The 71688-nt window shown below is 43.4% G+C and overlaps 2 protein-coding genes, 2 long non-coding RNA genes and 1 other non-coding gene across 9 annotated transcripts; 2 read left to right on the forward strand and 3 right to left on the reverse strand.

Moving 5' to 3' along the window:
* Nucleotides 1-5269: 5269 nt before the first annotated feature.
* LEMD1 (LEM domain containing 1) lies at nt 5270-21203 on the reverse strand. Of its 4 annotated transcripts, none has more exons than XM_077334726.1 (8): nt 20990-21203; nt 17291-17462; nt 16627-16746; nt 13301-13374; nt 11519-11602; nt 10288-10386; nt 7587-7642; nt 5270-5723 (listed from the first exon to the last, which is right to left on the reverse strand). In XM_077334726.1, the coding sequence occupies exons 2-8, from the start codon at nt 17442-17444 to the stop codon at nt 5510-5512; spliced, it is 801 nt and encodes a 266-aa protein (XP_077190841.1). In that variant the 5' UTR covers nt 17445-17462; nt 20990-21203; the 3' UTR covers nt 5270-5509. The 4 variants fall into 4 exon arrangements, with proteins under 4 accessions (XP_077190841.1, XP_077190842.1, XP_077190840.1 ...); XM_077334727.1 differs by lacking the exon at nt 20990-21203 and adding an exon at nt 20654-20821; XM_077334725.1 differs by lacking the exon at nt 20990-21203 and adding an exon at nt 19847-19897.
* Nucleotides 20804-20875, reverse strand: TRNAW-CCA (transfer RNA tryptophan (anticodon CCA)). Its single transcript has one exon. It is a non-coding gene; the product is annotated as a tRNA-Trp (tRNA).
* On the forward strand, nt 21146-53488 carry LOC143836027 (uncharacterized). Of its 2 annotated transcripts, XR_013230461.1 has the most exons (4): nt 21146-21285; nt 35372-35427; nt 38193-38282; nt 52579-53488. It is a non-coding gene; the product is annotated as an uncharacterized LOC143836027 (long non-coding RNA). The 2 variants fall into 2 exon arrangements; XR_013230460.1 differs by lacking the exon at nt 52579-53488 and having other exon boundaries at nt 38193-40739.
* Nucleotides 21296-28044, forward strand: LOC143836028 (uncharacterized). The gene is made up of 2 exons (XR_013230462.1): nt 21296-22070; nt 26339-28044. It is a non-coding gene; the product is annotated as an uncharacterized LOC143836028 (long non-coding RNA).
* On the reverse strand, nt 28029-35415 carry BLACAT1 (BLACAT1 overlapping LEMD1 locus). Its single transcript, XM_077334731.1, has 3 exons — nt 35239-35415; nt 34527-34860; nt 28029-31718 (listed from the first exon to the last, which is right to left on the reverse strand). The coding sequence occupies exon 1, from the start codon at nt 35413-35415 to the stop codon at nt 35314-35316; it is 102 nt and encodes a 33-aa protein (XP_077190846.1). The 3' UTR covers nt 28029-31718; nt 34527-34860; nt 35239-35313.
* Nucleotides 53489-71688: the final 18200 nt, after the last annotated feature.

Genomic DNA, 71688 nt, shown 5'->3' on the forward strand with positions numbered 1-71688 from the left:
GTTTTTGCACAAGCAAAAGGAAGGAAGGCAAAGGGAAAAGGGAATTATAATGAAACTGACAAGACTGGCAAGCACTAGGGGATTCTCTGCTATGTTATCAGTGAAAACTGTGAAAAATGGGAGTCACATGATCCCAAAATATGGGGGACACAGCATGTTCAATGCATTGAATGCATGATAGAGCGCAGACACCACCTCATGTGGCCACTGGTGGTGAATGCCAGAGGGTAGGATTGCTAGATCCAGTCTACAGGATTCCTAGGGATTTGGGGATGGAGCTTGGGGAGGGCAAGGACCTCAGTGTCATACAGTGACAGAGTCCACCCTCCAAAGCATCCATTTTCTCCAAGGAAACTGATCTCTGTAGTAGAGATGGAACTGTAATTCCAGAAGATCTCCAAGTCCCACCTGGAGGCTGGCACCCCTAATTCATCACCACTGCGCTTTTGCATGGAAAATGTGCACATGCATATGCTGAACTCCCATGACGACAGATGCATGCAACACATGCTTTCCCCACAAATGAACAATCAGATGCTTGCGAATGGTGGCAAACTGATAATTGGTGCCAATGTCTGCTGACACGTACCTGGATGCTGGTGGAAATAGGCCAGTCAAACAGGGAAACAGCAATCATCACCATGTGATATCACTTTTAGCATTTCCTGGAAGCACTAGCGGTGCACCAGTGACCAGGGGGAAGCTCTATCAAACTCCTGAAGCTCCATGGAATTTTGGGGTAAATGTTAGACTGCTGCCCCAGTAAAATGCCAGCACTTCTGGGTTATATCAGAAGTGACTTCATAGCAGAAGACTGAAGACTCCCAGGGACTACAGGACCCACTTATGGTAAGAAAGGAATGGTCCTTAAATCAGAATTTAAGTGTTGTATTTAGCCAGGTCTTAACAGTTGTTGCTGTGGTTAATTCAAGGATTCTGTTAAATATAATTGCAAAATTCACTGACTTGGCATAATTCTTTAACTTTTGTATACAAAAGTAATGGAACATAATACCCCCCAAATGCCTGCAGGAAGAAAAACAATTGTACAGACCCCTCCAGCCACCCTGCAGAGGTGCAGTACATATGATCCACTACAATAATTCGTTTACACAGATGTCTATATGAGCACATTCTTGGCCCTGAGAATAATTAGAAATGCATTGCATGGACAAAAGAAATGTTAGGTAAGCTAATAGTGTTTATTCATTAACAGCTGGAATGATTTAATAGAACAAAGTTTCACTCCAGTGGCACCTTTAACTCACTCATGCACTGAAAAAAACAAGTCAGATTTTACATTTTACTTGTCAGTGTTCCCTACTCTTGGCTCTCTGGCACATTATTACAGGATAATGGGACAATATCAATCTCAGCAGTGTGTTGGGAGGTCTCAATCCAACTTTCCTTCTTTCTACTAAATCATATGTCAGAAGGTAATCACAGGAAACTAACTGAAGGAGATGAATGACGGTTAGATTGCTTGCAGCCCCTTATTACCACAGGGTAAAATCACAAGGTGTGCAATTTATGTGGATGGGAGGAAGAAAGAGTAATAAAGCACTTTATTGAAGATAGTAGAAATTACATCAAGAGCTTAGCATTCATGGGGGTGGGGGGGGGAGGAAACAACTGCATCACATAGAAGCTTTTGTGCTTTTGCCACATTTGAAGGTAAGTTTGGGTGTGTGTTTTAAATCAGAGCTATAAAAGAGGCAACTTCACAACTCAGTAATGCATTCTTTTGGCACTGATAAAACTCATTAGAATGTTACGTATTAACTAGAAATTAAGCCCGCTGTGCTGTGAATACAGCGGGGGCAGCGTGGGGGTGCGGGTGGCTGTGCGGCCCCGTAGCGGAGGGCGACTGGTGGGCACTGGGCAGGCTGCCAGGCAGTGGCAGCGCCTACCTGTGAGGAGTCCCGGGGCAAGTCTTGTGTCCTCGGGCGGCTGGGGCCACAGGAGTCGGTGGGGGTGGGTGGAGAGTGGCCGACACGGATGGCACCAGGCATGCGCTGCAGTCGACACATGCCTGGTGTATGCGCAGGGCGGAACAGGAGCGGTTAAAGATAATTCTTCAAATAAGAAAACTATGGTCCAATGTTGTTAAAATGGAATGTTATAATAACGTATAACACTGTTACTCCTGATTTTGAAAGATGTTTAGAATCATATGAATAACTGGTTTTCAAGCATCAGTCTGTTGCACTTAAACTCTTAACTGTCAGATGCCAGTCATGATATAGTGGTTAAGAGTGGCAGCTTCTAATCTGGCGAGCTGGCCTTGATTCCCCGCTCCTCCACATGCAGCCAGCTGGGTGATCTTGGGCTAGTCACACCCCTGATAGTGCTGCTCTCACAGAGCAGTCCTGGCAGAGCTCTCTTAGCCTCACCTACCTCTGTTGTGAAGACAGGAAGGGAAGGTGATTGTAATCTACTTTGAGATTCCTTCAGGCAATGAAAAGTAGGTATAAAAACCAACCTTTCTTCTTCAAAAGGAATGAGGAAAATAAAATAGTGATATCTGGGGGAGCCATGACAGTGTTTGCATATACCAACATCAAATGGGAAGCGTACTTAGAATCATAGAGTCGGAAGGGGCCATACAGGCCATCTAGTCCAAACCCCTGCTCAACGCAGGATCAGCCCTAAGCATCCAAGAAAAGTGTGTATCCAACCTTTGCTTGAAGACTGCCAGTGAGGGGGAGCTCAGCACCTCGTTAGGCAGCCTATTCCACTGCTGAACTACTCTGTGAAAATTGTTTTCTGATATCTAGCCTATATCGTTGTACTTGTACTTTAAACCCATTACTGCGTGTCCTTTTCTCTGCAGCCAATGGAAACAGCATCCTGCCCTCCTCCAAGTGACAACCTTTCAAATACTTAAAGAGAGCTATCGTGTCCCCTCTCAACCTCCTTTTCTCCAGGCTGAACATTCCCAAGTCCCTCAACCTATCTTCATAGGGCTTGGTCCCTTGGCCCCAGATCATCCTCATCGCTCTCCTCTATGCCCTTTCAATTTTATCTACATCCTTCTTGAAATGAGGCCTCCAGAACTGCACACAGTACTCCAGGTGTGGTCTGACCAGTGCCGTATACAGTGCCTATGACATCTTGTGATTTTGATGTGATGTCCCTGTTGATACAGCCCAAAATGACATTTCTTTTTTACCGCTACATCACACTGCCTGCTCATGTGTAGCTTACAATCCACAAGTACCCCAAGGTCTCGTTCACACACAGTGTTACCTAGAAGCGTATCCCCCATCCAGTTGGTATGCTTTTCATTTTTCCAACCCAGATGCAGAACTTTCCACTTATCTTTATTAAATTGCATCTTGTTCTCATTTGCCCATTTTTCCATTGTGTTCAGATCTTATTGAACTCTGTATCTTCTGGAGTATTTGCCAGTCCTCCCAATTTGGTGTCATCTGCAAACTTGATGAGTAGTCCCTCCACCCCCTCATCTAGATCATTAATAAATGTGTTTAAAAGTACTGGACCGAGCACCGAGCCCTGAGATACCCTGCTACTCACCTCCCTCCAGTCTGATGAAACACCATTGAGAACAACTCTTTGAGTGCAGTTCTCTAACCAATTCCCTGTCCACCTAACTATCTGAAAATCCAGATTGCAGTCCTTCAATTTATCCATCAGAACATCATGGGAAACCTTATCAAAAGCTTTGCTAAAATCCAAGTAACATCAACCGAATTTCCCCGATCCAGCAAACCTGTTACTTGGTCAAAAAAGGAAACCAGGTTGGTCTGACAGGACATGTTGAAGACAAATCCATGCTGACTTCCTTGGATCACCAAATTGTCCTCCAGATGTTTGCAGATCGCTCCCTTTAATATCTGCTCCATTATCTTCCCCACAACAGAGGTCAGACTCACTGGTCGGTAGTTTCCCGGGTCATCCTTCCTCCCTTTTTTGAAGATCGGAATAACGTTTGCTCTCTCCCAGTCCTCCGGGACATCTCCAGTCCTTAAAGAGGTCCCGAAGATGATGGACAAGGGTTCTGCAAGTTCTCCAGAAAGTTCTTTGAGCACTCTCAGGTGTATTTCATCCGGCCCAGGGGATTTGAACTCATTCAGTGCAGCTAAATGCCTCTCGACAACCTCTCTATCCATGTTAACCTGCCACCCAGACACTGTCCTTTGGCTATGGCCATCTCTAGATGTGCCTAAACACTTTGACCTGTGGGAAAAAACAGATGTAAAATAGGCACTAAGCCTTTCTGCTTTCTCTGCATCTTCCGTTAGAGTTTATCCATCCGCACCCAACAGTGGGCCTATTGCCTCCTTGACTTTACATTTGCTCCTCACATAACTGAAAAATCTTTTGTTACAATGAACTTCCCTGGCCAATCTTAGCTCACTCTCAGCTTTGGCCTTTCTTATGATTGATCTACAATGCCTAGTAACCTGTAGGTACTCTTCTTTAGAGCTCTGTCCTTCCCTCCATTTCCTGAACATTTTCCTTTTCTTTCTTAGTTCCTCTTGAAGTTCTCTGTTCATCCAAATAGGCTTCTTAGAGCTCCTGCAGTGTTTTCGTCTTTCTGGGATAGTCATGGATTGAGAATGCACCTCTTGTTTGAGTAGCGCCCACCCTTCACATGCTCCCTTCCCTTTCAGCATACTTCTAGGAGGAGCTCTTGTACTTTAAGATCCCCTAACATAAAAATGTGCAAAATGTGTAGAGGACATCAAATTAATAACTTGTCTACTTCCCCACTGAACCATCTGCTCCTCTTGGTTTTGGCTTCTGTGGTGAAATACACTCTGCAGTTTACTACCCATATGCCAACACTCAGGGTGGAGAACTGCACTCCTGATTGTATGTGCGATCACAATTCATTCTGCTTGATTTACAGCCCTTAAGGCAGGGGTAGTCAAACTGCGGTCCTCCAGATGTCCATGGACTTTAATTCCCATGAGCCCCTGCCAGTGAACACTGGCAGAGACTCATGGGAATTGTAGTTCATGGACATCTGGAGGACCGCAGTTTGACTACCCCTGCCTTCAGCTAACTGGATGAAAGGCCTCACAGACCACAAAAAAGGAGACTTTGATCCCACATAAGATTTCTGTGGATGGGAAATGGTTGATTTTCATTGCTTACCCCTCCCATGCTGCTCCTGGACGTCTCATCCCCAGGAGGAGCATCTTGGGCAGGAGGTGGGGAAGTCACACTCTGCAGACAGAAATCTCTTCTGCTCACAGAAACCTCTAGTGAACCCAAATAATGGAATATCATCTTTTACAAGTTTAGAAAGGGAATAACTCTACACTGAGGAACTTTATTTAATAAAGGAAATACTCATTTACACATACGCATTTAAAGGCTAGACAGACTGTGGCATGTGACAGATTTTAAATAAAAGAACACACACACACTGGATGATCCCCTTTTGCCTTTTAATTAACTAGCCATATCACTTATTCATGCACAGTAAAAGAGAAAGGCTCCTTTGGCCTTGCAATTCCATATAGGAACAGGGCTACACTCATTTTCCAGTGATGAAGGCTATGAATGGATTGTCTCGATTAGTTTCCATAGTTACATATATTAAAAGGATGAAAACAAAGATAGCAAATACAGCCATCTTTACACGCATTGGTATAAATCCTTCATCTGGTTGCCCAGGCACCACCTCGGATTTAATTTCAGGACTTTTCTTCAGGGAAAGGGGATTCTCCTTTGTGGATCTTCTTCTAGTGCTAGAGAAACAGGAGGTAATATCAAAGAAAAATAGCTTCAAAATCCTAGGAAAAACACCAGGCTGGATGAAACAGTCCTCTTCTGTTAAGTGAGGAGTCTTGGGGAAAGGTTACTGGAGGACAACCCCTCACTTAGTAGAAGAGTTATTGGATCCACTCCACTTATTCTCCAGTTTAGAATGGTTTTTTAAACTTGACTAGTATTCAAAACTGCAAAATAGGAAACAAGTCAAAATATTATTAGCTAATTGCTACAAATGTATCTAGATTACTAAAATCATTTTTTTGTGAAAGGAGACATCGGCATTTCAAATTCAGCTCATAGGGTTGTCAAGGAATTGTTCAACATGGTTTCAAGCATGCAATAGCTTGCACCCAATCTTAGACAAATTTACCCTGTGGTTTCTTCATTACTGACAGTTTTGTCAATCAAAATATTGATTGAATGCCATCAAAAGTTATAACAGATTCACAGTTGTTGAGTGGCAGTACCCTTTTCTCCCTTTGCTACAAAAAGTATTAGCCACACTAATTGATATTGAAAGAACCAAGATGTCAAACATCTGCCCAATAAACACAGGACCTAGGCTGCATCCTAAAACAACAGTTGTCCTATGGAATTGGCCCTTATAAGGTACAGTGGGTCCTGGAAAAGTATTTGAACAGGAGATTGTGCTCTCCATATTGCTGAGGCCTGCGCCCCCCTCCTCCCACTTTTTTTTTTTTTTTAGCTTTTGCACTCTTCATTTCCAGCCAGCGTTCCTGCTTCAGTTATCTTCTGGTTGTTTTACCCACGTCCCGTCCTATGCGTCTCAGTCACTTAGGCTGTAGGACTAATGACTCCTGGTACATTGCATAAAGTACCAACCCAACATTACCAGGTTAAGAGAGACTGAGGGTTTCTTTCTGATACTCGCACAGGAATTTCCTGCAGATTTTTTTCTCCACTAGGTGACAGCTAGAGGCCCAACTGACATTATAATCAGGGTTCTAAATCATTCCTTCACCAGAATGCTTTAAACTCAATTCATTTGTACATTTTCAGAATTAGCACATAACACTGAGAAGAAGATCTGTGAGAGTTATTTAAAATCATGCTCCCCAAAACTTATATCTGAATGAAGCATTTACACTGTTTTCTATGAACTGGAGTAGAAGTGGGAAACAATTTGTTTGGGGATGGGGGGACATTGCCTTTTAAAAGGGACAGTGGAATATACACCAAAATCCATGTATGACACTAATCTCATTCTGCCTAGACGACATACACACATAACTCACCGACACGCACATCTAAGTATGATTCAGATGTAGCATCAAGCCATACACTGTGTTAAGCATTGCTTAGACTTATATTCCAGATATATGTGCAAACTGTAATTCATATGCTGCTTACTTGCTTCTCTCCAAAATCTCTGGCTGTGATCAAGCCACTTGGCCTTACCATACTCCTGGTAAAGCATTCCAGTTTCAAAGTGTTTCTTTATCAGCTAGCTAGCTATTAATTAGATTTGTATACCGCCCACCCCAGTAACCTGGCTCTGGGCGATGTACAAGATATACATTTTAAATTCAAGGTTTGTTAAAAATTTTAAACACAAGTTTAAAACAATTTTGTAATAGGAGAAAACAACTTCCGATTAAAAACCTAGCATTTGCTAATCTATCTCTTATTATTCCTCCCTCAGATTGGTAAGGGTATAGATCTCCCATATCGGTAGGTGGTAACATGTGGGCTGGGTGAAGCCTGATAGAAGCTAGATGTTTATTTTCATCAGCCTCAACCAAAGGCCTGGCGGAGGCTCACATGTTCACAAGTGAAAGGCCCACTGATCCTCATAGCATGGGTGGCAGCCACTTTACCTTTGTCCTGTGCTGGCTTCAGGATAACCATAGTCTTCGTGTGGTATATCACCTTTCTGCAAAAAGGGGGAAAAGTTCATGAGCACAGTGTGATTTTACAAGCATACTGTTATGGCTGTGATTTCTGTTCATACAAATTATAGAACCAGCTTCCTTTTTTGGGATCATGGTGAACCCTTCCAGCTCATGGGGACTGTCACATAGCAAATGCATAACACAGAATAAGGGCACCCTGCAATTAAAATCAGCAGTCTTAATTGCTCATAACTTCCTAACAACTCAGCAAACAGAAAACATGTTGACAAGCGCCTCTTTAAAAATGAAGATTCTCTATATTGTTTCTTTCTTTAACCAGGTCATCTGAATCATATAATCATAGAGTAATAGAGTTGGAAGGTACCTCCTGGGTCATCTAGTCCAAGCCCCTGCACTATGCAGGACACTCACATCCCTAATGCTCATCCACTGTAACCTGCCACCCCCTTAAGCCTTCACAGAATCAGCCTCCCAATCAGATTACTATTATATCCTAAATATCCCTCTGTCAGAAAATACTAATGCTAAACTACAACTATTTTCAAAAGGAAGCGTGAAGTTAGGGGAGACTCCTTGTGAAGCATTTATAGGGATCCCAGAGCGCTTTAAAAAAAAAGCTAGGAACCTGTATTTTATATTATTTAAAAACACTGAAGCATTATGATTCTAATCCTCCTAACCTACTGCAAACAGGATATCAATAGAATGAACAGGTTCAACATATATAGCTGAAGCACTACAGTCTGAACACATCCAGGTTCATAAATCATCACTGCCATGGGAAGCAGAAAATGGTCCTGCTGTATGTGGGATCAATCACATAATATTTACAGGTTTCACATATAAAACAATGTGACTGGTAGCAGATCTTCAAAACTTTAAAAAAGTTTTGCTGAACTGGGTTTAATCAGAAATAGCAATGGACTGATCTGAATGCAACACATATGCTTTGCTTTGAACAAAATGCCTTTCTCATTAGTGTCACAGATGCAGTTCCCGTATTTCTTCCCAGTTCACCAGGCCTCTAGAAAAAAATGAAAAAAAAGATGTCGTATTGAGGATTCTGAACCCCCCTCAGAAATAGTGTTGCAAAAACTTGAAATTTTAAAAGCAATTTTTCACATTAAAAAGCAGCATTACCTACCAGCAATACTGAGTTCTACTTCCCATCCACTGCAAGTTTGGTGCCTCTAATCTGCACAGTGTCTGTTCTATATACTCCTGAACCTGCACCTGTCATTTCTTCCATTTCTCCAGAAAGCACTTTCCTGGGGGCACCTTCTTTGGGGAGCCATAACTCAAAACCTGTAAATCCAATCCTTGCCAAACTTGGAGGGGAAGGATAGGCAAGCCAGCCAGAGATCCCCTGTGAGTTTTGTGTCTCTAGCATGCTGGAGGGCCATTCTACCACATCACAAATCTCTCAAACTGAACCAGTTTGGTGCCCAGAAAGTATGACAATTCGTGGTTTGTGAACCGCAAGCTACAAACCATGAACCAAACTGCATTTTCCTGGTTCATGCCCATCCAGACACAGGTTTACTGCTGTGTTTATCCATGGTTCAATTATAACACTTGATCTTCCAATGTTAACAATAATTAAGAATTCAGTTTGAACACTTGGATATGTGTACATGAAAAATCATCCTTTGTTTGTCCACTTTCTTATGATTATGTCCAAAGAACATGAAGTACCCTACTGTAAAAGACACTATCTAAAAACAGTTATCATATCTGTCAAGCTAAATTTTCCTAACTATATTTTATTATACTTTCCCAAGTATTTGACATGACATCCTTTTTAGAAGCCCCCAACCTGTCTCCCAGTGGTACAGAAGGGGGAACAAAGAGAAAGGTGACAGAAGTAAAAGCATCTGCAAGGCTTGGTCTTTTTTCCAGGTTCACTTCTGGCTAACAAATGCTTCTCACAGTCTGGCCAATACTCTCAAAATGTATATTACTTTCTCCCTTTCCACCCTTCTTCCTATATGCAAACAGATAAAATACCTTGTTTGGCACTCCCTCCAAACTTCCCACACACAAACATGTGTTTTGCCCATCCCCTGGGCAGCCACAATGGGAATAATGGAGTCACCAGACACTGCAGCACCTGCAGGCACTATCCTGGGGAGCACTAGAACTTATGTTACAGGATGGGTTGTTTGATTATCTGAATGCAGCCTTATTTTTTCTCTTTCCCCCCTCTGCTGAAACACATGTTAAACAGCAGACAGCTGCTCTCCACCCTGCAAGAACTAACAAGCTACGATTCATACCTACACCATATTTGACTATAGAAAGAGCCTCAGAAATTCTTGGGCTGGCATTATTTCCTTGCTCTATTCCTCCCCTTGCATGCTGTGCCAGGACTGAAGGGGAGGGAGCCTTTCTTCTTTTGTTACAGCTGTGTAAGCCGGAGTCCAGCCAAAGACATGTATTGGCCCTGAACCCACGGCTGAGCTGGGCCAGTGGAGCTAGGTCCACTCCAAGATGAGTCCTTGAGATATTACAGTGAAGTGCTGTTCACAAGGAACATTATATTTTGATTTACATCTCTGCTTTCAAGGATTTGATGTATTTACCAAAGATTTTTTAAAAAACAAATTTGGTGTCTGTATAGAATTTAAATTTCAAATATGTCACACATGAATTGCTGCAAGAATACCATTTGCCTGTGATTTCTTTCAGGACTGCTGCTAGATTTCCTCCTTTGTCCTTGGGCACGATACGCTGCCACTTTACCCTCTGGCAATATTTCCTGTAACTGATAATAGACAAGATGACGTTCATTAAAGTAGTATAAACAAAGGATGAAAACAAGAAACACAGTCATGGCAAAGCCTCTTCTGTCTGTGATCAACGATCAGGCATGCTGTGTGTATCACTTAGTTCTTGAAATCTACAGTCAGCAAAAACTGTCCACTTGCAATGCTTTCTTTAGCAACAATCAATTCACATTCTCACTTGAAATGTCACATTTTAAACCGCCTTGGGCAATTTTAACAAAGGGAATGCTCTTAGACTGATCTAGTCATGATAGAAGTATCACTTATTGGACTGTATCTATAGAAGTTGATTTGTTAAGCATTTTCACTAGTGGCAGTGCAAGGGTCCAGTGCAGACTACACAAAAGAATGAGATGTTGATGGGGGCATACTGGATAGTACCACTGTAGATGGTGGATTCTAGTTCTGAACACTTTTCACATAAAAACCTTATGCAAATAGAAAACTTAGCGCATCAGGAGAGAAATCTTTTGCCTCCTTTTTTTGTTTGCCAATTTTATTTTCAATTTGCAGAGAGATTTTAGCATAAGGAACATGATCCTCCGCCTGTACATCATTCAATCCTCCTCCCAAAACTCTGATTAGAACTGACGTAAAAATATAACATCAGCAAAACTTTGCTAATTTGTGGTGTTAGTTTTCTAACATTGCTTGACCTTGACTGTCAAGGTCCTCAGCCATTTCTTCTTGCATTCTGCCTTAACATACATGGTGCATGTAAAAAGGTAAAGGTAAAGGTATCCCCTGTGCAAGCACCGAGTCATGTCTGACCCTTGGGGTGACGCCCTCTAGCGTTTTCTTGGCAGACTCAATACGGGGTGGTTTGCCAGTGCCTTCCCCAGTCATTACCGTTTACCCCCCAGCAAGCTGGGTACTCATTTTACCGACCTCGGAAGGATGGAAGGCTGAGTCAACCTTGAGCCGGCTGCTGGGATTGAACTCCCAGCCTTATGGGCAAAGCTGTCAGACGGCTGCCTTACCACTCTGCGCCACAAGAGGCTTATTGTAAGTGGCAGCAATTTTGGAGAATAAAAAATAACCCGCACAATTAAAAATACATAGCAGTAACAACCTAAAATGAATCAAAGAGCTGTAATAGAAGTTACTTGCCTCTGCCACTATTCTGGCTAAACTGTATTCAACATCAGGTGACAACAGTTTCTTCTGCCGTTCTACTACTTCAGTATGTGATTTCTACAGGTAAAGGAGGAACCATAAAAAAATTGCAACTGGAATTGAAGATAGGAACCATAGTAGAATGTGTGGGGTTCCATATGGTCCTTATTGACTAAAAGGTAGATCACAAATTCAAGTTAATTAAATAGTTTAACTGTTATTTGAGTGGTCATCTATTTGGGTTCTGCAGCTACCTGCTCCTTTCTAGAGTTTAATTCTACAAGATGATATTTATGTTTCTGCCCTTCCAACACATGCCAAGGAAAAGGCTTCCTCATACACACGCCTTGAGAAGCAGGGCAGGCACCATTCACTTTTGTACTATTCTGACTGCCATGTCAATGGAGTTCTAAGCAGAAGTTTTACAGAGAGATTTTTATTCTTTTTCTATCGACTGGTTACAATAGGACTGCTAAAGAAATGTAATTGGTACTTTAAAGAAGAATGGAATATGCATTTAAATGCCATGGGTCACTTGGGTCACTTCTGACCATCAGGGCACATCATTGCCAGTTGCCCACTAGACTTAACCACTTCCCCAAAGGTTTAAATATCTGAAATGTAAGCCAATTTCCCTTGGCCTCAGGAGAAGGTAGTGGCTGTAATAAAGGAGGTAGAGCCCTTCTGTCTAAATGCGTACTCCACTGTACAGAGTCTTAAATGCACATTTTAAAAGTGCATATACATGACACTGGGTAATGCCATGAAATACAAGAATCAGCAGGCACTGAACAGGTTAATGAGGCTGTGGAATCTCCTACAATAAAAGACCAAGAGGCTGAATGGACAAACCTAAGATATGGCTTAAATCTAGGGAATGCTGCTGATTAAGATTATCATCATCATATTTAAATTTCTAGCCCGCCACTCCCAATGGCGGGTTACAACATATATAAAAACCCTAATAAAATTCCCCTAAGACCAAAACATTCATGAAACATTAAGCTTCATCAGTATTCTCAAAGAATAAAGCTGGCCTCCCTGAGCAAGTGCTTAGTTATCAAGTTCCGCCTTGATCCTTTTCCCAGAATTTGCTTCCTTTAGGTCAGGAAGCAGGATAGGAACTTTGACTACCTGTGTGAATAAAGGTAAAGGTATCCCCTGTGCAAGCACCGAGTCATGTCTGACCCTTGGGGTGACGCCCTCTAGCGTTTTCATGGCAGACTCAATACGGGGTGGTTTGCCAGTGCCTTCCCCAGTCATCACCGTTTACCCCCCAGCAAGCTGGGTACTCATTTTACCGACCTCGGAAGGATGGAAGGCTGAGTCAACCTTGAGCCGGCTGCTGGGATTGAACTCCCAACCTCATGGGCAGACAGATTCAGACAGCATATCGCTGCCTTACCACTCTGCGCCACAAGAGGCTCCTGTGTGAATAATGAGCAACAATCTACTGAACACATGTGAATCTCGTTCTGTTCCTCTTCTAAAATATTTGAATCTATATGAAATTCTCTTGCATTTCCAATTACCCCCTTGGCTGCATTTTCTGTCAATAAATAACATTGGCATATACTAAAATACCAGAGCAGATTATTTTGCATCAGATTTCCTAGGGCTCTGGAACATTAATAGAAGAAGCACATTCTAATTATGTGATTGGAAATAATTGCTTCACTTGTCATGACTCTGACACCAAGTATATCAGTTTATAGTCACTTGCAATTCTGTGCATTTAGCTGTAGCCATAAAATATTCATGCTTTGGGTTACTTACGTTATCAGCCCCAGAGGCACATTCAGCTGTCACTTTGAGGCTGTTTGTTTCAAGGGCGGCTTGTGTGGTTCTTCCTGAGTGGGAACAGAAAAATTGGAGTTTAACTCACACTGAATTATCTATACCACATTACACAACTCACCAGGGAGTTCCAAGCACTATACTATCTCAAGTCCTTTTTGAAAGACAACTGACTGCCAAGAATATTAGGATAAGCATTTTTAAAAACATGTTTGCTTGCCTGACATGCTAATGCCAGCTTGGTATAGTGGTTAATAGTAGCACCCTCTGATCTGGATTCCCAAACTGGATGACCTTGGGCCAATCACAGTTCTCTAAGAGCTCTCTCTGCCTTACCTACCTCACAGGCTTGTTGTGGGGAGAGGAAGGGAAGGTGAATGTAAGCTGCTTTGAGACTTCTGGTAGTGAAAAGTGGGGTATAAAAACTAACTCTTCTTCTATTCCCCCCTTTCTAATTGTAAGACGGATGATTTATTCAAAGAGTTTAAGGTTCTTTTTTGTTCCACAAGACATGATGTCTTCAGCAACCAAGAGCTTTGAAGCCACAAAATTCAGGAAGTCAATGCCAGCTAAGGGCTATGTGAGTATGAATGGAGGCATTCCTAACTTGATGGGTGCTCATGTACACAAATTGTACAGCTTGGTAATAAACAAGAAAGAAGCAGCTGAAATGAGGTCATGGTGCATTCTCATTTGGAATACTATGTACAGCTCTTGTTGCTGTATCTCAAAAAGGACCTTAGTAGAGCTGGGGAGAAAAAAGATGACAACCACAATTATCAAGGAGTACCTTTCTTATGAGGAAAAGGTTAAGTGTCTTTGGTACATTCTGTTTCATTCATTTTTTTAGAGATTTATACACCACCCCTCCTACTGAACTGGCTCAGGGCAGTTTCCATCACTTTAAAATCCACATAATACATTGAAACAGTAACAAAAATTACAAAAATTGTCACACCAAGTAACCAGCTTAAATAGTCAGGCTTTATCTAGACCGTTGGCTTTATCCTTAGTGACTTCAAAGGCTACTCAAAAGCAGTAAAAAAAAGATTGCCTACAGCACTATGTAACCCATCAAGGATTACAATTTAGATAAGGGGAAATGCCATAATGTCATCAAATTATTGTTTCATCTCTATTTATTTAATCATCATGACAAAATCTATATTTGGTCCAGATAATGGAACTAAAATTCTATATGCTGTTAAATTGCCACAACTGTACACTATGCTGTGCAAAGCGACTGCTCAACCAGTTCACTAGGCTTTAATGAAAACCATGGGCAACGGTAACAAACCTCCTTCAGAAGTTACACTTTGAAGTCCTATTATTTCGAATGTGCATAGGGAGGCAACATCAAAGTTCACTTATGTCAGGAAAACTGCCTCACAATGTTTCCCTTTCATTGGTAGTGGTGGAAAGGACCATCAAGTTGGAACCAACATTTAGTGACCCCAGTTTTTTCAAGGCAAGAGATGTTCAGAGATGGTTTCCCATGGCCTGGCTCTGCATAACAACTCTGGACTTCCTTGGTGGTCTCCCACCCAAATACTAGCTTCTGAAATCAGGCTAACCTGGGTCAAGGTCAGGTCCCATTTATTCAATTTTTTAAAAAATATACGGGATTTAAAAAATGCCAATTCTGTATGTTTATATGTATGTATGTGTGTGTATGTATGTGCGTCAGGCCGGCAAAGGAGCAACTGCGAGCCGCGCTCTGCGCGGCTCACAGTTGCTGGGGCTGGGAATCGGAGAGACCAATCGGCAGGCGCTGTGCGCCTGCCAATTGGTCCCTCCGATTGTCTGTCCGGAGGAAGGGTCCAATCCTCATTCCGGACACATCCCGCTTTATCCTTAGTGACTTCATTCCGGACACATCCAATCCTCATTCCGGACACATCCCTTCCTCATCCCGGACACATCCCGCCCCACAACACCTTACCCTTTTATTTAGTCCGTGGCGCCCATGGCGCCACGGGCGGTGTAAAGATATTGCCTTGCCTTTTCCCCACATAGGGAAGTCCCTATGTAGAATAGCCATTTCCTCCCAGGAGAATGAAATGGCTCAGGCCCTCTGAACATTTGTAATTGTCCCTGTGGCAGCCATCTTGTGACTGGTCCCACCTTCCAACCATGGCAGCCATTTTGTGGTAGTGCCTGTTAACCTTTCACAAAATGCTAGCCATGCCCACACACTTGAGAAGATTAAGTACCATTGTTGAAGTACCAAAGAGTAGAAAAAATGGAACTTTGGGGAGCCATTCAGTGCTATGACTGGAATTCAACTTCCTGGACTTCAATTGAGGCAGGGAGTGGGACCGATTAGTCATCTGTGATCAAAAGCAGTCTGTCAGACATCTGTGTGGTTTCAAGTGTTCCCAGGCATTTGCCTGAGACCGACCAACCCAATGACATCCACAAGTGTCCACCCCTCAGACACCTCCTCTATGGGCTGAACCAGTCTGACCTCTCTTGGGGTTTCTGTCTAAGTTGTTCCTGTTATGTTATTGTCAATCAAAACCATTGAAATTATGTTATGTTAAATTATGTTACATTGGAGCCACTTGGATCATGTTGATCGTTCCATGTATTACCCCGCAACATTATATGTAAACCTCCCTGAGACGTATGGGAGGGCGGTATAAAAATCTAATAAATAAATACAATCCCAGGAGGAAAGGGTCATATCTACAATCTTGCAAACAGCACTACAGGGACAAATCAAAGCAAGAGATCTGTTGTGGGGGTTTTTTGTACCCCACTTTTTACTATCTGAATGAGTTCCAAAGCAGCTTACAATCACCTAACTTTCCACTCCCCACAACAGACAGCCTGTAAGGTAGGTAAGGTTGAGTGAACTCTGATAGAACTATGACTGACCCAAGGTCACCCAGCAGGCCTCATGTGGAGTAGGGAATCGAGCCCAGTTCTTCAGATTAGAGGCCGCCACTCTTAACCACTAAACCCTGCTGGCTCTTGTAACATAGAAACCCAAGAGTAACTTTGTTTTGGACAGACCGAATTTCTTAGAATTTAGTTAAGTTAGACTTAATAGTTTCTATCCAAAGGCAAGCATAAGCAAGGCAATCTGCATGCAGCCAACTTAAAAAAAAATACATCAACTCTGAAGGCAGAAAACAACTTAAAACCCAATGACATCATTGGATGAGGGCTGCAGAATAGACTGGAAGAATGTTTGGCTGCAGCCTACTTACTCGGGAGGAACTCCAAAAACACTCATGAGAATGTTTTGAAGCGCACCTAGTACATGTAAGCACATCTAGTGAAAGATTTGCCAGCATTACCTTGTTCTGCATCTTTTCCCTCATCAGAAACACTATCATCAGTCTTCTGTTTATCTGCTACTGCTGGGGATTCCTTCATGAACTGCAGCAACTTTTTCTCATAAATGGTCCTTGTAGAAGCTAAAACCAAACATATCATATTGTAAAGGCTTGCAATGGTTAGAATACCATTTCCCAAACTGGAGGTCCAGGGACTGAATCAGTTATCCAGGGGACTAAGAGTACCTTGTAAGAACAGAAGGATCCCCCCCCACTCACTCCAGATCACACAAAACAAAGCCCTTTTTGCAGCTAGGTAGGAATAGGGGCAGAGAGTTTGTACCTCCAATGAAGGGGATGAAATTGCCTGCCCCCTATTTCAATGGGCAGGAGGCCATACAGCTGCCAACATCTAGCTTCCAGATCATCTCAAAATATTAGCCAGAAAATGCACTGATTGGCTGCCAAGATATTTTCAATGATTTCTAACCACTCTTTCAAACCAAAATCCAACTAGCCTGAAGCTGAATTGGTTTGGGAAGTACTCCCCTCAAACTAGAACCTCTTGAATGTTTGACTTAATTATCTGCTACTGTCAAGGTACACTTTCATACTCTCACTACAGTATGGATTCTGTGGCCCTTTAGATCCTCCCAAGTTCAGTCATCATTCATCTGATGCATACGTAATATTGGTCCAGGGCTGATCCCATACTCAGAAAGCTGTTCCCGTAACTCAGTGTCATTCAGTGCTTTAACATCAGTTTCATCTTTGAAGTCTTGCTTTGGGGAGTCTTCATTTTGCTTTTCTATGATCACATCTACGGTAACTTTCTCCATTTTGTCTAACAGTACAGCCTATGATAGAAGAGAACACCGGTTAGGAATGTTTCCGCTATCTCAGTGCATTATATTCTACTAACAGCTTTCATATTTGAGAAATAAACATAAATTAGATTTGAACAATTTCTAGATGACTAAAAATTCTATCAGGCAAACAATGTTAAGAAGTCTACTCTTTTACAGGATACATTAAACTCAGGCATGAAATGATGTACACAACAGTACCATTAATAATTAAGAGCAACAATTTCTACCAAATTTCAGATGCGCATTGTAAAAAAGAAAAGAAGTTTAAGTTAGACCATACCAAGAGCCTGGAATCATAATATATATATAAAAAACATAACAAGTTGTATTTTGACATTGTGGCAGACACAGTTGTGTACCCATGGCAGCCCTGTGTCTAGCACTTCAACCCAATGACAACTAGTGAAATTCATGACATGATGTGATGGCATACTCCTCCAGACCACTGGCTTCTAAAATATATACAAGCTTACTTTCCAATAAAACCTAAGCTTCTTTTGCTTATTGAAAAACATAAAACCCATCATTTATAACTTAGCATAAAAATTGTACTATTTGACATATTTATTGAATTTAGAAATATTTTTATTTTCTATACAAAAATGCAAGTATACCCAATACATTAAAAAGTGTTTCAAACTACTCCCTATGCTACCATATAGCATATATAACTTTGATTTTTTTTCTTCACTTGAGAGGTAAGAAAAATAAAAGTGAACTGAGTGTATTACTTGGACAAAACTGCAACAGCTTGTTTGGATATTGCCAGCTTGTTTGGATATTAACTTTATTAAAAACACTGACCACTTTAATAATGTATTATCATTAACATATTATAGTTTACATTTGTTACATTTAAACAAAAAAATAAATCTTGAAAATACTAAAGGCTCTTTGTCAAGTTACCACCTGCCTAGTCTTAAATGGCAGGGCCACCCAAACTGACCTTAAAGTATGATGGCTCTAATTTGTATAGAATTTCAGAAGTTAGTATCAGCTCTTTAAACTAGCCAGAAGCAAATTGGATGGTGGTATAAGGTGGAATAAGATTGGAGTGATACAGTTCTTAAGGCACTCTCCAGTCAACATTACATACCAACTGAAGCTTCCCAAAGGTCTTTAAGGGCAACGCTATGCACAGTGTGTTGCAGTAAATAAAATATGTTACTAGGGCACGCACCAAATTGGCAAGATCTTTCCTGCCCAAAAGGTCTATGGCTTGTCTATCCAATGGGAGGCATGGGTCCAGCGGCATAACCCAGGTTACAAACCTGCTCCTTTAGGGGGAGAGAAAACCCTTTCAAAATGGGAGATACTCCAATTCCTGGGTCAAACTTCATTAAAATTAAGTATAAAAGCACACAAAAGTTGAGCCTTTGAAAAAGGAATGGACAATTGTATTGTTTTACGGGAGTCTTATTGGGGTTTTTATGGACATTATTATCTGCCACGAACCTTTGCAGGAGTGGCAGGCTAAAAATTCAATAAATAAATAATAATAATAATTATTATTATTATTTGGATTTATAGTCCGCCACTCCCCTAGGGCTCGTGGCGGGTAGCAGCATATAAAACTCCCCAATAAAACCCCCTAATACATAAAACCATGCTAATACATAAACACACCAACCAACCCAACATGGCAACATTACCCAAGGAGGAGACCAGACATAGCCTGAAAGGACTGCAGAAGAGGGGGACCCGATCTCACCAGGTGATGCCGGCCTCAGCCGTAAGCCTGGTGGAAGAGCTCCATTTTGCAGAACCTGTGGAAAACTGGTAAATCCCGCAGGGCTCGCAGCTCTTCCTGGAGCTCATTCCACCAGGTAGGAGCCAGGGTTGAAAAGGCCCTGGCCCTGGTCGAGGCCAGGCGCGCCTCCCGGGGGCCGGGAACCACCAACAAGCTAGTCCTTGTGGAGCGTAATCTTTAAACCGCCCGCGGCAAGCCGCTGACATGGCTGCGGAGAGATGAGCTGTCGCCGCCCGCTACCAGCCATTGCCCTGCCGCGCACACTTGCCACGGTGAGTCTCACCGTGGGAGGGGGCCCAGACGACACGCCCCCGCCCCCGCAGCAATGCCCACCCGCCCTGCCGCCCGCCACCATACCCACCTGCACCTAGCGCCTGCTGTATTTTAACCACAGCGGGCTTGATTCCTAGTAAATAAATAAATAGCACATGTCCCCAACGTGCCCACTATCAATTCCCAAGTGTCTACAGAAATAGGGGTAGGTGGAGATTTCACCCAGCAAATCTGTCTAACCATTTGAGATTTGATTGCCTGTGCAAATTTGTCTAAAACTCATCTTTGCAGGACTTGTCCCACAGCACTAGGAGAGACAGAGTGGAGCAGTGCTTAAGAACAGACTAACCTGGAGAACTGAATTTGATTTTCCCGGCCTCCACATGAAGCTTGCTGGGTAACCTTGGGCCAATCACAGTCCCTCTCAGAACTTTCTTAAGCCCCACCTGCCTCATAAGGTGCCCTGTGGGGTGGGGGGGAAGGGAATACAATTGTGAGCCACTATGAGACTCCTTTTGACAGTAAAGAGCAGGATATAAAAGCCTTCTCTTAGTCTTCTGAATCTTCATGGTAACACTGAAGGAAAGACATGGGAGCCATTTTGCGGCAGGCTCCACCTCCTTCAGCAGCCATTTTGTGGCTGTGCTCAGAATTCCAATGGTGCCCCAGTCTCAAAAAGCTGGGGGGGGGGGGAGTCTAGTGTTTTAGGCAGTCCTTGCTGCCCCCACCCCTCCCTGAATCAAAGCTACAAACCACTTTTTCTATTTAACATTAAGGGGATCCTTAAGTAGGTGGGCAAGACCCAAACTGTTTCTCAACCTCAAGGTAGTAGAATATCCTCATCGAAGAAATTTAATGACGTTTTTATGCAGAGGCCTGTTTTTGGTTTGGAATAAAATTAGCGCGGGCGTCGTATGAGGTCACTTCCCTAGGCGACTTCGCTTCCAAGCATTAACAGGCCTTTGTTGCAAGCCCTGTAAGCTCCCACGTCCATTTTTGCTTGGAAAAACGTTTACCTCAACCCCCATACCACAAAACCAGGACAGCAGGATTGTTTCCCTTTCTTTCAGCATTTTCCACTGTAATGTGGCCACAAATGCGACCTCCCAAATTTTACAGGAACTCCGACCCCAGAAAACCTTCGCTAGACATTTACCGCGAAGCAATAGTATCTGCGAAGTACCCGTGTTGGCGGGCTCTCCTCGCGAATATTTCAAGGGAAACCCTGATCTTATCCGGAAGAACAAGTATAGTTGTCATTTCACGTATGGTGTAAAATAAATCCCAGTTTTGTTCCGGGAATCAATGACCCCGACGTGATTCGAACACGCAGCCTTCTGATCTGGAGTCAGACGCGCTACCGTTGCGCCACGAGGTCCTGCAAACCAGCTTGAAAGGAAAGCCTGAAGAGGCAGCAAATCCCTCCTCTCCTTTTTTTTTCTTAACTACACATGCGCACTACACTGTTTTGTTTTGGCTTACATACACTCACCGAAGCAGAACACTTTGCTTCCTCTGCATTCCTACCATTGCCTTACTTTAGGCCGAATGGGAAAAAAATTGCTCAGCCTTGCCGCTTTTCGCCTCTTTCCCCACAGAGAGGGAGAACGCAACTCCCGTTTCCCTGAGAAACCAACCAAAGTAACAGACATCCAAGCCCTGCACGCGCTCCCGGGCTCGTTTGAAGACGCCGTCCTAATTGACAGCCGCTGAGCGGCCAAACCGCCAACCACCACTCAGCCCACACCCTTCGTAGGAGGATCCTGCGCGCTGGCCTCGACCCGTGAGGTAACGAGGGTTCTGATGGGTGCTACCATTCGGTTGTTCCGGGGGGGGGGAGGAATGTCTTCTCCCGGATAGGCCCGCGGGCGGAGATGCGTCGAGGTAGCGCTCTGCTGTTCGCTGCGGAGGCGGCTTGCTCCGGTCATGGAGAGTTGAGTGGAGATGGTGCGACTCCCTGTGTTGAATGCACCTTTGGGGTTAATGAACCTGAGCGCCTCATTCGCGCTATTCAATTGCTCTGTAAAAGATCGTTATCAATAGTAACAATAAATCTCCTTTAGTCAATCTGGAGCAATTACCACCCCTTTGTTCGCCAGTCGCCGTAGTGTAATCAGAGGACGCGAAGCATTTTGCCCCAAAGGGAAACGGCGCTAATCTGTTGTGGCTCCTGGACTGAACCGAACCACTGTAACTAATCTTCAACAAAACTTTCCCGTTTATTGCACGAGTTAGCCGGTTTAAGCAATAGTAAGCGAATGGTGTCTGCATTTTTCGTGTTTCTCAATATATATTTCAAGCCTTTTGGTCCCTCACCCTTTTTTTCAGACCACCTACATCAGGGGTAGTCAAACTGCGGCCCTCCAGATGTCCATGGACTACAATTCCCAGGAGCCCCTGCCATGGACATCTGGAGTGCCGCAGTTTGACTACCCCTGACCTACATAATAAAGCGAACCCAGTGCTGGACAGGATAGGCCAGGCCACCATGATGTCATGTGATTTGAGAAGCTAACCAGGATCTGTCCTGGCTAGTCCTTGGAAGGGAGGCCCATATCAAGAGGCAGGCAATGGTAAGCCAGCTTTGAAGGTCACTTGCTTTGAATGTCCTTAACCATAAATTAGAGCCTCTTGTGGGGCAGAGTGGTAAGGCAGCAGAAATGCAGTCTGAAAGCTCTGTCCATGAGGCTGGGAGTTCGATCGGGAGCTCAAGGTTGACTCAGCCTTCCATCCTTCCAAGGTCGGTAAAATGAGTACCCAGCTTGCTGGGGGGTAAATGGTAATGACTGGGGAAGGCACTGGCAAACCACCCGGTATCGAGTCTGCCATGAAAACGCTGGAGGGCGTCACCCCAAGGGTCAGACATGACTCGGTGCCTGCACAGGGGATACCTTTACCTTTAACCATATATCAGGTGTTACTTGAGGGCAAAGAGAAAGCACTGCATGGAGAGAAAGGAGTCAGTCGTTGCATCCTTAGTGGCAGCCCATTATTGCTTATGCTGAAATAAGGTTTGATTAATCTTTAGGGTGCCTGTTTTTCAAGAATCTTCATTTGCCAAATTACTGATGGTAGTTACAGTGAATTGGTAAAAGGAGAACTTACAACCCGACCTTTGGTCTGTTTATTTTAAGGGGAAGGTTATTGAAATGAGCTCCGATACACATCTAGTGAGAGCCTAAGAAGAGTGAATGATGCTCAGTTTACCGAACTCTGTGTAAAACAGTCCATTTGAATCACGAGATCTCTCCAAAATGCCCTAGCTATGCCCCAAGTAAACCTGTACAGCAACAACAAAAATAATGTTATGTTTTTCCCATGGAATTAGTGATCTCAGGATTAGGGTATGTCCCTAGTGAAAGGCCCAGCCAAATGCCTGTGGAAAGTTCCTCACCTCTGGTGTGAAACCCAAATACTTTTTGGATTTTAGTGGGTAGGCTGGTCGGAAATAGAACAAAGTTTGAGTCCAGTGGCACCTTTAAGATGAACAAAGTTTAATTCTATTAGGTGTACATGCACACAAAAGCTTATGCCCAGCATTAAACTCTGTACCCTTGAACTTAAAACTATTTAGATTTGTCTGCTTCAAGAAGCCAAGACAAAACTATGTGCTGCTTTCACCATAGTGGCTAACAAATCAGAAAGCCTTTAGCCTGAATCAATTGTTAGCCTGCCAAATGGCTCTAGATAAGCTGTTTTAGCAATATATGGGTATAATGCTGCTCTTTAAAGAATTGTAGCAAGATACTGTGGACAGTCATGTTGGGTCAATTTAAGGGACCATCTAGTGCAGTGTCCTGTTTCACACAGTTGCCAGTCAGATGCCTCTAAGAATCCCTTAGAGCAGGGGTCGTCAATCTGTGGCATTGCTGGCAGGGGCTCATGGGAATTGTAGTCCATGAACATCTGGAGGACCACATGTTGACGACCGCTGCCTTAGAGCAGTGGTCCACAACCTTTTTTAGGCTGGGGACCGGCAGGGCAACTGACCCGCCCGCGCATTGTGTATGCGCGCCCACGCATTGCGCACATGCGCCATGCACGATCAAAAAGTGCCGCACATGCGCTATTTCGGCCGCGCATGGCACATGTGCACCCGGCCGTGTATGTGCCATGCGCGGGCGCGGCCCTGATTCCCTGTCCCCCCCTCCCGCACTAAGAAGCTTCTCAGGCCGCAAGCTTGCAGCCTGGGAAGTTTTTTACTGCGGGGGGGGAGAGGGAACCGCGGCCTGGCGCCATGGCCTTCGCGGCCCAGCACCGGGCCACAGCCCGCAGGTTGGGGACCAATGCCTTAGAGCACAAAGGCAACAGCCCTCCTTGGTTGCCTCCCTCCACCAGTATCTGCCAGAGGTCACCTGCCTCTGAACATGAAGTTTTTATTCAGTCAGATGGCTGATAGTTAGCAAGTGGGGACCTGAAAAGACTTGCAAGAGAGGGGGAATCTCAGTCCCATTCCCATCTTCTGCTGGACTCTCTCCCTGTACTGTGTCTGCTTCCCTTCTTCCTTGCCTGCTCCCTCTTTTCCCAAAGTTTTGACAGTCTCTCTCCTCCCCCTCCATTCCTCTCCAGAGTCACAAGCATATACTTTAATGTGTCTTTTAAAAGCCAGCTAAGATGTTACTGAAGACCGTGTTTTTGAAAGTTTTGGAGTCACTCCTCATCTCAGCCATTGTTTTTACCCAGGAGCTTGCCTCTTGCAATTCCAGTAGGTCCAAATTTCAAAAAGAGGGGCTTTTTATTTGTGTTTTTTAAAAAATAATTAAAACTGTAGCTGTTCCTACATGAAAGGCAAGAAAGAGAAAGGTGGGGATGGGGGCATTTTCCAGAGAAAGAGAGAATGGTCCTCTTTTGTTCTGAGACCTTTTCCACACCTCAGTGTTGCCGCTATTTCCTAGAGAGTTGAATCCCCAGCTGATTCTCCAACTTTGCAGCACCCCTTCCACAAAAGGTGGATTTATTTGGGAGGATTTTTTTCTTGAATTTGAATCCAATCTGCCTCATGAGTTCTGCACTTCCCTTGGCCTTGGTTGTGTGGCTCTGTCTTCATGTACTTTGTCAGCAACAGAACCACCTTTTCTTTTGTGGATGTGCAGTAACGTTATAACATCGTAACATTGTTTAAAAAGGCTGGACAGCAGGGTTGCCACCATTTCAAAGGTTCCACGCTTCTTCTTAGTCACCACTTAGGAAAATGGCTGGTAATCGTCGAACTTGATACATCAATTCAGTAATTATGAAGCGTGCTAATGTGTCCTTATGTACTTCAGCAACTGAATCTCCTTTTCTTTTTTTTTGCTTATCTGTAACATCATAACATTGTTTTAAAAAAGAAACAGCACTGGGAACCATAGGGGGAGAATGAAGAAAACAGTACAAGCATATGGCACCTACCCACGAAGAAAGGAAAAGAAAGGAACTTCATGTACATGTAATTGCAAGGAGAAGGCTACATGAACCCTCGCTGCCTGTTTTGTCCCCACATTATAAGATTGCTATATTATAAAGGGAAAGAATTGTAACTCAGCTCAGGGGACAACCTGAGGGTGGGGGCAGGATGGTGGTAGGCAGGGTGAACATGTGACACTAATAACACAAAGTGGCAGAATGGTGGGAAACCAAATTCAAAAATTCATCACTAGAAAATGTAAGTTAAGCTCTAAAGAGATCAAGACACTGCTGAAAGGAGGCAAAATTTTGTGCAGAAAGTTTTGCTTTGTTTGATTCTTTAAGAACACCAGTGCAGGGGTTTCCTCTTGTGTGGAGGTGGTCTGAGATCTTCAGGGAAGAGTAGCAGGATCCTTTCGAGTGTCTGGTTTAACTTTGTTCTGTGGAAAGTAATGACACTTTCAGTTTAACTTTCTCATATGCCGTGGGTTTCATAGGGAAGGCAAACACTACAACATCTCGCTATGTATGTGTTTTTAAATCTTGGGCTATAACTGCCCTTAAAGACAGAGCTGCTGGAAGGCCCAGGAAGAAGTTAATCCTGAGAGAGTGAGAGCACCTAGCTTTTAAGCAATTCTCTTTTTCTACCCAGAGATCTGGTTGATAATATTATTGCTCCAGATCTGAGGGGAAATTGGAGCCACACATTTCTGTATCCGTATGCCACATAACGCTGAACTCAGCGGGTCATTTACTGCCATGTAAATGTCTATAAGATCAAGCAGTAAAGGTGTTAGCTGATTTTGACCATATTAAGGGAGAAATCACTCTTATCCTTTTCCTCCCTCAGTTAGAGAATCTGGAAATGATGAGGCACCTCTCTCCTGCTTGACTGATTTCCAGTGAAATGAAAATTGTGAAATTTTGCTGCCAGTGCAACATGGATCAGAGTGTGCTGGGAAGAACTGCACTAGTGGAAATAAGGAACTGGGTCAGCTGCTCTGTTGTGTAGGGGAATGTCCTGCAGATGGCGCTAATACTTTCTCAGATCCAGTTCCATCCACAACTCCCCTGGCTCCAGGCAAGTGCAGAATGCGAAAACAGATAATCAAGTCATTCACATATTTACATCAAAACTGTCAAAGCAGTTATTTTTAAATTGTGGGCTGCTTGCTGCTGCTGTAAAACTGAAGCTAGGACCAAAAAAGAGATACTGGCATTCATGCACGGACAGATTGATGGAAGCAAGCCACTGTATGTAAAAGTAAGAAGCCAGATTAGAAAATATTGACACAAATATTTTATGACTTTACATTGAAAGTACTGGGTAAAAAATGGCTTCCACTTAACACGTTTCAGGTTCAAATAGGTCAGATTAGCCCCTCAGAGCCAATAACCTTTTGGTTTCTTGTTTTAAATTTGCTTTGTAAAGTGGGGGTTTGTGTTTTTCTGGTAGGTTCAGGAATGATCGCCTTTCCTTTGCAATGGGACCACACCCACAGAGGGCCTGCCAGCTCCTCAAGTACGTTAGAAGCCCAGGAGAATATTTCAGACACTTTGATGACAAAGTTTATGCCAGAATTCGGAAAATTCTTACATCCAACTGGTCCTAACAGTCTTGGATCCACATAAATCATAGTATGTAATGGAACATATTGAAGAATCTGGATCATCTTCAGGTGCAACAAGAATAATATAAAGAAAATCAGAGTCCAATAGCACCTTTAAGACCAACAAATATTTATTTATTTATCTTTGTTGGTCTTAAAAGTGCTACTGGACTCTGATTTTGTTGTGCTGCTTCTGACCAACCCAGCTATTCATTTGAATCTATATTATAAAGAGTACAGAATGTACAGTAACTAATGACTCCCTCAAATATTTGGGAATCAATGTAACTGGACAAAATTATTTTGTTATTGAAATAATATTCAAATATAATAGGCTGTGTCTGTGATTTAGGTCCAAGATGTTCTGCACTGATTCATAAACTTATGTTTTTGGCATCTGCACTGAATTGGATCAGAGGCTGTGGGTTTAGTTTCCAGTTTCATCATTATATGGATTTTGCAAATCACACAACTCTTTCAGTCTTCATTCTCCCTTTGTCAAATGGAAACAATACTAACTATACCCCATTATTATGAAACCAGACACAAGAATTTGTAATGGATTTTGCAAATTAAATGTGACATATGAAAGCTTTAAAAGATCCGGCTATCATGACTGGATCACAATAACCATGTGAAAACAGCATGCTCCTTCAATTCCATCTGTATCCAGTTTTGTGCAACTGGCAGGGCACCAATGCCTTGTATAACTTGACGCATCTGTAATTTCACTTGCAAAATGGGCCTTAATAGGCATTAGTAAAATGACTACCATTATGACACATGACTAAGCTGCTGTGCTGTCTCTCTGTACCTTGTAATATAGAGACAAATTACTTACACACACACAGGATTTCTGTCAGAGCTATGTCTGACAACTTTTCACCTTATTACAACTGGGTCCTCAAGTGTAGGCTTCACTTTTCCTGATAAGGATGAATGGAAACCAGTTAGTAACTGATCTTTATGTGAGCAGATCACTATAGTCTGCCTTGAGTCCCAAAGTGGACTATGAAGGACTATGAAGTGTACTATGAGAGGCAAAAAGCATGCATCCTTTTTACAATAGCTGGCAGAGCAAAGGGCACCAGATTTTGGGATTCCACTGAAGGGCAGCAAGTTGTCATACATTTAGTTTATCATAACATGTTTCCCACCCTAGAGAGAACCATTGTGATATTCTGCATTAAGTCCCCAAATTTCTTTAATCCCCTTCTGCTGCTCAGTGCTTATTAGCAAGCAACCCAAAATGGTATAGCCGCTAGAATGGAAGCATAACTACAGTTCTGCTATTTCTGTATTGTTTTCATAATCCAACTGAGTGGGAGGCTCAGTTGTCAACAGAATGACCTCAATTTTCAGTCATACATACACATATGCTATCTTTGAACTTTTCTCTGGTTAAATATGCAATTGTTCAGGTTAGGGGTGCAGTTAATATTTCAGCTCATCGGTTTCTGTGGTAAACAATGCCACAGCTTCAGCGTGGTAGATGTAAATTGTAGACTGTGAAAAGATGTAATAATAAAGTCGTCTTTATTACTGCAATTAACATATCTGCTCTCCTAAGCATGCTTCCACAGTTACAGCAAGAAAGTGCTTATTTCAAGTGCATAGTTTTGAAACAGATAGAAAAGACAGAATGGAAGGCAAGCAAAATAGCTGGTTCCAAATCAAGGGGTCAGGTAAGAAAGGGAATTAATCAACTGGCAGACCAATCAATAAGCGAGTATTGGAGTGAAAAATCTAGACATGATAAGCATCTGTAATTTATAATACAACCTTGTAAACCACCTTGTTATACCAGAAGTCATTGGCCATGTTCTTGCCATCCAAAGATAACGGTTGAGTGTTAAAAGAGAATCAACTGGGCCGTGAGAGTTTTACTGATCTGATGGTCCGTGTTGTCTCAATACTGAGAAGTGATGGAGTATATAGGGCATACTCAGCAGCTAGTAAAGTCAGTGGAGCTCCTTTGATTTACTTCACCTGAGGTTTCAGGCGTTGACAACTATTGATTAGGTTTGGCAAGGTGACCTCAGTAGCTCCAAGCTATGCACAGATGAAACTTGTTTCGTATTTGTATTGTTGCATATAGTTCATGAATGTTAACTTTGTTTAGCACCATTCCATCCATTTTTTGTTCAACATATGGCTTGTATGAACTTATGAGCATCTACAGTTTGGGAACCTTGGTATAATTGTTCAAAGATATTTATGCAGTACAGTACAGTTTTATTTGTTGAAAGGGAGGCATTCAAGGCATTCAGATGGCCTTAGAGGTTCAGATAAATGGAAACTGGATTTACCAAAAAGCATCAGGAATTTACATAATGAATTGAATAACCGGAGATGTTTGTTTTAGATTTACTGAAAATGATTCTAAGAAGCACCTGTTACATATATTGATTTGAATACAGCTCAGCAATTTGATTTATAATTAGGATTCCAAACTGATATGGAAGATTTACCATAATCATCACACTACACAACCATGATATTTTGAATCCTGGACAATATTAGTGATTCAAGAACCATCTAAGAGAATGCCTGCGTTATTCACTTTCGAAGTGCATTTTGCAATTTGATTCATCCTTCTATCAGACAATAAAATTATAACTGGTTTATCTTCTGTATTGTTACAATTAGCTTTATCTTAGGAAAGACTGTGGTTTACTTTTTAAAGAAAAAAGATTGGGTACCCAAAGAAATATATAGCTCAGGCATGTTTTTCATAATTTGTGCTATAAAGGGTTTTGTTTAAGAGCTTTCACAAATATTTCTATGAAAGGGCACATGATGGCACAGGAATAATTTTCTTAGGAGATTCCACTATACACTTATAAATAAATTTTGTGTTTTGTCATCTTTCATGTACAATATTATACAACAGCTGTGCATGGCTTATTCAAGATATATCTTGTTAGTTGGAAGATGAGTTGACCTCATCGTCTATCTGTGCACTGCAGAAAAAGCCATTTATTGATATCATGCAAAAATAGATAAAAATAGCAGGTTTCTATGGCTACTGAAGCTGGAAGACTCCTGAGGAATATTTCTATTTAGGTTCCCATATGACAGAATCTAGAGAATGAAAGGAAAGAGACAACCAATATAGCCTGCATTGAGGAGATATTCTGCTTTGATGTCCTGGTACAAGAATTAGTTGTGTTTCTTTGCTGAAGACCTGGAGGTGCAGATTAGACCAGCCAGTGTGGCTCTGGCAAGGCAAGAACCTCCTTGTGATGGACACACCTAGAACCAGTTTTAAAAACAGTCTCTTCAGCCTCTCTAAATACCATATTTCTGACATTCCAGGGCAGATCAACTAGAGTATATTTCCAAAGGAATGGTAAAATCATAGAATTGGATGCTACTTCCAGAGTCATCTAGTCCAACCCCCTGCAGAATGCAGGAAATTTCATAATTACATATCTGTCATATAGATCAGGCCCCAAATCTCCTGAACAAATATCAATGGTTCTGTGAAAAATACTGAAAAGAGAATTGATTCCCTATTTATCTGAATGAATTGCAACAAGCATATACTGCAAGCAGACACTTGTGCCTTTAAACTTAAGAGTTCTGCACAACCATAGAGTTCCACAGAGTTATATTAACAGTGAATATGGACAATTGGATCCTAGCCTTCTCAAAAAGCTATTTAATGCCACTTATCGATTGTAAGAAATTTGTGGGGAAGAATGGACTGAAGCTTGTGCTTGTCATCAGTAACATTTTGCTTTTGTAGAGCACCCTCAGTGCTAAATATGTCAAATATGACTATTATCCCCAAAGTTGTCAGCATCATTGATCCCAGAAGAGAAACTTCCTTAGAGTCAAATAACAGGCAGAAAGAGACCTTATATGAGCTTATGGACTCAGCAAGTTCTCAGTTCAGTGAGGAAGTTTGTTTTCATATGGCTTGCTAAAGAACTGCTTGAAAGCTTGTTTCATGTATTTTCTCTAAATCTGTCATTGCCCTATCATGCTTTCATGCGGTCTCCTATGTATCCACCTAGGTATGTTGCAGTCTGAAGAACAGCTCCCTGGGTTGTGGTCCATATCTGGATTATATGTATTTTGAAAACATGGCTCACTATGAAATCAAAATAAATTCAGAATAAACTTAGATTATACTTACATGTAGATAAATGTAGTAGTCAATAGATACATCAACTTTCATTTACTCATTAGTGGCTTATAGTCTTTTAATGACCCATGTATTATAAAGTGGCTGTGCAAACTGACTATAGGTACATTCAATAAACAGATGGCTCAGAGAACCATCCTTTCCATGAATCAGAGATACAGTGGAACTGGTGCACATGTTGTATACTGCACATGTAGACACGCACAAGATTGAAGGCAGTGTGTGTCTGCGTAGATTAAAATACCTATCAATTACTATGGTAATTATGAGATTTGGATCATGTGTTTTCTATTGAAAAATAAATTAGGGTAAACCATTGTTTTAATAATTAACTGTTGGGGTGAAAATGGAGGGGTGGGTAGGATTTCTAAGATAAGAATTCAGAAAAATGCTGAGCCAGCTGCCTGCTGAATATTAGGCCCCTTAAGGTTGTCATATGTTGACATACTGACTTTTAGAAATAAGGTAAAGATACCAAATGTCCATGCCAGTTAGAGACTATGTCAGTAGGAATTACAAGTGGATGTGTAATTTCACTGAAGACATACATCCTGAAAAACCAGATGACTATGAACATGGAGAGGCTCCCCAACCCTACACTCCTATATATTGAGTTTACAGGAATAAAGTGCTTCTTACAGTTATACTAAGTAGTCTTAGTGCAAAAATAAAAATATGCTTTTTTTAAAGAATCTTTTCTACTTTGGATAATAGTGGAATGCAAAAATTGCACATCCTGTAATAAACCTGATATTCATACTATTCTAGTACATTATAAGCCACAGCCAGTATTATTGAAGTAATTAGATTAACTCCTAATTCACAGTTTCAGATTCCAGCATTAGTAATTCAGGTGTACACAGTAAAGGGGTTAGGTCAAATAAGATGGTCTTTTTGTACAATTTCATCTTGTCAGTCTTTATGAAGATATTATAGCAGTGCATTGGTTTGAATGATGGTCTTTTTCTTAGCTTCATTCCTGTAATTTGTACATATTCTGGACTCTTCCAAGCTCGCTGTGTAGCCATGTTCTTCACCTTAAATCAATGCAATGAAAGTACTCTTGGCAAGATCTGTCAAAAGATCAAAACAAATCAAACTTGGGGGAAAGCTTTGTCATACTATTTTTTTTTACTTTCTTACCTAATATTGTCAAGTAAATTAAACATTAGGAGACATTCTGGCTCTGAGAAGGGCTAATATTTCCGCAGATAGTGCCTTGCATATCCTGGAAGAATCATTGAGACAAAGTTCTGGCAGTTGTTTTTAATATTAACAACTCTTCCACTACTAGTTCTGGGGCACTGCCGCATATAATTGTATAATTCATTCCAGGTTTTCCCCAGAAGCAATGTCATCCTCAAGCTGCTGGTGAGTGGTTAGGAGTGGCAGCTTCTAATCTGGTGAGCCAGGTCTGATTCCCTGCTCCTCCACATGCAGCCAGCTGGGTGACCTTGGGCTAGTAACAGCCCTGATAGGGCTGTTCTGACTGAGAAGTCCTGTCAGGGCTCTCTCAGACTCATGTACCTCACCGGGTGTCTGTTGTGGGGAGAAAAGCAAATACGACTGTAAGCCGCTTTGAGACTCCTTCAGGAAGTGAAAAGGGGGTGGTGGTATAAAAACCAACTCTTCTAAAAAAAAAATTCTCTCACTGCTACTTGGAGTTGGGGATTCCCTGCCCTGATAGCAACTTGTTAGCCCTTTGGAAATCAGTGCAACCTTATGTATGAGCACTGAGATTTGTATAATCATTATCAAATGGCTAAAATGTAGTAGGGACAAACTTTGTTAGATCTAAATTTAAGTCAGGGTCATAGTTACCCTGACCGTATTCATGCTTAGAGATGGCCCCAAGCAAGTATGTACTGGGTTATAACCTCAAAAGGTCTCTGTTGCAGTGACAGCAAGAATGGAAGTAAATCAGGTTATTTCCCTCGTTTTCCTTTTGTGTATATTTGCCTTCAGTAAAAGTATCTTCTTTCAGCTCCATGGCAATAAGAAAGGCTTATCCTGTGAACCTTTCAGAGTGATTCACGAAGAATGATGACTGTGTGCCAGATGAGCCCTCATTGTGGCGTCAGGCCATTATTGTACTGCTCTTTGGAATTACAGGTTTGAAGTAGCTCTGCCATCTCCTACAGCAACATCATCCCCCAGTACCTGACAAAGGCTAATTAAAGTTAGTTCCTCATTTTTCTTTACACAAAAACCTCCTCTCCTTTGGGATGGCATCACACATAGCTCATCTTTTCTAGAGAGAGATTTCACATTCTCCCCTTGCAATGAAAAAGCATAATAAAGCAATCACTGTGTGGGTCCTGGCAAAGGGCCAAAGTAGTCTCCTCTTGAAAGGAGACCAGATCAACTGGCTGTATGATTTCACTACGTTGGTGCAAATCTGGTGTTTAGGGCTGTTAGGATGACTGGAAAGTTTAAGATAAGTTATTGGTAAAGAAAGAACCTGCCTTCCTAGTCAACTCATCCTGTGCTTGCAGGACCAAATTCATCTGATTATCTAAACCAACAAATGGTTTTGAAATACTAGCCTTAAACAATGTTTCCCCCCCATATTCCCCCACACTCTTTTAAAACATCCAGCCCAAGGAGGAGTTCGATAGCTCATAGTTTTGTGTCATTTTTATTGATTTTAATAAAGGGTATTACAGGGATTTGGGACTTGGACTGTTTCGGCCGTTTATGAAAATGCTATTTAATATGACCAAATGTAGCACGTTCATTTTTAAATACTGACTTCATTGTATCAGACTGGTTTTTGGTGGTGGACCAGTTAGACTGATATACTATCATTTTTACTGTTTGATGTGGAACATCTACTGGCCCATAGACAGAAGTCTATGGACATGATGTCCATAGTCACACCCTCAGGGATCGTGCCAGTAGATGGGCAGCGGTAACAGATCACTGAGGCATATTCAGTGCTCTGGCGTTGCTACCGCCAGTCTTCTAAGGCTGTTCCCACCCTCTGGAGAGTGGGGGCGGGGCCAGCCCAGTGAGGCACAGCGCTGTGTTGCACTGGACTGGCCCCAACTCCGCTATGCCTCCGAGGCTGCTCTCGCTCTCCGGAGACCGGGGGCAGCCTCAGAAGATTGGTGGTGGCAGGGCCAGCCCAGCACAACCCGATAAAGAAAGGGGGGGGAATGAGGATTCTCGCCCCTTATGTGGATGTTCCACATAAGGGGTGAGAATCCTTGTTGGTACATTCATTTCATAAGCAGTAAAAGGTAAAAGTAAAGCTATCCCCTGTGCAAGCACTGGGTCATGTCTGACCCTTGGGGAGACGCCCTCCAGCGTTTTCATGGCAGACTCAATAAGGGGTGGTTTGCCAGTGCCTTCCCCAGTCATTACCGTTTACCCCCCAGCAAGCTGGGTACTCATTTTACACCTCGGGAAGATGGAAGGCTGAGTCAACCTTAAGCCGGCTGCTGGGATTGAACTCCCAGCCTCATGGGCAGACAGCTTCAGAAAACATTTCTGCTGCCTTACCACTCTGCGCCACAAGAGGCTCTTCTTCATAAGCAGAGACTGCCATAATTACTTCATATCAGCTCCTTCAGAAGTCCAGAGTGGTTTGGGCCACTTCTAGGTTCTGAGATGCCTAGCCATAATAATATTTTTAAAAATTACTTGAGAGTGTGTCACATTTTGGTCCAATTGAAATGTGCTTAACAACAAGAAGCAACCAATTAATGTTTAACAGTGTGATCCTAAGGCGAGTTATGCCTGTCTAAGCACGCTGAAATGAATGGGCTTAGGCTGGAGTAACTCTGTTTAGGATTGCCCTGTAAATGGCAGCGATCTATTTGTGGTTGTGAACCAAGACAGGCAGTTTCCCCCCGACACACACACACACACTTACTTACCCTGCATATTATGGGCACAGATGCTAGCTGATGGGTTCTGTGTCAATGACTCCTTTCAGAGCAGGATTGAAACAACTAAAGTGCAGGACAGGAGACAGACCTGAGTTTTCCTTAATCCAGACTCAAAGTACAGCCTGACTCTGAAGGGGTTTGGGCAGAAATAATACTAAATTGGAACATCAGCCAAGCAATGGAATGCGTTGAGTACCCACAGCAGGCCTCAAGGGTGCTTCAGAAGAGGATACTGCCCAGTAACCATTTCATATAGCGAGCTTCTGGATCTTGTGGGAGGCTGTTATTTGAACAGACATGTCTTGCTGGACCTTCAGAGTCCCTAGAGAAGAAAACCAAGGAGACAGAAATGAAATGTAAGAAAGCAGATTAACGTCTTCCGCATTCTCCCTTTTTCCACTGCTGACACTCATGATAGAGGCCATCATTCACACACTGGGTTCATCTCTTCCTGCCAGTGTACCTTCCTGAGTTAATCCATCAGCCTCTGTGGTGGAGCTGGATGGAGGAAGGGAGCCTGTGTGCTGGGAAGCAGGCTGCCCTCTGTGGGCTGCATAGACTGCGCTGCTTCCCTTCTGGTCCAAATCTTTTGAAAAAACAATACAGATGCTCCACCCATTAACACTATCATTTATTTAAAAGACCAGTGAAGGGGTGGAAAAGGGGAATTCCTGAGACTCAAGGGGCAACAATGTCTTACCAAATGATTGCAAGAATATTGTTCCTCCACCACAAAAGTATGGGTTGAGATGATGTATGTAGGTTGCTTTCCCTTTCAAACAGCTGTCTCCTGCTCACCGCTGGCCTCTTCCTTCTTCCCCTTCATGTTGCAGAAGCCATGGAGCCCACAGAAGCAAGCAAAGGTGAACTGGGGCATCCCCTAGGAGAGGTAAGGGACAGGAGCATCCAGAGGAAATCTGCATGGAGTAAAGTGAGAAAAGAGAGAGGGCATTTTCCCTTCCACACAGAACATCTCCAGCTGGCATCTGGAACAACTCCACAGTGTGAATTCAAGAGGCAGCTTTAAGTCTTCTGCCTAGAAAGGTTCTCTAAAACAGTGGTCCGCAACCTTTTTAAGGCTGCAGACCAGCGGCGGCGGGGACGGCAATCGCCCGGCCACACATGTGTGGCCGCGCATGCGTGGCACTCCCGTGCATGCGCACATTGCACATGTGTGGCCCTGCTTCCCTCTCCCCCCTCCTCCCCCCACAAAAAGAAGCTTGATTTTGCGGCCGATTTGCTTGCGGCCTGGGAAGTTTCTTACTGTGGGGGGGGCGGGGAGAGGGAGCCGCGGCCCGGTGCCAGGGCCTTCGCGGCCCAGCTCCGGGCCGTGGCCTGGCGGTTGGGGACCACCGCTCTACAACACAGGCAGTGGCTTCTAGTCACAATTCATAGCTTTCTGTTTCAATAGGGTGTATTTTTTTTTTAAGTTTTATGTATTGACTAGCTTCAAAGCCCGTTCCTAAGAACGGGCCTTGAAAGGGCCCAATCTCCTGGCTCCTAGCCAGGCAGCTTAACTTGGCTTTGGGCTGCAGCGGGTGGGGGCTGGGCAGCTCATTAGCAGCAGGCAGTCAGCAGCCCAGGAGGCTCTTGTCAGAAGGGCCAGCCTAGCAGGCCAAGAGGCCCTCGTTAGCAGACCCTCCACCACAACCCTTTGCCCAGGGCCTCTCCCCTTACCTGCTGCTGGCTCCAGGCACTGAGGCGTCTGAGAGCAAAGAGGCTAGAGTCCAGGGACGGAGGGTGGGAGCTGCAGGGGCAGGGCCAATCAGGGCAAAGCTGGCTGCACCCTGATTGGCCCTATTATAACTTGGTCAGCCGGACACATCCCACCTCTAGGCTGTTTCTTAAATATATAGAGGAACAACAATGGATAAGGATTTACCTACTTCTTTTATAGTCTGGCTTTTTCACTGAGATTAGAGACCAATTTTAGACCTTAAAAATACCATAATAAGTGATGCTTTTATTAAACTGAGCTTTTTGTAAGGCTTCCTGCTATCTCATTCTTAGTTTGTCCCAAACATGAGACAATCAGTCGAAACTTCTGGAACAGTGCCTCTGATTCATGGGTGTGGGTATAGAAACAAGTTGCAACTGCATAAAGTCAGTACTACTGGGAGGGGGGGGAATCATTACCTGCAGCAAGCCTGCATGTCAAGAGGATGCTGTTTCCAGTCAAGCTGCAGCAGCTTTCATATTAAAACTTAAGCTCTGGGGGACTATTCTTCATCTCTGTCATGGTATCTCACTGTCTCTGAATATGGTGAGAGATTCATACATCTTTTTGTGTAGTGATTGCTGCTGCTAACCCATGCATCCCATTCTGGTTACCACACTGCACCAGTGATGTATCATACTGGCAGAATGGGCATCAACCCCATATAGAAAGCTCCTGAGATGAGGCTCTTGAATAGATTAAGATCTTTGGGCACAAAGTACTAGAGAAGGGCAAAAAACTGACACTGGTGCCAGAGAGTTCAACAGCTGGCCCGTGTTTAAAACAGAACATTGAACTAGGCAGACAGGAAAACAGTTCTTGCTCAAAATGAAGGAGGCAGTGGAGCATATTACTTGAACCCAGTTTCTCCCTTTGAAGCTTACACTTTTTCTTGCATCATTTTGCTAACAGAGCAAAGAGTGACACATTCCCCTGCAAATTTTCAAAACACTTGTTCTGTGATTTAAAGCATGGACTGAATCTCATACTCAAAGTCAGTTTCATAAAAAACACTTTGTTTTGGTGCCAGCCTAATTGTGAAGGATTGTGCTTGAACTCACAGCTCAGATTCCAGTCGGGGTACTGTTTTCTGCCTCTCTTGCTGTTTCTGTTTTCATTATCTTTCCCCTTCAGGTAGAAAACCATCTAAGATCTATACTGGTTTCTGAGCTTATGGAGACACCAGTGAATCCTTAATAAACCCAGGGATTTGTCTTGCACAAAGGTTATGAAGCAAAAACCCCAAACACACTATGTCCAGTTGGCTTGTGCTTTCCCCCACTCTACTTCTACCCCCACTGAAGCGCAGCATTCCAATCTGTGAGTTACCTCCTCAGCCAAATGAAGAAGAAAAAAACAGGGAGAGAAAAACAAAATCCTGTTTGAGATGGTTGCTTTTCAGTCGCTCAGCCAGCACTTGGAGAATGCTTAAGCCCTCCAAGGTTACGGGGAATATTTGACTGACCTTCCAACATCAAACATAACCCGCTGAACATTCATTATAAAGCCCTTCAGCATCTCAGAACAGTCAGTTCCACATGGCAATGAAAATTACATCCCTCCCATCCAGTAACCTGGGAACCAGTGAAGGCTAGCTCTATCCTGACTGACCTTGTCATCCCTGACGGACTTTGCCTTTAGCATAAAGCAGCCCCAACACAGATAAGACACAGAGGCACACAGGCCATTTAATTCTGCAGCTGCCCATTTTTCCCCTTCCTTCCCATTCTGTCTCTCTCCTCCACCCCCCCCCCCCATGCCCAGTTTTCATTTGACAGGTTTCTGTATACCTGCCTGCCAGGCTCCTTGGTTTAAATAAGGCCCCTGATACTTCCTCTGAGGTTCACAAGACAATGAGTAGAGAACTCTGTAATGAGTCTTCCCACCTGCAAGGTTTGTGAGCAGCTTCATGCATCTTTTTGCTGTTTTTATTCTAGGCATGTAAAAGGATTCTCTGAGGGAATGACGGGCAGAGAGCAGAGTTCTACCCTCGAAAGCTGCAGGAATGCTGGCTCTGCAGCCACAAAGTGAGCGGATTTCTCAAGCCTCCATCTGCAGTTTTTGCTCTCTGTGTTTCTGGAGGTGGATGGGGAAGCCAGGAAATGTCAAAATTCCTTAATCAGCATTGAGCTGTGCTGCAGGAAGACAATGGCAGGGACATATCATCAGCTGGGTGGAGGGAGGCTTAATTAAAGTGCCAGTATTTGTAGTCATTTTTCCCCCTAGCAACTGCGGGAACCAGAAAATAATTATTTTTCTAAAATTGGTTTCTTTTGGGGCAGGGCAGGAGGATGATCTGTTTAAGAAATTAGAATACATTTCATAATCATTGTATAAATTCAGACATTGTTTTTCTTTTTGCTCCATTAGTACATTTAACATTTTGTTACAAACTGTTGGCAATTTTTTTGTCTACAAATGGTAATCCTTTGGTTTGCATTTTTATAGGTTAGTTGCTTCTTCACCATTACCTCCAGCAATACCAGACTCTCTCCCCCTTTTGATTATTTGCATGGACATCCGCTCCTTATTTTACAGCCACCATATCTATGACAGATGGTATGGGAGGTTTATAGTTGCCCTACAAATGTATAACCACTGGTATGTTTATATCAGTTTTTAAACAGAGGCTGGAGAGCCATCTGACAGTGAGGCTGATTCTGTGAAGGCTCAAGGAGGTGGCAGGTCACAGTGGATGAGCAATAGGGTTGTGAGTGTCCTGCATAGTGCAGGGGGTTGGACTAGATGATCCAGGAGGTCCCTTCCAACTCTGTTATTCTATGATTCTAAGTAAGGCAGAGAACTGAGTTCATGAGAATGCACCACTGACATGCTTCGGTAAGGCTCAGTGCTGGAATGACTTACTAAATGATTTTGAAAGCCTTCATTTAAAAAAAAAACTAATGTATGCATGGAGACAAAGCATGTGGGTTGCCACTACACAACTGTTTATAGAATCATAGAGTTAGAAGGGGCCATACAGGCTATCAAGTCCAACCCCCTGCTCAACGCAGGATCAGCCCTAAGCATCCTAAAGCATCCAAGAAAAGTGTGTATCCAACCTTTGCTTGAAGACTGCCAGTGAGGGGGAGCTCACCACCTCCTTAAGCAGCCTATACCACTGCACAAAAGTCATGAAGTGCCCTGCTGCACCTTAAATCATGAAAGTCAAGTACATTTAGATGCTGGAGGGGGAGGCAGGGGCAGCAGGGGGCGGAATGTAGCATCCTCATTTTTGACTTTTAACTTTTGGGAGTGTTCCCAGAAAGTGTGCACCATTGTTATTGCAAATTTGTGTTGTAATGCAACAATATTCTATTTATAAAATGCAGAAAGGAGAAGGGGGAGGGGGAAGAAGAGATGAATAGTAGGCAGAGTTGATGCAGCAATACTTGAGGCAGGAATGGAGGAGAAAGCAGACTTGAATCCTGAGCTTTGCTGTGAACTGCCTTCCAGGGGGAGGGGAAGGGGGAGAAATTGTGCTTTCTGAGGATTCTCAAACCATGCAGCAAACAGGACTGCATTCAGATCTGCTCCTTAAGAGCCTGGTTTTTGTGTCAAAGGTTTGATATTCCACAGGACTTTAGGAAGGTGACTGTGGTATTTTTTTCACAGCTGCGGAACTAGTCCTGGTTTTTGTACTCTGCTTTTTGCCATCCAAAGGAGTCTCAAAGCATCTTACAATCACCTTTCCTTCCTCTCCCCACAACAGACACTCTGTGAGGTAGGTGAGGCTAAGAGAGTTCTGAAAGAACTGTGACTGGCCCAAGGTCACCCAGCTATGTAGTGGTTAAGTGTGGAGTCCACCACACTTAACCACTACATCAAGCTGGCTCTCTTAATAGGATGCCAGAAAAGTGGAACCTTTTAGAACTTGCAGGGCAAGGAAAATATAACAGCCTCTTCTGGCGCAGAGTGGTAAGACAGCAGACATGCAGTCTGAAAGCTCTGCCCATGAGGCCGGGAGTTCAATCCCAGCAGCCGGCTCAAGGTTGACTCAGCCTTCCATCCTTCCGAAGTCAGTAAAATGAGTACCCAGCTTGCCGCTGGGGGGTAAACGGTAATGACTGGGGAAGGCACTGGCAAACCACCCTGTATTGAGTCTGCCATGAAAACGCTAGAGGACGTCACCCCAAGGGTCAGACATGACCCGGTGCTTGCACAGGGGATACCTTTACCTTTACCTTTAGCCTGTCTCTTCATTCTTCCCTCCTGTTTGCCCCACCATTCTACTTTCTTATTGCTGCTACCCCCATCTTTTTATGCATTTCTACCTTCCCACCATTGCTTATTTTCTTCCCTCCATCACTTTCATATTAATTTTTCTACTTCCCATTTTGCCCCTTCCTTTCCTTGGCCTCTCCTTTTTTAAATTTTAAAAAAGTCTTGCCTTGGGATTGCTGGCAACACCATAATGCCAACTATAATCCTGTGTAATCTCAATGGCATTTTGTGAAATTGTAATAAATGTACATGTGCACACATTGCTTCTTTGTTTATATGTTTGTTTTGCAAGCCCCTTTTGTTCTGGGATTTTCTGCAAACCTGGGAGCTTTCCCAGTTATTTAGGAACATCTTCCCTTTCTCAACCTGGCCTCATTGGGCTGTGTTTTTGAACTATACTGTGAAAATGATGTTTTTCTGCTGGCTTAGTCCCCCATATCATGGGACAACAAATTAAGTTTTGACTATACTGTCCACTACCCAAATGTGCAAAGTTAGATGAAATGACCCACACTTTTCCCGTTCTACAATTCACATCCGTGTGCTACATCTTCTCTATCTGTTAAACAGAGGAAATCCAACCAGACTTTCACGGCTAGGTTGTAGCATGAAAAACTGCGAACCCTTTAATGCTCATAAAACAAGAGGTGTGAGAGAATGCATGCTGCATTTTTTTCTTTGAACTGGAGCATATATTAGGAGAGCAGAGAAACTAGCAGGCAAGCTCGACCTTAACTATTGCCTACTCTGTCACTATTCTTTAAAAAAAATAAAGACGTGTATAACCCATCTTTCTGCATGAATGGCATTTCCTTCTGCAAGAAAAGAGAGATTTGAGTTGTTAATGCCCTACACAGGGAATAGAGGATGTGCAATCTGTACTTTGTTGTACATAGCAGGTTTCTGGTGCGATAACTGGGCAGGACCCTATGCCTGCAATCCATTCCAAGGCTCCCACTTTGACGTGTGCTGCTTTGTCTTTCCCCCACTGCCTTAACACCTGTCACTGGAAGAGAACACCAGGTGAAATACCACCAATGAACATCTCTGTATGGCTGAGAGGCAAGCTATGGCAGAAACAATAAGCCATTGATCGACCAGCATCCAGTTCGATGGCAGCAGGAGGGAGTGTACAAAAGTACCTGGGACCCATTTACTTGCCAGGAGACTCAGGACTTGGGTGGTCTGAGTGACAAGAGTCCCAATTCCATTAGGGAGCCATTGATGTATTTAGGAAAGCTTGTAGTATGGAGCCTTTAAAAACTGACCCTCTACTTTCTATTCAGGGGGTAGACAATGATGAAGGAGCCCAGATTAATAGAGGCAGCACAGCTGAGTCAAATGGTCCTGTTTTGCAAAAAAAAAAAAAAATTAAAACGTGGAGAAAAGGAATCTTTTAAGGAGTGAGGAATAATTAAAAAATAAATGAACTAGCACTGATGGAGTGACAGAGGCCCTACTTGATTTGCAAAACCCAAGCATGTTTCATGGCCCCACTCTGCCCTTTCTATTCAAGGGAGAGGATCCTTTGAATAGAAGCCTCTGCAGCCAAGAAAATGCAGTGAGCATTAAAAATGTAAAGCCAGAGAATTCTCTTTAGTCAATTGCTTAACCTCAGGCTGTGTTTGTCACTGTCAGAGTGATGAATTGGGAGCTGTCTGAAATCAGCATGCTCACTTTAATAATGTCACTTTCCCCGAGACCTAATAAATGTCTTTCTGAACCAGCTGGACACAACCAATTCCTTAGACCAACAATTACCGATTTCACCAGGTTTTTGCTCTTCTTAACATTTAGGTCCCTGCTGCTGAAATTGGAAATCTTTATCCTTTCACACATTCTCTCAGCCATGAGAAAAAGAGGAGATCCAGTTTATTAAAGCCCTACACTGTGAACTGAGTAAGAAACATTGTGGACAGAGGTTGACTAGTACCCCTAATTTTTTATTCTTAATGTGACTGCTACTACTGACACAATCCAGAGATCCACATGTTATTGCATTTCGAACTGTGGTAATAATTCATCTATGGGGTTTTCCTAACCAGATAGGAAAATCAGTCAGGTTAATGATTACATTAGTGACGGCAGGTGGTTTCTCCCCAGAGAGGGTAGATCCCCCATCCCAATAGGTCAATGAACCCTCCCGGAATCAGATCTCTTAGGGTATTCTGCAGTGGCAGACATTTCAATATAATCAGACAAGCCCACCTTTTAATGGTTACTTTCATGATTATTTTTTATTGTTATAGATCTAACTGTATGTTGTTTTCTCCCAGATCTTGCACAGCCAAACAGAATTCCCTTCCCAGGCATGCATGAGCCCAAATCAGATTAGGACTGTGTAGGGATCCATCTCCAGGTGGGACCTGGGGATCCCCTGGAATTGTAGCTCATCCCCAGACTAAAGAAATAACTCCCCTGGAGAAAATAAATGCTTTGGAGGGTGGGCTCCAAATCCAGATCCAAATCCTTTATTGGCATATAAAAACAGTATTACGGTTGGAAGTGGAATAAATAGACATAAAAGCAAAGTTAAGGAAAAGACAAGGTAAATACATAAAGCCCATGCAGGAATTGATAAATATATAGCAATTTGTTCTTAAGCACAGTCCTGACACACTTTAATGGCATCTGTTATTTCTGTTTTGATGTTATCCAGAAGGAGGGAAAACCTTAAGATGATCAGGAAGCCCCTCCATAGCATTATACTCCACTGATGTCTCTCTCCACCCCAAATCTTCCCTATACTCAGCTCCACACCCAAAGTCTCCAGGTACTTCCCAACCCAGAGCTGGCAACCCTGGGACTGTGGTGTGTGAGATGGGGCTCCAGCCTTCCCCAATATGGAACAGGCTTAGTGGAGAACATTATTTGCTCTGTTGTGGAGGTATAGGGCAACCTCATCAATACAGGTAGCTATTAGCCAGTGAGGCAAGTAGCAGCCCTTTGGAGCTCTTCCAAGGTAGCAAAACAGCTTAGGGGGATGATAATTGTCCTCTCCCAACATTCTGGTTCAAAGCCAACTCTGTGCACATGAGAACTGAGTTCCCAGTACAAAGTGACAAGATGTATCTGATTGCATAGACCCCCAGAGAACAGAGGGAAATATGATGTTTACTTAGGCCCTATGAAGATTTATTTAGTATTATTATTGTTTCTATCCACCTTGGTCCCCAGTTGGAGGGGGAGGGGTGAGGAGGGGAGTTATACATGCTTGAAATCAATCAAACCTCCTATGACAAAATCATGAGTTGCGATCCAGACTATATCATGATGTCATCACCACATACTTAGGCCTTTTAAATAAATGTCATTAATCCCTCTAACACTCAGGCTCCAAGGAGTAGTTCAGGCACAGATTCCATCATCAGATTATGTAGAACTCTTGGTACAATTAAATGACTACAGTTTGTGTCCCTTATAAGGAGATCACATGGGTCAGTTCAGTTTAATTGAAGGAACCATATGACTGGTATTTACACAGATACACAATCAATCTTACTTTAAATGTGTACGTTCAAATCACCACAGATTGAAAATTACCAAAAATCATTTGCATCAGAATTTAACCCAGAAGGACAATGATGATGAAGAAGAGTTGGTTCTTATATGCCGCTTTTCCCTACCCGAAGGAGCTCAAAGCGGCTTACAGTCACCTTCCCTCTCCTCTCCCCACAACAGACACCCTGTGGGGTGGGTGAGGCTGAGAGAGCGCTGATATCACTGCTGGTCAGAACAGTTTTATCAGTGCCGTGACGAGCCCAAGGTCACCCAGCTGGCTGCATGTGGGAGAGCACAAAATCGAATCCGGCATGCCAGATTAGAAGTCCGCACTCCTAACCACTACACCAAACTGGCTCTCAAGGAAATGAACAGATCAGGCAGATGAGGATCATATTTTGTTATCTGTTAGTCGAGACATAAGAGCCTCTTGTGGTGCAGAGTGGTAAGGCAGCTGTCTGAAAGCTTTGCCCATGAGGCTGGGAGTTCGATCCCAGCAGCCGGCTCAAAGTTGACTCAGCCTTCCATCCTTCCGAGGTCGGTAAAATGAGTACCCAGCTTGCTGGGGGGTAAACGGTAATGACTGGGGAAGGCACTGGCAAACCACCCCGTATTTAGTCTGCCATGAAAACGCTAGAGGGCGTCACCCCAAGGGTCAGGCATGACCCGGTGCTTGCACAGGGGATACCTTTACCTTTAGCCGAGACATAAAATGCTCATGGTGAAGCACTATTTTTAAATTAAAAATCTTTAAGCAAATAGCAATGCCCCCCCCCACACACACACACACATTTTTTAAAATCACCAAATACTAGCAAAGAAAGTAATTCATGATGAGACACTGGCCACCTGTAGCACTGTCTTGGGGGCTGCCACAGAGCTATGGGGTCCCAATAACAAACCTGTAGCCCTAAAATAAGCAGATATGGACAGATGCAGCTTGTCATGTACTGAAGAGGCAGATAACCCACTAACTATTCAAGGAACAGGAGCCCTGGCTTCCTTTGCCTCTAGTCTTCCTATATAAGTGGTATCAAGCTGAAAATGCTTCAGTAGCATCAGGGTTGAAAGAGATGATGGCATATCACAGTGAACATCATGTAGCAAGAACAGTGCTAGCCTCAGGCTAGGGGTATCTCAGTACCAATCCACTCAGTGTGTGCAATGGGGGTAGTCAGTATCTCACCCTAACCTTGCTTCACAGGATTGCTATTATGAGAATGAAATGAGAGAACTTCACATCAGCTGCTCAGAGAAGAGTCAGATTGAAATAGTTTTGCATTTGTTTTCCCATTCTCCCATTCTTCCTTCCATTTCCCCTTCAGGCCTATATCTTTGCTAACTTGCAGCCTCCCCCCCCCCAAAAAAAAAACCCACACTTAAAGCCACCAATAATGTCCAACTGCAGCATTTCATAAAAAAAATAAACTCCATCAGTAAAGAGAAGCTCTGCTCTTTTAAAAGGAAATAATGATGCATACAGCTGGTGTTTCAGGCTGCAGTGTTTGCAGAGAACCACTAATTAAAACATTGCTTCTGTAAGTATGCTGATCCCATTGATTCTAACCCCCTCTCCCCTCCTCAGCCCTCAAACACACACAGTTAATTTGCTGCTAGGAAAGCAAAGTCGCAAGGGTCCTCATTATAAAAATTTCACTGGCTGCAGCTAATGGTTGTAATTAATAGGTGCAATAAATTTCAAATGGCCAGCCAGGGTGTTCATTAGTTTCAGCCTGAGTCAGCACCAGTGGGCTAGCCTGTTACTTAATAACCCATTTTCTTACAGAAGGAGGGTGTCTTCTGTAGTTCCACACAACCAGGGCTTTCCTGCCAAAAAAGAGTAAGCTATTTGTAGGAAACAGTTTAGTTTAGCACACACCTCTGCCTATGGTGGGAGCTGGTCTTAGGATGGTGCCTAACCCACTCCAGAGCACAGGGAAGAGGAAGAGGTCACAAATCGCCGGCAAATGAATTTAACCTCCCTGATATATTAGGAGCAAATGGGAACCACCTCTGATTTGTTCCCTTTTCATCAAACAACATCATTATGAAAGTGAATAATGGAAGCCTACCCAGAAGTACAGTAAAATCAGAGCACCTTTAAGACCAACAAAGATTCATTCAGGGTGTGAGCTCACGCCCTGAATAAATCTTTGCTGGTCTTAAAGGTGCTACTGGACTCTGATTTTATTGTACCCAGAAGTACTTCCTAGTTGATCTATCACACATGTTTTAGTGAACATGTATGTCTCTATGACTTGATGGCAAGGAATATTGAGCTCCTGTGTAGTAGTAGTTTCCTGACCTGGATTACCCAGGCTACCCTGTTCTTGGACACTCAGTGGGGTCAGCCCTGCTTAGTATTTGGATGGAAAGCCACACCAAGGAAGATAAGGATTGCTATGCAGGGGCAGCAGCCAATGGCAAACCATCTCTGAAAACCCTTATGGGGTTGTCATGTTGGCTGCAACATGATTGCAAAAAAAGAGTAATGGTTAATTATATTTAACACTTTAGGAATGTTTGGAATGCTTGCAGACTATTTCTGTACTTTGCCTGGAGAAAAAAAATTACTGGCTGTTTTAATGGCAGTTTAATGTATGAAAAAGAGAACTGATGTTTTTATGGCATGGAAATATCACTAAACCTGGTAGATATCAGCCCATGAAGCCTTTGTTAGAGGCAAAGGACACTCCCCCCCCCCCCCCCCAGATCTGCTGGGAGCCCTACCTATATTCCTCAAAACAATCCTGTAAGGTAGACCTACTTATCCTTGTTTTGCAGAGGGGCATTGCAGAGATAATGGCTTGCCTTAAGCTTCCTGGGGAAGGCCGGGTTTGGGGTAGGGAGGGACCTCATAGATTCTACCCTCAAAACCAGCTGTTTTCTCCAGTGGAACTGATTTCTGTTATCTGGGGATCATCTGTAATACCAGGAGATCTCTAGATAACACCTGAAAGTTAGCAACCCAAGTTCATAATAGAGATAGGCTTGGCATTTCTCAGCCCAGGAATAGGCAGGAGGAGCTTCTTTTCTAAATGCCTATGTCCAATGTAGCATACCTGTCTCTGCTCTCTGTGCTGTGAAATCTGAAATGGTGCTTTTAGCTACTTCTGCCTCTTAGAAATGCTCTTTTAATAGTTGCACAGAAGAAAGAATTTCTGCTGATATTAGCAGAAATCCAATAATGAATTTTATCTCTGTGCTACCAAATAATAAGTAAAATGCTTGCCTGTAGAAAAAACACACACAGGAATCTTGTTTGGAAACCCCAGCTGATATCCTTGCTTCCTCCTGTCCCATATACAATTCTTAAAAGTGACAGAATCCCTCTTTTGTCTTGCATCTGGTGACAGGCAGTCCACCTTTCAAGTGGAATGCTGCTCAATGGTTCCTGTGGGTCGAGGGATGTTTAACAGTCCTTCTTGAAAGGGGTTTTAAGCACTGCGAGGGCACTGCATATAATCCTGGCATTGTCCAGAGAAGGATCAGTGGGACTGAGCTCATGGTTTTCAGAGTGACCTTTTTCTGAGCATCCTGTTTTAGAAGGATATCTTCTTGCATCTCTTAGACATGAGAGTAATCTGTGGGGTTTTGTTAAATGCATGAACAACCCCTCCCCCCAGTTTGGTTTTCAAAACAAAATGACACTCAGTATATACATAGCTTATCTTCACCTGCCTATGCTACACGAGGAACTTTGGCAAAGAGACATTATGCTGAGAAACATGATTAAAACTGCCATCTCCCCCCTTTCCTTTGTCCTAGCCATGTAAAAACCTGCACTGTGCCTGGCGCTATCCAGATGAATCCATTTGAGTTTGCAAAAGAGTTTCAGAGAAAGTTTGCATGCTGGTTTGTATTTTATAGTATGATATTTTGGCCTTAACGATGTAAGAAAATAGAGCATTTTTACACATGAGGCTCACGATGCTTGGTACATAGAGCCCCTTTTGATTGCTCTAAAGCAGAGGTGGCCAAAGTTTGCACCGACTGCTTCAGTGACTCCATCCAGCCACCTCATTCTCTGTCATCCCCTTCTTCTTTTGCCCTCAATCGCTCCCAGCATTAGGCTCTTCTCCAGGGAGTCCTTCCTTCTCATGAGGTGGCCGAAGTATTTGAGTTTCATCTTCAGGATCTGGCCTTCTAAGGAGCAGTCAGGGCTGATCTCCTCTAGGACTGACCGGTTTGTTCGCCTTGCAGTCCAAGGGACTCGCAAGAGTCTTCTCCAGCACCAGAGTTCAAAAGCCTCAATTCTTTGACACTCGGCCTTCCTTATGGTCCAACTTTCGCAGCCATACATTGCAACTGGGAAGACCATAGCCTTGACTAAACGCACTTTTGTTGGCAGGGTGATGTCTCTGCTTTTTAGGATGCTGTCTAGATTTGCCATAGCTTTCCTCCCCAGGAGCAAGCGTCTTTTAATTTCTTTGCTGCAGTCCCCATCTGCAGTGATCTTGGAGCCCAGGAAAATAAAATCTGTCACTATTGTAATAACCACTAACTCATTTTAGAAAATGAGTGGGGTTTTGTCCAACAAAGTTTTTATTCTCCAGTGTAGATGTGATTGGCTGTGCAGATCTGCAAAAGCATTGCTTTGGCAGAAGCTGCCACCACAGCTCAAGGCTCTCCATGATGTGACTGAAGGTAAGCTGTGGCGACTGTTTTGTAAGCAGCTGCACCTCGTGTGGGCTCAAAAAGGGCTCTGGTGGCTGAGGTTGCCACCGTAGCTCCCTGCCCAGCAGCTAGAACAACTAATGCTCCTTCTCATCCCAGAGGCTTCTGGAAATGCCTTGCTGCAAACGGTGCGTGCCCAAGAGGATTTCCCTAGTTCTGGCCATGTTGCACCACGACTGAGGAATCAGGAGGAAAGTAGTCATGGCTCCTGTGCTTCTGGGGGGGGGGGGGGCAGTGTAGACAGGAGTCAGGCAGTGGTGGTGGCAGAGGAGGCAGTGGCTGCAATCCTCCAAAATCTGTCTTGATTTCTTGAGACTGGGCTAGCCCTGTCTAACAGGGAAGCAGTGATCATGTGAGGGAGCCAGGGCCACCTCTTGCTTCAGGTGATAAAATACAGCATTTGTATGCCCAGTTAATATCCATGAGTAGATTGTGTGGGCCAGGGGTAGTCAAACTGCAGCCCTCCAGATGTCCATGGACTACAATCCCCATGAGCCCCTGCCAGCAAATGCTGGCAGGGGCTCATGAGAATTGTAGTCCATGGACATCTGGAGGGCTGCAGTTTGACTACCCCTGGTGTGGGCTGTTTGCTTGCCATAAATCTGCCGACAGAAGTTGTTGGTCTGCAATAGCAAAACTTATTAGCCTTCTCAGGTTTCCTCACTCTTCTCCTCATCAGCAAAGAGAAAATCAAACCGGGTAAACAGGATGGGGTTGATCTATCGATTCCATTGACAGAGACCCATGCAAGGTGAAAGTTTTCTTCTGACACTAGCCATCCTTGTGCTGAAATGAGAGTGCTGCAGAAATACCGACAGCTGAGCGCTTCGTTTGGTATCTGCTTTGTTAAAAGGGTGAGGGGAAAGCATGAAAAACTGTGAAACAAACTGTAAGGGACAAGGATCTAAAACCCCAGCCTGCTTGTGATAACTTTGTCATAAGAGCATCTTTACTACTGAGAAGAATTTTACTACTCATATATCAAATCAGTTGATGCCACACACAAAACTGGATGAAGGGGAGATTTCTATAAGTTTACAAACTAGCTATTATGCCTGGAATATAAAGAATGAATGTTGGGCAGTCAATATTTAAACAAAAAGACAAATTAACCCCATCTGTTATATTTGTCAGAGAAGCACTATAATAGCAAAGAACTGGAATATACACCCAGACCTTATAACTGCTGGAGTGGGGAGAGCAATATCCAGCCCTCCAGCTTCTAGATACCACTAACCAATTTTGGCTTTGACTGATATTTTTTTAATCTAGTGTGTTTTCTAAAATTAACTTCCAGCTTTGGTAGGAAGAAGACTATCAAATTGTTCTTCAATTCTATTTTCTGCCTTACAAGAGATCTGTGAGTTCTGTTTGGTGCTAGAAATAGAAGTCACTTAGAGACGTGCTGCATTTCCAAGGGGGAATCCTTCTCATTTCTCTTGCAACTTTTTTGGGACTGATCATGGCTCCTTTGCCTTAAACCCGGAGTTACAGACAGCTAAGCATCAGCTGCTGAAGGAACAAGAGCAGACCAGTCTGGGTTTTATTCTAGTGAGTTGACAACCATGATCCCAGCATGCCTTTGTGTGGCATGAAATCTTTTTTGCATAAGGTCCAATTTTAAACTAGTCAGATCAAAGGGCTTCTTCTATTGCCATATGAACTACTATGCAACAGACAGAGCTGAGTGCTACCCCCTTTTCAATATGTCATATCACCCCTTTCTTTAAAATAAATCCAGCCTCCATAGCTCAAAAGATCAGTTTGATCCTCATAGAAGTATTCAATTAGTATCCCTGTGGATTTTCCCCTCCCATAAGAGACCAATGCAGCAAGTTATTTTGGATGCATTAAGACATCCAAGGAAAGCACTATGCAGGGATCATCGAGGCTCTGGAAGAGCTGTTCCATAATCATTTCTGTCATGTTGACTTTTTTTTTAAGTTGTGGTCTCCAAAAGCTTTTGGGCCCCAATTGCAGCTGCCTTATCATTAAAAGATTCAATTGGGAACAGCAGCAAAAACAGGGCTGCACATTCCATGGGGGTTTTGTTCAGCTGAAGGCAAAGGGGATTTCGCTCATTACTTTCCCAGAGCAAGAAAACATTTTGGTTTGCAACAAAGAAACTGGTTAAATGGGCTCTTTATTCCCTCCATCCCCATTCCTATTATTGCTAGTTAATTAGGCATTGGCCATCCAAGTCCTACTTTTTCACTACTACAAGCAGTGCAATCAAAAAAGCAGGTGTGTGGTATGACCTTTGCGATTGGCAGTGGGGTAGACAAAAGGGGGTGTCTGCCATACTAGCAGAGAGCACTTTGTAAGGTCGCTGTGTCAGAAAGGGCCAGAGTATCAGATGCTTGGATATATCTCCACACCTCTGTCACTTAAATTACTACACAAACACATAACTGCTCGACAATTCACTGAAAAATGGAAAGAAAATTAAGGGAATCTTCTGCCGACAGCAATGTGTGGTTAAGGCAGATTCACACATGGGCAGAGTACCAAGCTGCCTTAAGCCCGGATCCTTTAGGATGGATGCTAACCAAGTAGGTGAAAAATCATTAGGCCTGCTGGTTAAATGCAGTTGGAAGAAAAAATGCCCCTCTCCCTTTAGCAAAGGCATTATGCATGCTATTTACCAGTTGATGTTATTTACCTGTGTCCTATGAAAAACTTCAGCTGCCCATTTCCAGACAGTAATCCTCTATTAAAAGGACAGGACATCTTTCTCCAGGCTTTGAAGTGCAGGTTTTCATGCTACCAGCACATCCAGTTGTTGATAAAGGCGTAGCTATGAAGGCCGGCTGGCAATCCTAGACCATGCCAAAGTCCACTATTTTACTTATGCTGTGCTTCCCATCATGGAATCTGCAAGGTACACTTCTGAGTAAACAGGTTTAGGACCAGGCTGTAAAAGTGTTACCTGAAGGCAGCCCCCTGCAGTGCTGTGTGGTGGGAAGGAGCATGCATACTACAATGGCAGCTTGAGCAAGAACATCCACACAAAAGTTGCTGCTGTCTCCTGCATGCTCCCTGGAAATTACAAATTAATTTGTCTCACCCAAAGTCCCCCCCCCTCCAAAAAAAAGTTACTAAAATATATGCTTGAGGCTGAAAATCCGGACTGTTCAGTGGCTCAGCTCCTGCTTGGACACCATTAAAACTTGATTGCAAGAAAGTGCTTCTAATGACCTTGCTGCTCTCTACATGCCTGTTAACTATCACATTGTGGCTCTTTCTTGGAAATAGTTTTGCACTGCATCCTAGATTCCGCTATGATAGATTGCAGGCAAAAGGGTCTTTGAACCCTCCCTCTGAAAAGCAGAACCTTTTTCTTTTAGAAGCCTCTTATAATAACTGAACAGCTTTTCTTTCACTTTTGAATGGAGTGAGGTTCTAAACAGTGATGTGTGTGTGTGTGCGTATATGCTCTCTGCTTACCAGTCCTTACCACATTCATCCTGATAAGCCTTCAGGGCCCTTGATAGAGTCAGAACCTTCTTATTGGTTCCAAAATAAATATGGTTGAATTTTTAAAAGGGAGTTAAGAAAATCTGGATTTCATGCAGCTTTGCTGAAGTGCCCAAGGAAGTGGATTATTCCTCTGTGTAGCCCATGGCTTTTAGCCCTACATGAGTTATGAAAAGCAATCACATAGGAATAAAAAGCCATAGACCACAGCAGAGGGCTTAAGGAGGATAAGCCGAAAGCCTTTAGAAGCACACAAAAGAAAGGGATGAAAATAACTTCCAAGTTGGGGCCACCTGGATTTTGTCTTTAGTGCTTCACATCCCAGAGGTATTCCATGAGTTTTTACCATGGCTGTTCAAGCCCTCAATAATTGCTCAACACAGACAGTTTCCAGTCTAGTCTAAGTTCATTCCTAATGGCATTCGTTTTTTACTTTTTGAGCAGGTCCCTCAAACAAGCTTTTGGTGACCCCATCTGATTTGGAGAGCGAGAATGATGCAGAAGGCACAAGTTTCAACAGCACTGAAAGCCCTCATGGAAGTCAAGTATCTCGGGGTCCAGATAGCAGATGCTCTCCAAGTCATGCAAAAGGTGTTGGGTGCAGCTCGGATGTTTATAAAGACTCACTAGAACATGTTGACTGCTGAACACTTGGGAAGTGAGATGTGATTCTGAGAAACTCTGAAAAGGAAAAGGACTTCCTCTTGCAAAACTGTCTTCACAGCAGTACAACTGACTAGACTTAGATTGTCAATTCAAGTCTTTGGCACTGAACTCTAAAAAAGGATTTCTAGCTCATATAACAGATTAGATTGAAAGTATGAGCTTTTGTGTGCACCATGACCATGACACTGTATATGAGGAAGTGTGCGTGCACACAAAAGCTCATACCTTGAATAAATCTTTGTTGGTTTTAAAGGTGCCACTTGCACTCTAGATTTGTTACCCTGCTTCTGACCAACATGGCTACTCGTTTGAATCAAAGTTACTGGGCTGTATTTTTCAGATGCTGAAGTGGGTATTTTAAATGGACTGAAAATTCCTTACATACACCTTTGTCAAATTTTCTGATTTGGCGCAAAATCAATAATCCAAACTTAAATGTTTATGTTAAAACAGAAAAATAAAAATGCAACATTTAGCTGATCATTATTTAGCTGGTCATTAGTGGATGTCATTTGTTTGCTGTGTTATAAAATGAAGAGAAAACACCTGACAAGCTAAACATAGAAGCACTATGGCAAACTGTCCAAACTAAGCTGAAATGGTAGTAGCATTGTAAAATTTCATGCATGAGCATAGGCATCCATGGAAGGACTTGAATGCATAGATTCCATTTCAAAAATTCACATTGGCTATTTCTTCTGTAATTATATGTCTCCAACAATACATGGTTCTTATGGGCATAACTTAGGGTGGTTTCAGATATGCATTTACTAGGCCCAAAGCTACATGAAGTACTAGGCCCAAAGCTACTTCAATGGCATGAAGTTCATTTCCATCCACAGAAAGACATGCTTGGGTTAATATGCCAGAAGAAAATGTCCCAGTGAAACAGGAGCCACTAGTTTCTCTTTCAGTAGTGAATTATTCTTCAGCTTGTTCCTGGAAGCAGGTCTTTCAGAGACATCTGGCACTATACATATTAAAAAGTACAACTTCACTTGTGGTGAGAGCATTGCCAAAGTTAGCTTTACAGTGTTTCTACAAAAGAAAAAAAAAGCTACAGTGCCCTTTCGCCTGAAATGTGTTCACTTTGACTGTAACATAAAATAAAAAGAGGAAAAGAAACATTTTAAAAGCACATGTACATTTCTTCTCACTGTAGGCTTTCATTCAATTCCCAGACACAAGAAATGCAAGCCCTGATTTAAGCATCTCTCATGAAAATAGCCTGAAATGAAGAATAGAATGGATGCTGGCGTGCAGAGCTCTGAAAGGTGTACAAAACAAAACTTTTTTTGTCGTTCCCAGACAAAAGGGATAAAGAGGATTGAACCGAGTGTACAATTTCCGCCTCCTGCGTTTCAGGTGGATGGTCTCCTCAGCTGCCTTTTCAAAAGACCTTCGCTCTGTACTGCAAACTAGGGAACTACAAAAGAAAATGCGGATTCTCAGAATAAGGAAAATGCTTTAATTAAGGAGGAACAAAATCTCCCCGGTGCTCCTTCCTACAGATGGGAACAGTTCCTGCTCTTTAATGAATGCGTCTGCACCTTGTGCTCAAGATGGAATTTGTGGGCTAAATCCGCCAAGCGCCTGTGGAAATCAATGGATTTACATCAGTTTGCCCAGCTGAAGCTTTGGCTCTCTGCCCTTACCTTCTCCCTGCACAAATGAGGTTCTATGCTTGCTCAACAGCAGTGGGATTATTTACTAATTTACTAAAATAGGGGATTGGCTAGAATAGGAAGCATTCCCACCTTCTTCTAGCATGGTCTTGGGAGATTTCGTTATTTTAAGACCATTTAGAAAGCAGGGGTTTTTTTTCCTGGCAGGAAACACCTCCTACAACATGGAGAACTGTTTGACCCACATAGCGACTGTTCAGCTATGTTGTTCTACTAAACCAAGTATATATATATATATATATATATATATGCCTGTGTGACCTAGTATACACACATTGTGCGATGCAGTCAAGCATACTCTACATGAACTATGAACATATACTATATGTGTTCTATAACGAAGAGGCACGGTAAACAATCTGCAAAGTCTAGAGAAGCTCATATATCCTGTATATCAAAGCTGGCTACACATAAGAGATCGAATGTGGCAGAGTGAGTGGCATGTTGGATTCAGACTCTCGATGTCTGGATTCAAATTACTGCTCAGTCGTGAAGCTTGCTGGGTGACCTTGGGTCAGTCACGCTCTTCCAGCTTATGCTGCCTCACAGGGTTCTTGCGAGGATCAGGAAGGACAAACATGTACATGTAATAAAAAGGAAGAGCCTGGTGCTGTAGTGGTTAGAGGGTCATACTACGAATGGGGCAGACACCACTCAAATCCTTACTTAGCCATGTAGCTCACTAGGTCACCTTCGGCCAATCACTCTCTCCCAGCCTAATCTACCTCACAGTGTTGTTGTAAAGAAAAAGCAAGAAGAAGAAAACTGTTTACCACTGCGAGTTCTTGGGAGGAAGGGGTGGACTAAGATTGTGACAGGAATAAATACAGATAGGGTGTTTTTTAAGCAGCTCACGTTACTGTCCTGAAATGCTAAATCTGTTTATGGCCAGAGCACAAATCTATTTACTTTCTCCACAACAAGGACCCATCATTCTCTTACATCATTCCTCAATTTTGTCCTTTCATCAGCAACCCTGTGAGGTAGGTCAGGCTGATGGTGTGGGACTGCCCTGAGGTCACCCATGGAGCTCCCATGGCACAGTAGGGAATCCTTGGTTTCCCAGTTCCTAGTCTAGCACTTTAACTATAGCATGCTGGCTCTCAAACAAAGAAATCAGGTATTCTCCCCACCACCACCACCACCACCACCACCACCAGTTTTAATTAAGGGTTTATGTCTGGCTGTTTGCGTCATGAAAGGATAAAATCAGGATCAGTGACTGAAAACTTTGCTACAGGTGCACTCTGCTCTCTGCCACATACCCTTTCATTGCCATGCAAGGACATTATGCCCAAAAACAGCCTACATAAAGTCATGACCAATGCAGATAATCTGTTTCTAAATGATATATCCAATAGTAATGGAAGCAACTGCTAAGTGGACACCTGTGACATATACACACCTTGTTTGCTGTACCATAGATTAACTATGACCTCTACGTTTTCACAGGCCCAAAAGCTTCTGCATATCTATGGAAAGGTTTCTTACATGCTGTCCTCAGGGCTCGTATACATTAAATGTGCGTTCAGCACATCATTCCAGTGGGCATGGGGAAACAGCTAGGGGCTGAAGCTTTTCCTTTTTAATTCTCCAGAAACTTTCCACATTTACCAGTTATGCAGCTGTATGGAAAAAGTACTAGTTATGGTCCATAACTGGCAGCAATTTGAACTATCTGGTTGTACTGAGAGACAGATGGGTAAAGAAACTATGGAGTGTTGCAGCCCATCCCAAACTATATCAAGTAATAGAAAAGAGGAAGAGTCCAGTAACAAAGACTAACAAAAATTTTGGCAGGATATGAAAGCTCCCTCCCTGCTACAAATCTATTAATCTTTAAAGTGCTAGTGGACTCTTGCTCTATTCTCCTGCTGCAGACAAACACAGCTACCCTGTACCCAGCAATTTAAACTTTTCACAGAGTCTAAACCACAAATGTTGTCCCACCTCCCACGATTACTACTTCGTCCTTTCCAGAGGAACTGTTTATACAAATGGAGGATGTAAAAGGCAGACTGCATGATATGAATCTCTCAAAGCAAGCCTATTAAGAAATTCAGATTCCATAATTACAGATAGCAAATACTGGAGAGAGGCACATGCATATGATGGATTTCTCTCCACTTTGCATAATATTCAGCAGTAAATACACAAACGCCACTTTCAAAGGTGGCTTTAAAAAGATTTCCTGTAATTAAAAAAAACAACAATTTAGAATATACTTCACTTTAAAGGTGGCTCTTTAATTAAGATTATAGCATAAAGGTATCTTCTGAAGTAAGGGGTATTTTTTATCATCGTTTATGAAAACACTCAAATTGTAGCCCTTGATTTCAGATTAATCAATCCCAGAGAGCTAGTTTCCACCGATTCGTTACTCCTACGTCCCTGATTGGAGTCAGCAGTCACAAACATGCTGCCCCTACCCTGATTGTTTAAGGGTGGATACAACATGTCAAGAGGTAAAAACACTCTGTCTTCCTCAGCAGGGTCCCCAACCAGGCTCTGACACCCCTTCCTTTGTTCCCCCTTCATTACTGCTCCATTCTTACCCACATGGCATCCATGAGTTCCCCCAAAAGGCTTCTTCGGAGTCCCACATGAGCCCACCTGGCGTAGATGATTTCACCTACCAAAGAGAAGCCCCCCGCCCCATGGCAGTCCATGCCAAGATGGGCAATTTGACCACAGGCCTTTAGCAAGCACAGCAGCAGCAGCAGCAGCAGCAGAGCCCCCGCAGCCTGGCTCGGCCTTTCCTAAACTTTCTCTGAGAGCAAGTTGCAGGAAAGGGTTGCTGCTTCTCTGATCAGCACCGTCGGAATCCAGCGGATGGCTAGAACAGTGTGAGCCAATTCCCACTCTGACACTCGTGCCTCTGGAAACTGAGCAGGACCCAACTAAACCGGACTCATTTTTGAAGCCCCTGACCCCTCCCTTTCCCACCACCCCCTCCCCCTCCCTTTGCTCTCTCCCACTAGTAGCCGAGCAGCTACTGTTGTGTTTCATACTTGAACTGATTCCACATCAAGCTAGGCACTTGGTGAGGAATTGGGGGGGGGGGGCAGTGGGGAGATCAGGTATTTCTCCATTCCTAACTCTGGAGGGCCTTGGTAACAAAGGCTCTATTTAACCAGATCCTGTGAAGCAGAAACCTCTTGTATCTACTTCACTGCCTTTGATCTAACTCCCCCAGTGGGATGTGTATTAGTCATGTCCCTCCCGCTAAGCTCTTGCAGCCAAGAACCTGGGGCATAAGCTCCCCCTCCCATTGCTTCCCCTGTTTTGGAAAGCCTCCCCGAGGCTAAGGCATGGCAGAAAGGCGCTCACCCATCCCTGTCTCGGCACAGCTGCTCCTCTGCACTCCAGCCTCTCATTCCAGTCTGCTCCCCTTTGCCCGAAACGCGTCACCTTCCCAGCATCAAGATTTTCAGGGATGAGGTACAGACACTTATCCCTGCCTTTTATCACTCGCCCAACCATTGAAGTGACAGCATCAATATTCCGCTATGCCTTCGAGTCCTCTTTTATTATGAGCTTTTTTCCCCTTGCTGTGACTAAGCACCTTGCAAAATCCATTCAGTCCTGGCTTAGCATCCTGAGAACATTGAAGTTGGTGGATGCTTTTCTTTTTTTCCAAAAGGGCTTTACTGGCAGCTGGACAAGGGGCAAACAAAGGAAATATTTGACTGGATGCCTAGATCTTCTGGTACTGAATGTGCTTTTTAACTCCTGCCTTGTGCAGCTCCTCTGCTGTGGCCCCTTTATCTCAAGAAGCTTTGAAAGCGGGAGCACTCTGGGGAGATATACTAAGTGGGTGAGGTCTCTGGATTATAGGCTTCTAAAGAGACTCAGGATCCAATTTGCCACATGTGCAACCAGCTCCTACAGTATCAGAATTTCTTTGCACAGTTATTAATTGTCTTAGCAACTTTTATCTGCAGATACCTTAAAGTGAGCCTGTCTGGAAACCAAGGCAATATTACATTGTCTATTGATTAAGTTCAGTAAACATAGGCAGATTGTGAGTGGGTGGGCAGGAAGGGTTGTGTCAGTGCTTAGCCCTTGTGGCCCTTTCTTGCATGCCCAAGGAAATGCCAATCGCCACTTTGGAGTTGGGAGGTGAAGTTCCTCTAGGCCAGACTGGCCAGGAATTCCAGTTTGGGGGGGGGCACAATCTGGGCATGGAATTGGGGTCACTATGGGTGGGCAGGTAGCTGTGAGTTTCCTGCATTGTGCAGGGGTTGGACTAGATGATCCTGAAGGTACCTTCCAATTCCATGATTCTATGATAGATCATAAAGAAGTACCTCACATAGATCCTTTTTGAAGCAGCTTTCCACAGTAGGGAGTCGAGGGTATTTCTTGAACAGTGAAGGAAGCATGCAGGTGGGACCATTCAGCCGTGGCTTAGTCTACACTGGGCTTTTTACCCATTGCCAGCTCAAATAAATCTCTGCCATCCACACTGAATTCAATTTCCACTTTGATTCTGGGCACTTTAAATTTCACCTCTGCAACATGCATGATTGATCCAGAGTGACTCTACCTACCCCACCCCCTCCGCGATATCCAGAAGTGGATAAAACCATCAATATTTTAAAAATCAGCATCGGTAAATGTGCAGATCTCTGCTTTTTGTGAATTAACTTCCTGCCTCATGCCTCCAACACTGTAGCAAAGCAGTCTTCCCTGACTGGCCAGGGCATCAGTTCAAAGACTTCCTGGTTCCCAGTTGCAAGGCTTGTCTTAAAGGGACTGTGCTCCAGAAGACCTAACTTCTCTTAGCAGAGATTTACCTCTTGGATTTATTCCCCCACCTCTGCTGTCTGCAATCCTCTCCCCCGTTCAAGAAAAGAAAGAGACTCCTGCTGTGCTTGACTCTCCTCCCTGCTCTGAGCTTTCCCAATCGAGTGCAGAACACTGTTTCAATGGGGGGGTAGAGGAAGACCCCAGTTCAAATCCATCTGAATTCAGCAGGATCGACAATGGAAAAAACAAAGTAAGTGCAATGTTGGGCTTAAGAGTCAAAATAGGGGGGGAAGTATCTGGAGCAGCTGGTAGTGGAAAGGTGCCCGAGAGTTTGGCACCCTGTCCTACATAGTCCTTTTTAAAGTCAAATACTTTCTCATTCAGTTTCCAGGTGGACACCTGGCCTCCTCTCACCTGGATTGTCTTAAAGAAGACCAGAACCACACAAGACTGAAGAATTGTGTACGGTCTGCTCTAAAGTGATGGAAGGTATGATACAGAGCAGCAAATGGGACATGTGGGTAAGATGCCAAACTCCCTCCCTGTGCCACATGCTCTTATAGCCTCCCCCAACACTTCCCCCCACCACACACCTGAACTCTGATACCAAAAGTGAGTCTAACTGGAAATGGGAGCTCAACAGCCTGCTTATGTCTGGTGACTATAAATATGATTGGGGCAGGCCAGTGTCTGAACACTCCTGAAGATTGTTGTTTGCACATTAGATATCACCTGAATGGTGGGTAGGACTACAGGGCACTGCCTAGTTTTTTGCCCTTCCTTGGACATTTGTTGTTGTTGTTATGTGCGAAGTCGTGTCCGACCCATCGCGACCCCATGGACAATGATCCTCCAGGCCTTCCTGTCCTCTACCATTCCCCGGAGTCCATTTAAGTTTGCACCTACTGCTTCAGTGACTCCATCCAGCCACCTCATTCTCTGTCGTCCCCTTCTTCTTTTGCCCTCGATCGCTCCCAGCATTAGGCTCTTCTCCAGGGAGTCCTTCCTTCTCATGAGGTGGCCAAAGTATTTGAGTTTCATCTTCAGGATCTGGCCTTCTAAAGAGCAGTCAGGGTTGATCTCCTCTAGGACTGACCGGTTTGTTCGCCTTGCAATCCAAGGGACTCGCAAGAGTCTTCTCCAGCACCAGAGTTCAAAAGCCTCAATTCTTTGACGCTCGGCCTTCCTTATGGTCCAACTTTCGCAGCCATACATTGCAACTGGGAATACCATAGCCTTGACTAAACGCACTTTTGTTGGCAGGGTGATGTCTCTGCTTTTTAGGATGCTGTCTAGATTTGCCATAGCTTTCCTCCCCAGGAGCAAGCGTCTTTTAATTTCTTTGCTGCAGTCTCCATCTGCAGTGATCTTGGAGCCCAGGAAAATAAAATCTGTCACTATCTCCATTTCTTCCCCATCTATTTGCCAGGAATTGAGAGGGCCGGATGCCATGATCTTTGTTTTCTTGATGTTGAGTTTCAAGCCAACTTTTGCACTCTCCTCCTTCACCCGCATCAACAGGCTCTTTAGTTCCTCTTCACTTTCTGCCATTAGAGTGGTATCATCTGCATATCTGAGGTTGTTGATATTTCTCCCTGCAATCTTGATCCCAATTTGTGACTCCTCTAATCCCGCATTTCTCATGATGTGCTCTGCATATAAGTTAAATAGGCAAGGCGACAGTATACAGCCTTGCCGAACTCCTTTCTCAATTTTGAACCAGTCAGTGATTCCATGTTCATTTCTCACTGTTGCTTCTTGGCCTGCATATAAATTTCTCAAGAGACAAATAAGATGCTCTGGTATTCCCATCTCTTTAAGAACTTGCCACAATTTGTTGTGCTCCACACAATCAAAGGCTTTAGCATAGTCAATGAAGCAGAAGTAGACGTTCTTCTGGTACTCCCTAGCTTTCTCCATGATCCAGCGTATGTTGGCAATTTGATCTCTAGTTCCTCTGCCTCTTCGAAATCCTGCCTGTACTTCTGGAAGTTCTCGGTCCACATATTGCTGGAGCCTAGCTTGTAGGATTTTGAGCATAACTTTGCTAGCATGAGAAATTAGTGCAATGGTGCGGTAGTTTGAACATTCTTTGGCATTGCCCTTCTTTGGGATTGGAATGTAAACTGACCTTTTCCAATCCTGTGGCCATTGTTGAGTTTTCAAAATTTGCTGGCATATTGAGTGTAGCACTTTTACTGCATCGTCCTTTAAGATTTTGAATAGTTCAACTGGAATGCTGTCACCACCACTAGCTTTATTGTTGCTCAGACTTCCTAAGGCCCATTTGACTTCACATTCCATGATGTCTGGCTCCAGGTCAGTAACTACCCCACCGTGGTCATCAGGGATGTTAAGCTCGCTCTTGTATAGTTGTTCTGTATAATTTTGCCACCTTTGTTTAATCTCTTCTGCTTCTGTGAGGTCTCTACCATTTTGGTCCCTTATCATACCCAACTTTGCATGAAACGTTCTCTTCATATCTCCAATTTTCTTGAAAAGATCTCTGGTCCTCCCCATTTTATTGCTTTCTTCTATTTGTTTGCACTGTTCATTTAAGAAGGCATTCTTATCTCTTCTAGCTTTTCTCTGGAATTCTGCATTCATCTGGAATTCTGCATTCATCCTTGGACATAGCTTTGTCTATAATCCATCCATAAGAAAGCTCCAGAACAGGACAGAAAAAGCAGCCAAGTCTATGTCCTCTAGACCAGGGGTAGTCAACCTGTGGTCCTCCAGATGTTCATGGACTACAGTTCCCATGAGCCCCTGCAAGCACACGCTGGCAGGGGGTCATGGGAATTGTAGTTCATGAACATCTGGAGGACCACAGGTTGACTACCCTTGCTCTAGACTTTCCACTATCTATCAACCACTAAACAACATTACCTTATTCAGTTTTAAGTAGTTTCAATCCAATATACCTTCAGGCAGATGCCCATTTATTTCAGTTCTCTTAAATGTGTCTAGTTCTGTGCTAGATTGTAGCTAATGTCTTCTCCAGCTTCACTGGATATATTCTTTAATTATGCTCTTTTGCTTTACAAGGGACTTGTGAATGAGCAGTAAGGATAGATAGGACCAATTGTTCTCTCCCTGCTCTTTTTGTACCTTTAAAGGTCTTCATTTGCTTCTCTGACAAATCATTCCTTCCTTGAGTTTTGGTACCAGGGCAGGGAAAGGTGATCCCAGAGAGCTGCTGCCAAGCTTGGGTTGGTGGACCAATGGAGAGGGCTGCTGGATATTTCTTTAAAATAGGTATAACGTGCTTTTCTTCTATTCAACAGGACATTTGCTTAGTGTGTTGCAGAAGTAGCTTTTAGAGCTCATCCTGGAACAGAAAAAGTCCATTTATACCAAGTATGGTGACCCTAAAACTCAGTCTGCTTCTGTCAGTTCTGCCTGGTGGGCAGACTAGGCTCATATTGGAAAAGATAAAAAGGTAAAGGTAAAGGTGTCCCCTGTGCAAGCACCGAGTCATGTCTGACCCTTGGGGTGACGCCCTCTAGCGTTTTCATGGCAGACTCAATACGGGGTGGTTTGCCAGTGCCTTCCCCAGTCATTACCGCTTACCCCCCAGCAAGCTGGGTACTCATTTTACCGACCTCGGAAGGATGGAAGGCTGAGTCAACCTTGAGCCGGCTGCTGGGATCAAACTCCCAACCTCATGGGCAGACAGCTCCAGACAGCATGTCACTGCCTTACCACTCTGCGCCACAAGAGGCTCATATTGGAAAAGATACATCTTGCTAAAAGAGAGATCACTTATATATGTCTCCCACAGAGCTTTAACATATGAAATAGGGAATGTCTCTGTGAATAGGAGACACTGAAAGGTGAAGTTAGTCGGAGGCCCCTACCTGGTTGGACTGCCCTATTTTCAGGTATAGTGAGCCCTAGGAAATGCATTGGAAGCATCTCAAATGTCCTCAGAACGAAGCTCTATGGATAGCTGGCACCATTCTGGTTTTCATGAAGTGAGTTCAGAGACCAAAGAAAAGAATGAACTTGCCCTATTGCTGGGCCTGCCTTCTTAGTTCATTGGGATGGACTTTTGAATCATCGTGAAAGGCAGAGCTGACAATACACAAGCTGATTGAACGACTTGGTGCAATCCTGAGAGTAAGTCCCATTAAACAGACCTGCTTAGGATTCTGTGTAGACATTAGGCTTGCTCTCTCAATCACCTAGTGATGGCAATGGCGTAAATGGGGGTGGTAGCAAGAACCAAGATATGTGTTTGTGAATGTAATCGACTGAAACTTTCTGTGGGTGATTGTATGCTAGCTATTTCTCCAGTATAAACAGTATTTGCTCATTTGTTTTTTTACTGAGAATTCAAAAATAAAATTGTCTTGGACAGTTGCTTTGATGTGCTTCCCCATTGTCAAGTCCCCCCCCCCCCCCCCAAAGTGCAGATTTTTAAAATTTCTATTGCAATTCTAGCAGTGCTTCCAAGGGTGTTTCCCCATGGGGATTTTTCTCTGGGTGGGGTGGCATGCAGTATACCCCTGCTTTATTTAGGAGCTTTCATGCTCTTTGACTTTGATTTTGTATTGCCAGAGCAAAGAAATCCTCCTTTGCTCTGACTTAAAGGGGAAACAGCTTGCCAATTGCAGGCAGAGACTCCATGTGGGAGCAGAGCTTCATCCTCTGTCCAGTCCAGTGGGGGCAGAGCTTCATGCTCTGTTCTGAATGGGAACACTCAGCTTTAGCATCCCACCCCAACCCTTTGCCTTCCCCCCTTTAAAAACTGAGCCATTGGGGAAGCCTGGTTGCTAAGCTGCAGGAAGGATTGTGGTTTGGCTGGTGTTTCTGTGTTAACAGGAAGGGGGGTGGGCAAGGAGCAGTGCCAGCTGTGAGTGATGTGGGGATGGGGTAGATGGATGGTTATCCCTGTGCATCTCCCTCATGCTCTCTGCTTCTTTGGGGTGGGGGTGGACTTTTCTTATCCCTGTGGGGATGCAGCCCAGGTGTGAACTGGACATAGTGCCACCTTCTCATCTGGGATGGTGTCATTGGGAATGCCATTGGTGAGAGTGCATCATTTCATCTCACCAGCGAAGCAGCACCTGTCCATTCCTGCCAACCAGACTCATTTTGTCTTTTTTCTTTTTAAAGAAGAGATGAAACAGTGTCCTGTCCCCTCTGCCCAAGCCTGGAGGAGTTTTCTGCATTGGCAATTACTGCTCACTTCACCCGGCTTCTCTAGACTCACTATATAGGCGAAGGAAAAGCCTTCTCAATTTTGCCATTGCTTACACATTTGCTTTGGAGCCACAGTACACTTTTCAAAAACTACCCTTGGCTGAAATTGACAGGCCATCCTGCACCATCTCTGAAGAAGAAGGTTACAGATTCATCAGTCTGTTGAGGTGGATAAAAAGCTTTCTCAGTTTCAGCATGACTTCTCAAGGTATCACTGTTGCTAATGACAGTGACAGGACAAATGCGGTGAGGCCTGCCTCCTCCCTCCAGAAAGGACCGTTCCTTTCTTTTTCACGAGGACTCAAGTATGCATAACCACAGGGTGTAGCATGGCTGTGTGTTTTTTAAATCACTTTTTAATTTTGTTTTTGAAGCACCTTTGTTAATATCTGTTAATATCTGTTTCCAAAACATAAAAACACATGGAGAAGGTAGTAATAAATCAGCAGTAACTCAACAGAGAACATAAACAATCCACTACCAGCCTAAGGTGGAAAAGGGGACATGTCCCAAAACGAATGGATTAATGAAGCTGCAACTAGAAAGGGTATTTTGGTAGAACAGTTACCACTCCAAAGCATACTCAGAGATCTTGGCAATGCAGTGCAGGAAGATATATTGCAGTGGGGATCCCCAACCTTCTTGAGTCTCTGGGCACTTTTGGAATCTGAAGAACATTATACACACACCACCACAAAATGGTTACCAGGGGGGCTAAAGCCAAGCACAAAGTAGTGGCTAGTTTCAAGCCAAGCATCCTCCTGTGATGAAGACAGCTGTTTCTGAAAGGTGCTCCCTGCAAATACAAAGGTGATATCTCCCAGGCTCTTCTTAAGTACCTCCTGCTCCAGTGGGGTGGAAGAAAGCTACGACTGGCTCTTTGCTCTGGGAAACAAGGAAATAGGCTCCAGAAAAGGCACTACTAGTGGGTAGCATGAGACCTACAGGGACCATGCTGGGAATCACTATGCTAAATGGACTTTTAAACCTGTCATTGAGGAAAATGGTCAATTCTGCATTGTTATAGTTGCTGAACATCAGGGTGGGAGAGGAGGCAGCATGGTGTATCTTGACCTTTCTAGCTCTCAGAAGTTAAGCAGGCTTGGTGCTTGGATGACAGAGCACCTCAGAAGATTACAGAGGAAGACAGTGGCAAACCACCTCTGCTTCTCATGTGCCTTGAAAACCCTTATCTGGGGTTGCCATTAATTAGTGGCACTTTATTATTATTATTATTATTATTATTATTATTATTATTATTATTATTATTATTATTATTATTATTATTATTATTATTAAATTTATATCCCGCCTCCGTCCGGAGGCTCGAGGTGGGTCACATAAAAACCAATCCCCTAAAACAATAAAAGCACAATAAAACATAATACAATTAATACAAAAGTTAAGACAAGAATGGCGGCAAAATTCAATATAGCTAACCCAGTTCCACACCCACTAAGAAGGGAAAGGGAGTGGGCAGATGACAGACGCAACCGTCACATTTATGAGGGGGGCTAGATCTTCTTGCTGCCCGGCCTCAACCAAAAGCCTGGCAGAAGAGCTCTGTCTTGCAGGCCCTGCGGAATGATGACAATTCCTGTGGGGCCCGCAGCTCTTCCGGGAGCTCATTCCACCAGGTTGGGGCCAGGACCAAAAAGCCCCTTCGCACGAAAAAGACTGTGCACTAGTAGTGGCGTATAAGCCAGGAAACAGACATTCTCATGAACTGCATATGTGCCTTCATATGTGCCTGTTAGACTTCAAAGGAGAGAGTAATCGGCAAGATTTATTATACAACTTTGAGCATCCAGCCGTTCTTTTCAACAGCAGCTGGAACTGGGGGTTTCAAATACTTTACAAAGCTTAAGCCATAGATGTCATCTTGGAGACTCCAAATGTTAATAGGCGCCAATTAAATTAGACCTGTGGCTTAATTCTTTACTGCTTCCCATCCCCTCCTCCGCCTCCAAATCTCTCAGGTGCTTTCATTCGACACAGATATGCCTGGTCTCCAAGGAGCTGAGAGATTGCAGAGAGGTTTCTACAGAGTGACAGAATGTCCATTCTTCTCCTAACTCTGTCCCCTCTGAGAGCTCATTGTTTACCATGACTACACACATTCTTGAGTTTCTGATGAGAGCCCTGTTGCCATTTCCATCTGGGGAAGAGGAAAATAGCATATACAGATGAAGGAAAGAAACTCCTGGAAACACAAGTACAGCCATATTGGGTCTATATCTTGACCCATCTATGTCAGAGTTATTTCTGTGGCCAGTACTTCATACTTCGGAGGGCGGGGAGCATGATTAGTGGGGAAATCTATCCAAAAAGGAAATATTTTTATATGGAGGGGGGGGGGAATCTGACTTTGGTAAGACATTGACTAATTTAGGGGTTATCCCCCCTGATATTTTACCTGCAACATCAACACTTGTGCAGACATTGTAAAGAACAAATAATTATAACATAGATGCAAAAATACAGAGCAACACCAACCTTGTTAAGTAGGGCAGCTGCTTTTCTTGAATGGCTTAATACTATATAAGATCATATTAAACTTACACTTTCCTTTAATATATCCTCCATCCTCCTTTTAACTGTTACCCTTTATTATTGTTACAATTGTTAGGGTCCACAAGCGAAACACAGAATTTATCGGTTCCTCATTTGAGTTTGGAATTTCCAGTGGCATTCCTACAGTTATGCCCTTTTGGAGTTATTATAATATTGTGTTTATGCTTTTAAAGCACTGGATAAACTTTCCCATATTGTACAAACTCTTACTTAGTTGTAAGTTGTGCTTCCTCTTCCTGTAGTTGTGCTTCCTCTTTTCAGTGGCAGATGAAATCTGGTCAGTCATCTGATGCTGGGATTTAACTTTGGAGCTGTGTGTTTACATTGCTGCTGAGCTGTTTCGTGACATTTCTTGATAAATGTGGTTGAGGTTTTAATAGTTTTAATTTTATAGTTTTAATATTTTATTTTAATCTGGAAATTGCTTTTGTAATTTTTGGGTTGGAGCTTGCGGAAATTCTCTCCTGACGGACGGGATTTTTTTAGTGGGCTAGGACTTCCCATGTTATTCAAAACGTTGCTTCCCTCAAATGATTCTCATTGGACAGGAGCCTCCCAGGTTCCGCTTGGGGAGGGGATCAGTGGAAAATACACCACCCCTGTCAACAGAACTTCCTGCTGGATCCAACCCTATGAGTTGAAAGGCAGCATAAACAATGCAAATAAATAAATGCCTGACACTATCATTAGTTCCTATTTTATTTTCATTCTTTTTTCATGCTAATGACTAGAGTATAATTAATGTCACTGTACAAAATATAATAAAGGGGTAGAATCTGAAAACCCCTATTTTTAAACAAGATTATTTTCCTTCTGAACTGCTTTCTATGGTATTGTGTATGGCTGCAAATAAATTTGTACAGCATTGCTTTACAGTGACTAGCTTCCCAACATTTGAAATCCTAAAATGTAAGATGTGGAACCTAGTCATATCAAGGGGAGAGGCTGAGTGATGTCATATTGAACAGCAGTACTGAATTAATATTTACACACATCACTGGGGAATTGCATTATATAGTTAACAATATGCTAAATGTAAAATGTAGGTGGGCTGTTAGTGTGAGGTTACTGCCTTCCATCCTGATCTACATAGGCAGGAATTATCTCAAGAAGTCATGCACAGGTGATGCCTTTGAGTGATGCCTCTGAGATTTCAGTCTGTCCCACTGAAGCCCGGACAATGTGCCTCAAAACCTGGCAACCCTTCACTGCACCTCTGGGATGGTGGGAGATGCATGTTAACACTTTCTTCTCAGACTGCTGGCTGCAGTCTAGTCACAATCCTGCAGTTTTGCAGGATGGTCTAAGTAATCATAACTCAAGGTAATAGATAATGCATCATAAAGATTTAGTATTGACTAACCTGTGACAACAGTTAATCTCCCATCTAGTCTGCCAAAAGATAAATGGAGTCTATCAAATTGCTGTGTTAAATAGCATGGTTTGGTAATGTAAACAGTCACATTTTGAAGATCTGAATCAACATGAATTATTATTACAATTCAGCGCATACTGAGGAGTCCAGAATGAAGGAATTCCCACTATTGACTTTAGACCAAGAGCCTGCTAGTAGTTCTTGTGAACAAAGAACTCATTAACGTCCATTGTCTTCAATAATTACAAGCCTCCATCAAGTCATACCACTTGTTACCCTTATATCTCCCTTTGCTCTCTGTCCCTTTTTATTTGTCCCAATGAAAATCATTGCTCTTCCCTTCTCTGTTCTCTTTCACCTGTCTTCACTACTGAAATATAGACATAGGTGTAAATTGGGACATGACCCCTTTTTACCCAGGAAACACTGTAGTACCATGAGCATTAATTGCTCTATCATTATCATAGAGACATAATATTTTTGCTAAAGAGAGCTCACAGAAACATAAGGGAAATATAAGGGAACAAGAAGTAATATCGAGTACCTATGCTACACTAGAATATGAACCATAGTAAAGAGAATGCTAGAACTAGAGATTTGTAGTTCCTTTTCAGTCATGGTCCCAACCTGGTGAAATGAGCTCCCAGAAGAGCTGAGGGCCCTGATGGAGCTATCACAGTTCCGCAGGGCCTGCAAAATGGAGTTCTTCTACCAGGCATTTGGTTGAAGCCAGACTATGGAAGACCTGAGTCGCTCCTCCAACAGTCCCTAATGGCTTCTATGATCCTAAATGACCATCCATCTTGGGCAACCTCTCGAGGTTGGTGAGCACTACATACTGGGACTGGTTGGGAAATTGGGGAGACTATTGACTGGTTTTTGGCCGCTGGGGATATGTGTTTTATCCTTGTTTTATTGTCTTTTTGTAAACCACCATGAGCCAGCATGGTCCAGGAGTGGCGGACAATAAATCAAAATATAAATAAATAGATAGATAAATAAACAGTAAATAAATAAAACAGTAACATCCTTCTGAACTCACAACAGATTTCAAAGGGCATAACACCATTACACTGTATTGACTGCACTGTAAGAAAGGAAAGACTTTTTTTATTACTTCATTTATACTCTCTCTTTCTCACAGAGACTCAAATGAAGGCAGTGGAAGAACTTACATGTATCTGAACTCCTCATTGTTAGACCTAATTTCAGTGAGGGCTGGAAACTATGGAGCCCCACCAAAAGCTTAATGGAAAAGATTGGCTTTGAGGAAGGAACTGAAGGAATGGAAAGAAGTTGCAAACATTTGCTCCAGTGCAATCCATGGACGTTGATGTAATTCAGTTTAGGGTTGCACTGTAAAGTATTTTGAATGATCCTATGGAGGAACATGCTTTGCTGGAATAGCAGGCCCTGTTTTGTAGGTAAAATCTGTCAACTTTGGCAAAAGAGATTTCCTTCAACATTAGTGTGTATATTTGCCCTATGTGAATACTTAATAATATAATATTTGGCAAGTCACCTTGCATATACCGTATATACTTGCATATAAGCCGATCCACATATAAGCCGAGGCACCTAATTTTACCACAAAATCTGGGCAAACTTATTGACTTGCATATAAGACGAGGGTGGGAAATGCTCCATCATCACAGGCTCTCCCATCCAGCCTCCCCCCGCAACAAATACAGAAAAGTCAAGAGGATAAATGGCTGCTGGTTTTTGTACCCTGCTCTTCACCCACAGAAACCAAAAGAATAGTTTGGGAAAAGTGATTAAGAAGAGAAAGAAGTGAAGGCAAAAGTGAAAAAAAGATCAGAGTCCCTTAGTCAAACCATTGATGCCCTACAAGCTGGCAGAGCAATGATTGGCTGGCTGAAGCAGGCTTTTATTTCAGTTACCATATATATCCACGTATAAGCCAAGGAGGGCTTTTTCAGTGTGAAAAAGGTGCTAAAAAGCTAGGCTTATATGTGAGTATATAGGGTATATATGGTGGTATAGAAATTTAATAGATAATATTTCTGAAAACTAAAGGTCTAAGCTAACTCCACTCCTGTTCTTCTTAATATGAGCTCTGATTTTCCAATATAAATTAGATGCATCTCACCCAATTTATATCATCAGGGGTTCTGGGCCATTATGTGCTAATTTATTCTAATCTTAATCAGGCATGCCTTTAAGAAGTGTTTCTAATCTTGGAGTACCTATTGAAGGTGTTACTATTGCAGTGTTTTGATTATGAGAGGTGCTAAGGCTTCGCATTCCACATTTTCACATCTCTTGTTTCATAACTAACTAAGCATGTTAAAATGCTTAACAACTTCCCCAGGAGTTAATTGCTATGATAAGGCGAAAACCTTAAAAACTGCCCATTAGCTTGCATCCTGCTTGAAACATTGGAATGGAGAAAAGGTTTATTAAAGTTTGGCTGCTGTGCGAAAGAGGATTTTGGACCCAGTGGAACAGTGTCTGACATAGGCCCATTATGCACCGCTGCCAAAACGGCGATTTCGGGTCACATGGAAAACACGGAGAGGGAAGACACAAAGCAAACCGGTTATGCACGGGACGGGGTGTAACGGCGGCAAAATCTGGAGCGGCGGGCGTTGAGGCATCAATGTGGAGCCAAGGGGAAGCGAGGCGAGCGCCCCGCTGTGTCGGCAAGCGGATGCCGCATTGGAGGCGGACGCCAGGAAGGGCGGCTGCAGCCTCTGCAGGCACAGCCCTGCCGGGTCCCACGGGCACGGAAGGGGAGGGAGCAAGCACTGAGCAAGCGGAGGGGGAGGGAGCAAGTGACTTCACTGCTGCCGGACCCTCCTCAGCACCAACATGAGCTGCCACCACGGATGCCGCCGTCCTGAAGCTGGACTTTGGGGGGGGGGGGTTCTGGTGTCCGTGCATTCCCGTCCCCTTAGTTTGCTCCCAGTTCGCCCCTCCCCTTGTTTGCTGCCCCGTTTCCTCTGCCCCCTAGTTCGACCCCTTTAATACTGTTTACCCCTCGCATTTTGAGTTTGTCTTGCTGTTCACACTTATTTGTATTACTGTTTTGCACTGTTTTATACTGTTTTACTGTTTTATAAAGTTTGTCTGTTTGCATTCACCCCCTCGCCTGTGCTGTCGTTTGTGGTTGGGGGAGGGTTCGGGGATTGGTGGGTGATCAGTGCGGTGGCCTCTGTGCCGTCTCTAGATAGGGACATGCTGCCCTCTGTTCCCCGCCAGTGTTCTGTGCCCCAGCCCTCTGCCTGCGGTGCTCCCCTGATCCCCCTCCCCTTTGGGCTCCCCGTCCGCCTT

This window comes from Paroedura picta, chromosome 4 (assembly GCF_049243985.1).
Source record: "Paroedura picta isolate Pp20150507F chromosome 4, Ppicta_v3.0, whole genome shotgun sequence".
Classification (NCBI taxonomy): Eukaryota; Metazoa; Chordata; class Lepidosauria; order Squamata; family Gekkonidae; genus Paroedura; species Paroedura picta.

Coding starts and splice junctions, on each gene's coding strand:
- LEMD1 (XM_077334725.1), bottom strand. CDS start 19,882: ATGTGGAGGCCGGGAAAATCAAATTCAGTTCTCCAG. Junction 17,463..19,846: donor AATCAAATTCAGTTCTCCAG/GTTAGTCTGTTC, acceptor CTTCTATCATAG/GCTGTACTGTTAGACAAAAT. Junction 11,603..13,300: donor GTGCCTCTGGGGCTGATAAC/GTAAGTAACCCA, acceptor CTTTACCTGTAG/AAATCACATACTGAAGTAGT.
- BLACAT1 (XM_077334731.1), bottom strand. CDS start 35,415: ATGCCCCAGTTCACCTTTGCTTGCTTCTGTGGGCTCCATGGCTTCTGC.